The 66,286-nt window shown below is 50.3% G+C and overlaps 1 protein-coding gene across 1 annotated transcript; it reads right to left on the reverse strand.

The window, feature by feature from the left end:
- Positions 1–39,576: 39,576 nt before the first annotated feature.
- On the reverse strand, positions 39,577–60,045 carry DHX34 (DExH-box helicase 34). The gene is made up of 17 exons (XM_081868732.1): positions 59,997–60,045; positions 58,008–58,650; positions 54,942–55,253; positions 53,479–53,736; positions 53,248–53,350; positions 51,337–51,554; positions 49,682–49,856; positions 48,611–48,810; positions 47,760–47,861; positions 46,478–46,696; positions 44,672–44,845; positions 44,406–44,523; positions 43,110–43,216; positions 42,642–42,911; positions 41,798–41,977; positions 41,439–41,592; positions 39,577–39,916 (listed from the first exon to the last, which is right to left on the reverse strand). The coding sequence occupies exons 2-17, from the start codon at positions 58,611–58,613 to the stop codon at positions 39,783–39,785; spliced, it is 3,330 nt and encodes a 1,109-aa protein (XP_081724858.1). The 5' UTR covers positions 58,614–58,650; positions 59,997–60,045; the 3' UTR covers positions 39,577–39,782.
- Between the last annotated feature and the right edge of the window lie 6,241 nt (positions 60,046–66,286).

Below are 66,286 nucleotides of genomic sequence, written 5' to 3' on the forward strand. Positions count from 1 at the left end.
GGGAGACAGCGCGGCTTGTGCTGATGCGAGGAGACAAGGCTCTTCCGTGTCAGCTGCAGGCGCTTGCAGGAGAAGCACCACCGGCCCGACTCTGGCTGCTCAGACTCAGTTTCCCCCCCCCCCACACACACACTGAGGCACAGCCCCCCTGCTTCTCCTTGCAATGTGTGGTGAGGGTCGGCCTGGGACTTGGGCGGGCCCAGGGTTCAAATCCCCCCGCTCCACAGACAAGTGTGTGACCTTGGGCCAGTGCCGGATTTACATATAAGCTCAACAAGCTCTAGCTTAGGGCCCTATTCTCCTGGGGGCCTCCAAAAAATTTAAAGGGAAAAAACCTGAATGTACATTTATAAAATGTAAGATAAACCAATAAAATAAAGCCTACCTACAGCAACAGTGTCTTGCGTTGTCTAGGCTCCTGCTGCTGCTGCGGCTGCTGTCACCCATTCTCTGATTCCCTGGCCAGTGAGACCTTCCAGGGGCAGAGCAATGGAACGTGGATTTGGTCTCCTTTGGAGGAGACAGCACTGGAGATCTAACTCTGGAGATCATTTTTGTAGTATTTGCTTTATTCCCAAATATACGCCACAGAGAGCATTAAGTGGAGTCCAAGAGGAGACATTCCTGCAAGGTAGCAGATCCAGTAGCCCACATGAGATCCCCAGACAAAGGGGGAGGAAGGGAGGCAGTGTTGTGTGGTAGTTAGGGATGAGGGTGGCGCTGTGGTCTAAACCACTGAGCCTCTTGGGCTCGCCAGTTGGAAGGTCAGCAGTTCGAATCGCTGTGACAGGGTGAGCTCCTGTTGCTCTGTCCCAGCTCCTGCCAACCTAGCAGTTCGAAAGCACACCAGTGCAAGTAGATAAATAGGTACCGCTCTGGCAGGAAGGTCAACGGCATTTCCATGCGCTCTGCCTTCCGTCACAGTGTCCCATTGTGCCAGTAGCGGTTTAGTCCTGCTGGCCACATGACCTGGAAAGCTGTCTGTGGACAAACGCCAGCTCCCTTGGCTGGAAAACGAGATGAGCGCCCCAACCCCATAGTTGCCTTTGACTGGACTTAACCGTCCAGGGGTCTTTTACCTTAGAGCAGGCACCCCCAAACTTGGCCCTCCAGCTGCTTTGGGACTACAACTCCCATCATCCCTAGCTAGCAGGACCAGTGGTCAGGGATGATGGGAATTGTAGTCCCAAAACATCTGGAGGTCCGAGTTTGGGGGTGCCTGTGTTAGAATGTCAGACTAGGACCTGGATGGGGGACCCAGACCCAGGCATGCAAGAAGAGCTTCCCTCTCCCATCACACTGGTGAGGGTTACTCTGGGGTTCAAAATCCTGCAGCCCCCTCTTCAACGATCAGCTGCTGCAAGGGATGGTCTGGCCAGGGCCAGAAAGGCCTGAGGCTGGAAGGAAGCCATAATAATGTCTACTAGACCTCAACAGCCCTCTCCTCCTCCTCCTCCTCCTCCTCCTCCTCCTCCTCCTCCTCCTCCTCTGTGAATTTGCCCAATCCTCTTTCAAAGCCATCCCTGCCTCTTGCAAGATCAAATTCCAGAGTTTGACTCTGCGCTGTGTGAAGAGAGCTCTGACCTCCCGTTCCAGATGTGCCGGATGGAGGAGCAGGTGGAGGCCAACAGCTGCCTGCCTGTCCAGCTGCCTGCCTGCATCACTTCAGAATTTCCGCCGGCAGAGCCGCAACGGGGGAACCACCACTTTGCTTGTGCACCTCGGCTCCCAGCAAGCTGATTTATTTATCAGGATGTCTCTTTTGATGCCAGGCTCTGGCGTGGCCGCCTCTCGGCACACTTTGATTTGCGGCCTCTCGAAGTGAGCCGAAGCAGCGAGGAGCGGCTCCCTCCCGGCCTCGTTTGCAGGCCCAAGGATGCGCCAGCGGGGCAGCGCATAAATCCCCGGCAAGGCAGGGCTTATTTCATAAACATTTCCCATGAAAGACAAGCTTTGGATGAGCTCCTGTAAATCCATCGTCAGGGTTTTGGGGGGGGCATTTGACACGTCCCCCTAAAAAGAGGCCACTTCACCTTTGCAGCGGGTTCGGGGGGGGCACAACTGTGGGGGAAGTTGGTTCATTGGTGGGGGGGGGAGACTTAATTAGGGTCTGTCCACACTTGACGGGGAAATCCAGCCTTTCGTTGTTCGTGTGGGATGTAAACACAGGAGCAGTCAATGACAACATTCCTAGAGTGTACATGTTAGAACATGGGGAGGGATGTCTGTCCAGCAAGCAGGTAAACTTCCTGGGGACGGACTTCCTCCGCATGTGACCAGAGGTGGGTGTGGCCTCACCTGTGCAGGTAATGATAAAAGCACAGGGCAGGCAGCCACTCTCTCTCTTGCCTCTTGCCTCTTGCCTCTCTGCCATCTTCATCTTCTGAAGGAGCAACATGCCCTCTTGGCTCCCAGCCAAGAGAGGACAGTACTATCTTGCTACAAGATAGATTCTAAGTGCATGTAACCTTTTTAAGCCTGCCTACCTTCTGGGATCATATTGTGAACAGAACGTGAGTAAACTCTTTTATACTTTTATAAAGACTGTGTCGTGTCTTGTATTTTAAGAGGGAACAAAGGGGAAATTACCAGAGTAATTATTATAGAGGTTCTAGCGAACCTGTGCAAGCGTTACCGTTGCGAACTTAAAGGGGAATGTCTATAAACTCTGCTGATATTTTGGGAACTTGTTAGTACAAGTTGGATAAGGATATAATTAGTCAATATATCCTCTCCTGCACCCCAGAACATTCCCACAAAGGGTTAGTGGGCCCAGTATTGCATATTTCTGCGTATTTTTGAAGGATTGCATTGGATTGTGATTTTGAATTGAGTAGTATTTTTCTGAGTTAACTTCCTGGTAAGCACATGGTCCTTTGTTCCATTGTGCAGTGGGGATTGAGCAACCCCCCCCCTTCCCTCAGAGTTCACAGTGACCCAAGGCAGTGAAGATTTGTTTTGAATTTTGAGATTTTTGAGATTTTGATTTTAAAATTTTGAGAAATTTTGAAATTTTGAAGAATTTTCAAATTTTTGGATTTTAAGATGGCTAGAGCAGCTTTTGATAGTGATGCAAAGCTAGGAATGCCTGTGCTGAATGAACACAATTTCATGCACTGGAAGCAGCGCTTGATAGCATGTTTAGATTATAAGCACATTTTGGAAGCTTTAAACCCTCAACCTACGGGATCGTCTGAGGAAGCTTTAGCCAAGATAAGTGCTTGGAAACGCATGAACAGCGAAGCTAGACACATAATTTTGAGTGGACTTCGTGATGAGCAGCTATCATTAATAAATAGTACAGATGATGCATCTCAAATCTTAAGAGATATTGAGCGCGTGTATGGAGAATCTAGCATAAACTGCTTCAGAAACCTGGTGTGTAAATTAACCAGAGTGAGGATGAATTCAAAAGAGGAATTCACAGAGCACATCAACAAGTTTACTGAGATTATTCAGAGAATTGATTTGACTCCCAAAGCTTTTGATGAAGATACAAAGATAGCATTTTTGTTATCATCACTTGGACCACGCTTTAGCGCATTTGTAAGTTTGATGGATCATAGACAAGGTCTGACTTTTAAAGACTTGATTGGTTATTTAAAAGAAGAATGCAGAGATAGAGCTGAATCTCCAGTGAGAAATGCTAGAAGCAAGGACAGCAGTTATGCATCTAGGCAATGTACAAAGTCCAAAGAGATGCCTAAGAAAGTGATTTGTTTCAATTGTAACAAAGAAGGACACATTGCAAAGAATTGCAAGGCTCCTAAAGCCAAGAAACCCCACCCCTTTCAGCCAAAAGGGGAAAAGAAGGGGAAATGTGAATGCACATGGCTACTGCAAGAAAGGAATTTAACTGTCCAGAATCGTGAGAATAGACGTAATAAATGGATAATTGATTCAGGTGCCAGCTCACATTTTTCATATAAAAAGGACTATTTTAATGAGATAAATGATGAAGAAGGATCTGAAATTGAAATTGCAGATGGGAACATTGTTAAAGCAAAAGGTGCAGGTTCCATGAGGCTGAAATGCAATATAAATAATGAATGCATTGAGAACACAATCTCTAGAGTTTTGTATGTTCCAGAGCTGAGCTGCAATTTAATCAGCGTGTCCACTTTGGACAAGAAAGGTTTCCAGATCACATTTGGAAATGGAGAATGTAAAGTGACTAGAAATGGCAAAGTGTTTGCTCAAGCAAAGCTAATCAATGGTGTATATGAGCTTGATGTTTCAGAGAATCAGTCTGCAAAAGTGGCACATTCCAGCCAGAAGGATGAAGCAGATCTGGACCTGTGGCACAGAAGGCTTGGACATAGAGACACCAACGTCATTCTGGATCTACAGAAAAGAGATCTTGTAAGAGGTTTGCAGGTAAAGCAGAGCAACAAAGCTCCAGCAAAGTGCATAAGCTGTATTACTGAGAAGGCTGTAAAACCTTCATTTCCACGTTGTGCAGAACAAAGAAGCAACAAAGTGCTTGACATAGTGCACACTGACATATGTGGACCCATGAATGTTCCCTCACTGGGAAAGAATAGATATATTTTAATATTTCTGGATGACTTTTCAAGATTTTGTGTTGTGTATTTCCTCAAAGAGAAGAGTGAGACAGTGGACAAGCTCCAGGAATACATTGCCATGGTCAAGAACAAATTCCAGAGAGCTCCAGCTGTGTTAATGAGCGACAATGGAGGTGAGTACTGCTCAAATGAAATGCAGGCTCTCCTGGCCAAGGAAGGAATTGCACACGTAACCACAATTCCTTACACACCACAGCAGAATGCCATAGCTGAGAGAAAGTTTAGGTCCATTATGGACATGACAAGGTGCATGCTAAAGGATGCATGTTTGCCACAGAAGCTGTGGGCCGAAGGAGTGTACACATCGGTCTATTTGCAGAATAGACTGCCAACTAAAGGTGCAGAGCGCACACCATTTGAACTTTGGCATGGGAAAGCTCCCAATCTGTCACACATACGTGTGTTTGGAAGTCCGTGTTACTTCCACGTGCCCAAGGAACACAGACACAAGCTTGACTCCAGGGCAAAAGCAGGTATCCTGGTGGGATACGCCTCTGGAGGCAAAGGATACAGAATTATGGACTTACAAACTGGTAAGACAAATGCATACCATGCGGTTTATTTTGATGAATATGGAAAAGTAGACACTAAGAACACTGTTGTGGATTGTTCTGATGAGTCAGCAAGGACTCAAGAATTTGTATATTTCCCTTTTGAGACTCCACAAAGTACTAATCTGCCTTCGAGTGTTACAGCACCCCCTACAGGCGACGCACCAGAAGATGCAGAGGACCAGAACCCTGGCGGCACCAGAGACGAAGATGAGGACTCAGATGGGGACATGCCTGCGTTGGAGGAGGATGAGGAAGCTGATGCGGTCGCAGAACCAGAGGTCAGGCGCTCGTCCAGAACCAACAAAGGTGTCCCACCATTACGGTTGTCCTACTTTGCAGGGTCGGCGTTTCCACAGGAACCTTCCACTTGGGAAGAGATACAGGAGATGCCAGCTGCAGAAGCCAGTCTCTGGAGGAAGGCCGCGCAGGAGGAGATGGATGCACTGCATCAGAACAAGACCTGGACACTCACTGAGCTGCCTCCCGGTAAGAAGGCCATTGGCAGTAAATGGGTTTTCAAGGTTAAGAAGGGGTCAGAAGGAGAAGTGCAGCGCTACAAAGCTAGACTTGTAGCACAGGGATTTTCACAGCGTTTTGGTGAAGACTATGATGAAGTTTTTGCACCAACCGTGAGGTACAGCAGCGTAAGAATGCTTTTAAGCATTGCAGCCTCCAAGAAAATGAGAGTGAAACACATAGACATTGCTACCGCTTTTCTACACGGGCAGATTTCTGAAGAAATCTATATGAAACAGCCCAAAGGTTTTGTGAAACCACATGAGACACATTTAGTGTGCAAACTCAAGAAAGGACTTTATGGACTTAAACAGGCTGCTAGAGCCTGGAACCAGAAGTTGCATAAAATACTGACGCAACTTGGGTACAAGCAAGGCGACGCTGACAAGTGCTTGTACAGTAAGTCAAATAATGGACAATTCTCATATATCTTAGCATTTGTTGATGACCTGATTATTGCCACAGCAAGTGAGAAAGACTATACACAGATGGCAAAACACCTTAGCAAAGAGGTAGAGGTCAAGGAGCTAGGAGATGTCCAGTACTACCTCGGGATCCAGGTGGAAAGAGAAGAGGACGGCTCATTTCTTCTCAGCCAAAGACAGAAGATCCATGAGCTAATTGAGCACATGCAGATGCAAGACGCACATCCAGTCGCTACACCGATGGCTACTGACTTCCTGAAGAATCAGGAGGATTCGAAGCAGTTGCCAGACAACAATGACTACAGGTCGGCGATTGGTAAACTTTTGTATTTAGTTACCACATGTAGACCTGACTTAGCTAATGCTGTGGGGATTCTTAGCAGAAAAGTGAATTCTCCCACTGAGCATGATTGGGCAGGTGTAAAGAGGGTGGTGCGATATTTGAAGGGTACCATGAATTGTAAATTAAGGTTACCAGCCGTCAGAGACCCTAAGTTGGTTGGGTATACTGATGCGGATTGGGCTGGGGATAATGCTGATTATAAATCAACAAGTGGTCATGTTTTCATGTTTGGTGATGGACCTGTTTCATGGGGCAGTTATAAACAGAGCTGTGTAGCATTATCTTCCACAGAATCAGAATACGTTGCAGCAACAGAAGCCTGCAGAGAGATCGCCTGGCTTGATCAACTCATAAAGGACTTTGGGTTGGTGAGAAAAGGGCCTGTCAGCTTGCTAGAGGACAATCAAAGTTGCCTGAAGCTGACGCAGAGTGAGAAGTTCCTGGCCAGAACAAAACACATTGGGGTTAAATACCACTACATACGCCAGATGATCCAGGATGGACTTGTGGAACTATCCTACTGCAGCACCCAAGAGATGACTGCTGACATCCTGACGAAACCCCTACCAAGAGAGAGTTTCCAGAATCTACGTGTCAAGCTGGGACTCTGGGTGGTTGAATAAAGTTGTTTATGTTTTGTGTATGTTGTATTGCCTGAGAAGGGGTATGTGGGATGTAAACACAGGAGCAGTCAATGACAACATTCCTAGAGTGTACATGTTAGAACATGGGGAGGGATGTCTGTCCAGCAAGCAGGTAAACTTCCTGGGGACGGACTTCCTCCGCATGTGACCAGAGGTGGGTGTGGCCTCACCTGTGCAGGTAATGATAAAAGCACAGGGCAGGCAGCCACTCTCTCTCTTGCCTCTTGCCTCTTGCCTCTCTGCCATCTTCATCTTCTGAAGGAGCAACATGCCCTCTTGGCTCCCAGCCAAGAGAGGACAGTAATATCTTGCTACAAGATAGATTCTAACTGCATGTAACCTTTTTAAGCCTGCCTACCTTCTGGGATCATATTGTGAACAGAACGTGAGTAAACTCTTTTATACTTTTATAAAGACTGTGTCGTGTCTTGTATTTTAAGAGGGAACAAAGGGGAAATTACCAGAGTAATTATTATAGAGGTTCTAGCGAACCTGTGCAAGCGTTACCGTTGCGAACTTAAAGGGGAATGTCTATAAACTCTGCTGATATTTTGGGAACTTGTTAGTACAAGTTGGATAAGGATATAATTAGTCAATATATCCTCTCCTGCACCCCAGAACATTCCCACAGTTCGGTGTGTCGTCTTTGGGACTGGACTCGAGCGCTTTCCATTCGGAATTCTCTCCGGAAAATCTGAATTTCTCCACACACTCTTTTCCTGCTTGTATCTGCCGCCAGCTCCTCCCACCTCACTTGTCAGGGCCGAGAACATGCCCTTAAATTTTGTGTGTGTGCCCAAAGTATTTTGTGAGGATGCTGAACTGGATGGGCCCCCACTGGCCTGATCCGGCAGCCTCTCCTGAGGTTCTCATGGTGCTTTCTAACAATATATAGATATGGTTTTATACGACTGATTATGTAATTATCTCCCTGGGTCCTTTTGTCCCCCTCTCGCTCTGCTTCTCCCCCCCCCCCCCCGCACGCACACACGCAAACAGTTCTGGATAACAGCTTTATGCACCTGCTGTGGCCCCCTCATGCTTTGTGCCATCCTAAGCCGCCGCTGCTCTCTGCTGCTGTTTTCCTACTCAAGGAAGACGCCCCAAGCAAGGATTTTGCTCCTGAGGAGATGGGGGATGTGTCTCAGTGACAGAGCATGGCCTGACCTATCTCCCCCTGCAGCTGGAACATCTGCCTACTGGCAGGGCCGGCACTTCAGGGCCTCCCTGGCTTTGCAGAGGGGACACTGCCCGCCATGTCTCAAATGCAGCAGCGGGCAGCAAGTGGCAAAGGGCAGCAGCCAAGCAGCCTCTGGCTCTGCTGCAGCCACCAGTTTGAGAAGGCCGTCTCCCCCCTCCCACAGCCTGGCCATGAGAGCAGAAGGCCTTCAGGGCATCGCTTAGCCCTAGCAAGCTCCCCTTGCCCAGGACCTGCCTGATCCACCAGAGGGGCAGGATACAGCCAAGGGGCGCCCTCCTCTCTGTGGGGCCGGCATTCCTCGTAAGAAGAGGCGTGGAGAGCCGCTGCCAGCCTTTTCATGGAGGGAGGGGGCTAGCGAAGTCTGCTTCCCCCATGGGCTATGCACTGCCCTCCAGTTGGAGGCAGCCATGCTTCTGCATAGCAGCTGCTGGATGAAGGGAGAGGGCTCTGGGTGCGAATCCTGCTTGCTCCTTTGCCACAGGAACCTGGCCCGCCGCGGTGAGAATCTTCCTAAGCAAAGAGGCAAGGGCTCCCCATTCATTAAAGCCACTACATACACCCTCATTGACTCGCCCCTCCAAGCGGCCCCCAAAGCTGGAGGAAACCAGAGCCCCCAACCCTTATTCCTCCTTGCGCCCCCCCCAACTCCAGCGGAGTCTGCAGCAGGAAGACGCAACGCCGGTCTCCATCTCCGCGCATCCAAACGTTGGATGGAGAGAAAATGTGACAGGCAGAGCTGCGGGGGGTGGATTAGCTGACCGCCCCCCGATGTTCTTGAAGGTGCAATTGCAGCCTCCCAGGGCGCCTGTGGCAGCTCATCCCAGCATCAATCACCCCCCCCCCCAGCCGCGCAGCGCCTCGAAGGCTTCCCCTGCCGCTCCTTCTGCCTGGGTTCCCAACAAGCCTCTGCCCCGAAGATCCTCCTCTAGGCGGAAGCGGACGAGGCTGCTGCTGCTGCTACTTCAGCGCCGCTGCCTAATTTTGGGGAGCGGGGCGCAGGATCCGTAGGAGCAGCATACGAGCTGCGTTATACCGAGTCAGAGCGCAGGTCCATCTACGTCCTCGGGACTGTCTGCACTGGCCGGCAGCAGCGCCTCTCCGGGTTTCGCGCAGAGATGCTCTCCCAGCCTTGCCTGCCTAGTGGCCGCTCAGCCGCCGCTGCGTTTCCCCCTAAAACGAAAGCGCGATCCTGGTCCTTCTTGGGACGGACTGAATAGCAAACGGACGGCCGCCAGAATGCGAGACAGCTGCCCTGCCACCGAGCCCACCTCGCAGGGTTGGCGTGCGGAGGAACGGGAGGGCTCTAGTTTAGATTTTACTTTCTTGGGCTCCATGATCACTGCAGATGGTGACAGCAGCCACGAAATTAAAAGACGCCTGCTCCTTGGGAGAAAGGCGATGGCAAACCTAGACAGCATCTTAAAAAGCAGAGACATCACCTTGCCAACAAAGGTCCGTATAGTTCAAGCTCTGGTTTTCCCAGTAGTGATGTATGGAAGTGAGAGCTGGACCATAAAGAAGACTGATCGCCAAAGAATGGATGCTTTTGAATTCTGGTGCTGGAGGAGACTCTTGAGAGTCCCATTGAAGCAAAGGTACTCGCGATGTGTTAAAAATAGATCAGCCAGACAGCAATGGAGAATAAGAAGGTGAGGTTTATTGCCAGGCAATAAGGTACCCAGTTGGAATATTTTCCAAAGAACTGGGGACCCCGATTGACAGAAATCCAGAGGTCTTTATACCTGAGCAGAACACAGCAAATCATTGATCATGAGACAATCAGGAAGGATTCATAATATTGTCAGCGAGAATCAGCCAATCAGCAAGCGGTTGTCACGCTACTTGACCCCCGGTCAAACCTTGGTCGGCACCGGATTCTACTTCTGCTTTCCGATGCTTGTAGTGACGCTCTGTCTAACCTTTCCCCCAGTAATGACAGGACAGGGAGCTTGGACATTTTGTGGTTTTGCTCTTCCTGTTCTGTGGATTAATTTAGCCTGTATCTGAGGGGATTTTGTACCAGAATCTCTGATTCATGTCTTTCCCCCTTGTCCGGGGTGCACAGATATTTAGGGGAAAGGTCGGCTCCTAATTTCTTGCCGTTTCAAGCAGTTTGCAGCACAGCTTCCCTTTTGATTCAAAATGAATTATAAAGTACTGTAATCCTTGATTTGTATAAGCATGTGTGGATATATATTGAATATATTGAATATATTGGTTTCTGATAACTGATTATGTGGATAGCATAGGGGTAGCCCTTCTCCCTTGCCTCATTCCCCCCTTTTCAAGCTCAGAGAGAAGATTCATCTGACTCCTGAGCTTGAACACCACTCAAGACATCAGAATAAACCGTTGCTTCCTGCAATGGGGCCTGTTCCTGCACTGGAACCGGTTCCCTATGCATTCGCTCGTAACCATCGTCTTCCTCTGGCTCATCTGGCGCTGGTGGCAAAGCTCGATATATTGCCAGAATCTGAGGGTCAGTGAGATGTTTAACATTGCGGGCTATCATTCCTCTAAGCAAAGACAGACAACAAGGGATTACAGAAAGAAACAACAGAAAAACAATTCCTCCTATAGCTAAGGCAGTCAGAAGGCCATGCACCCACCCCTCTCCTGGGATCCATGACCACATCTTCCCCCAGGGATTCTGAGTGGGTGTGTTGTCAACTACCAGGGACTGAAGTTTTTCCAATTCATCCTCGATTGTCTTGTTAAGGTCGTGGAACTTAACCTGGCATTGACCTTTTGGGACAATTTTACAAAAACCGCCTGAACGTGCAAGGAGGTAGTCTAAAACCAATCTATGGGTCATCGTCAGTTGGTTCAAATCCTCAACCTCTGACTGCAAAGAGCGCAAGACATGGGTGGTGGCATTGATAATTTTTCCAGCCTGCATGTAAGAGCAAACAGTGCTTTCTTATTTTGCTCGGAAACTACTCCTGGGTAAATTCCATTGAGAGGAATCCTATAAATCCACCCCCAACGCTCCCTACAGAATTTGTCAGATAAATTTCATCTTCACAGTGTTCGCCTAGGGCCGCCCTTTTCCGTCTGCTTGCAAGACGGGGTACCATGTGGTTGACCTCCACTGCAACCGGAAAGGTGAATGCCCCTACACCGACACACTGGAATTTCCTGGGTGGAAATTTGTCGCCAATCCATCATATAGAAACCAGAGGTTAGGATCTTTAATCATCCAACCAGAACAAATGGACCCTTGTCCGGTGAAATTAACTGAATACTGAGGAAAGTATGGGTATAAATCTGATGAGGTCGTATTGCCCTGGTAGGAGGCATTGTGGGATCCCCAAAGCCAAAATTTATCCGAGCATTGGGTATAATTTCCCAGCCATCCTTTGTCAATGTGGTACTTAACTTGGGGCCAATACTTCCATTTGGAATTCCATACTCCAGTGGCATGACAACAAAAACATAGACCTTTTGTGGTTCTGGTATATCTGATATATCGGTAGGGGATGTCATTCATTTCAGTAGGTGGGGCTGCAAAGAGACCACTCTGATTATAAAGTAGGCCTGCCAAAACAACATCAGGATCCTTGATTAATCCTGGTATAAGGGACATGTCTGCTACCTTCCTTGGGTGTTCATAATATAGGGTAGCATTCTCCCCATATATCTGGAACATGTGTTCAGCATGGTTTATAAAGACATTACCTACTACCATTGGGCCTCTCTGGAGCCACAAGCACATCAATATCAACAGAAGCTTCATTTTCATTTTCCCCATGTATGCCTTCAAGGTTGAACCTTATCAGTTCTGGCTCTAGGTCGATGTTAATACTGTGATCCTTCTTGTATAAACAAAATACAAAGATCAGGACCAGAAGGAGCGAAATTGCAACAATTAAATAAGGTAGCAGGTACCAGAACATACCCTTCAGTGAGATATAGCCTCCCGCTCGGCCGCACCCAGTGGACTTATTGGTGGTCCCCAGGTTCTGATCGAACTGGTGAGGTCAACTCACACTGTATACACTCTGCAACTGCTACCTTGAAGGGACCTGTGGGTGGTGGAGGAAATACAACTACAGTGACCAGTGTAGCACCAGGAAAAGCTCTTTTGGGGAGGTGGGTAGGAGAAGCTTTGTATGGCTCTCCTTGGTTCCCCTGGCATGTACTCTTCCCTTGTATGTGAACTATTGTCTTGGACCTGCTTGTGCCCAATCTGGTATGTAGAGTTCCCAAAGAAAGAAAGGAATGTAACTACCGTATGCAGTTACCCAATCCACCCACTTGTCACGAATGTCCCCCTTTTTGTCCACCCTTGTTATTGTAATTTGCACTAAGGGTTTATGAGCAAAATCTGGCTGGAATTTAGGATTGACCGAAATTTTAACTGGTAGGGGTCCTCCCATACACTGGTGCAGCTCCAAAATCTTCCGGTGTGCGTAGACTCACTGGCTTCCAGGTGCAGTGAGAGCAGACCTGTAGTCCCGTTGCCCGTGCTCCTGCCCGCTTCCGGAGGGGCTAGGTGCAAGGTTTCCTGGTGAGCTTCAGCTTCAGAGGGTCAGACGGGTTCAGCTCACAGTTCCAATGACCCTCAGACCGCTTCAGACGAGAATGATGAATCCACGGGGTTACTTCCGCTACTTTTACTGCAGTAGGTGTGGCCAGCAGAACCGTGTAGGGACCTCTCCAGCGAGCCGTCAGTGGTTCGTCTTTCCAATCTCGTACCCACACTCGGTCTCCTGGCCGAAAAGGATGAACTGGGTCGGATAAGCAGATGGGAATGCGCTGGAGACACCACCTGTTTAAATCAAGAAAAACACGGGAGAGAGCCTGGATTTGTTCTGCTGTTATCTGCCCCCCCCACCTGAGTCAAGTCTGCTGTTTTCCCCCTGGCTATTGGAGGTGGTCTCCCATACAAAAGTTCAAACGGAGAAGTTTCAGTCTCTTTGTTGGTGAACATCTGATCCTAAACAAAGCTACAGTGAACATGTCTATCCATTTACAATGAGTTTCCTGGCACAATTTCGCTAATTGTGCTTTCAGAGTCCGATTCATCCTTTCTGTTTTCCCTGAACTTTGAGGTCTATATGCCGCATGCAGTTTCCATTGTATTTGCTGTGCCAAAAAGTGTTGGGGAATTCTTGAATCCTTGAGGCAACCTTGTCCACGTTAACTGAGTCTTTGTCCCCTTGTAAGGATCCTCCCATTGAAATGCAAATATTGGCTGACTCTGGGAGGCAACACGGCAACAGAAAATGCATCTTTTAAGTCCAATACTGTAAACACAGTTGCCTCTGATGGAATCAATCCTAGGAGGTTGTAAGGATTGGGCAGACATGGATGCAGAGTCTGTATTAAATTATTAATCCTTTTCAGATCTTGGACTGGGCGAAACTGATCTGAATTCGGCTTGCGCACTGGAAAAAGTGGAGAATTCCAGCTGGACTGGCACTTTACCAAAAGCCCATATTGCAAAAACTTATCTATATGCAACTGCATTCCCTCTGCTGCTTGTCTTGGGATTGGATATTGTCGAGTTGCTATCGGCTTTGCCCCTGGTTTTAAATTTATTATGAATGGGGCTATATTCTTTGCCATGCCTGGTGGGTTGTCCTCTGCCCATACTCCAGGTGGGGCTCTCAGATTTTTGGGAATCTGGGAAATTTCTTTTTGAGAGTCTTTACTTGACAAGGCCACCATCATTTTCCATGCCTGTTCCCTAGGCACCTCTACTGTGACTATCCCAGATGCAGCCTGGGGTAATTTCATTTCTGCCCCTTTTGGTGTGAATGTAATCTGTGCTTGAACCTTTGATAGAAAGTCACGTCCCAGCAAGGGAATTCAGGCACATACAGAAATTGATGTGTAAGTGTTTTCCCTCCAATCTGGCATTCTTGAGGTTGCAGAAACGGTTTTAGGACCCTGTTGCCTGTGGCTCCCACAATTGTCACTGCTTGGTTGCTTTTTGCCTTTAATGGCTTCGTGAGCACCAAAAATTGCGCTCCAGTGTCTATCATGAAATTTACTAAACGGCTCCCCAGTTTAACCGAGACCATGGGCTCCTGGGAGCCTAAAGAAAGAGTTGAGCCCGGTCTCTCCTATGCATTCTCATTCTCATATTCCTCCAATTGCGCTAATCCAACAAAATCTCTGCTACTTCCTCTGTTTCTCACAAATCTTCCTGCTTGCATCCTTCCTCTCTGCGATCCCCATTCACGTCCACGTTCCCTCTGATCCCTGAATCCACCTTCTCCCTCTGTTTCCCTTGCATCAGGGCACTCTTGCTTCCAATGACCTTCCTTCCTGCAAATTGCACATTGATTCCTTCCCACTGGCAGTCCTCTTCCCCTTCCACTTCTACCTCCACGTGCCCTACTTGAACCTCTCCCTTGGCACCTGCATCAAATGCCGATCCTTGGCTGATGGCTGCAGCCAAAAACACTGCCTTTTGCTTCATTTCCCGAACTCTGTCCTTCTTAACCTCATTCTCTCTGTTCAAGAAAACCTTTTGAGCGATTGCTAGGAGCTGATCCATTGCAATGTTTCAAAAGCGTCTAACTTTTGTAATTTCCTCTTAATGTCCGTAGCACTCTGAGCCACAAATGCCGCATTTACCATTTGCTTACTTTCTGGGGCTTCTGGATCAAAGGCCTGAATCTGTAATTGCATCCATTAATTTCCATAATTTTGAACTGTCATGGCTTCCTGGGGTTCTTAATGAATTAATTTGTTCCCCCCATGCTCCAGACATTTGAAATGTACTGGTTCCTCCTTCCGCTCCCTCTGTCTGTGTCTGCCGGACTGACATGTCCTGGTTGAATTTTTTCCTCGGGAGGGGAGGGTAACATGCTTTGATCTAAGGCAGCCGCTTGATTTGGCTGGGAAGGCAAATCCGGAAGGCTAGGCACATCCAGCGTTGCTTGAAAAGGTGGGACTGCCTGAGAAGCTTGTTGTGAGTTATTTACCGCCAGCTGAGATGGGCTGGGCACAGGTATCTGTTGGGCTTGTCCTGCCATTGCATTTTGACTTGGCAACACTTGCCCTGAAGGCGGCTGCATTGCTTGATTTGTGCTGCTATAATTGTATGGCGGTGGAGGGATTCCCTCCTCCTCTGGCGGAGCAACATAAATTTTCCTGTCAGCTGCAGAAGAATTTGTGGTTTTCCTGGCTTCCTGTCTTACAGCAAAAATCTCACAGCTGCTATTATTCCCCTTTATCCTGAGCCAGTCCGGATTTTTTTTAACAAATAGTAGTCCATTTTGAAATATAATAAAACTGCTCCTTAAGCAAATCCGGTTTCTGCATTATTGAGTCCATAACTGCTTGACATAGCTCAATCCTGAAGGTACCTCCCCGTGGCCAATTTTTGACCTGTTGGGGCCAAATCTGCTGGCAATATTTCTTTAAAACCTCCTTACTTGGTTTGACCTCTCCCTGTTCTTCTGGAAAAACTCTTTTAAAATTCTCTAACATGCATTCTAGGGGTGTACAGGCTTGAACTGGTTTTGAACATTTTCTCCCCATAGTTGTTCTTTGCAAAAACTTTCCCTCTTCGCCAGGCAAGCTTTTAGCTAGGCAATTTCAAAAATAGGACAAGGAAACCCACAGCACACTTCCCCTTTTTTTCCCTTGCCTTTCTGCGCTCATTCAGAACCCTTTTCTCCTTTTTTTTTTCTTTCAAACACTCTTCCTTTTATATATATCACAGTCCTTACTCATTCAACCACAAGTCCCGGGACACTCTTCCATTCGATCATACACATACACACCGCCCTTTTCGCCCCCCTTTGCCTGCGGCGAAACAACTTTGGCAGAGAAACCCACACACACACACACACAGCTGTTTTGTTTCTTGTTTTTCCTAACCTTTTCCTGCAGAAACTCCCTTATTTCCTCCTTTTGGAGCTCACCCAGCTTCTCCTCCCTTTCCCTTCTGGGAATCCTTTTCCCTTTAACGGGAGGTTACTAGTGGGTCGCCCGAGTGTTGATCAAGCACTCATTTTTATCTCAACTCACCGTGAGTTCCTTCCGTGGCGCGCTTTTCCTGTTGGCTCACGTTCAGATTCTCCTTCCTCGGTCCTTGCCTCCGTCTTGCCGGGGATCCGGGCCGAGGCGATTGCCCCCCTCCTTCGGAAATGATGTCCGAGTGGCGCCTGGAGTTGGAACAAGGTCCCCGACACGCCCCCCCGCAAGAACCGAGCGAGGCTCTTTTGGGTTAAAAAAAACCCTACTGGCCTGTCTGATCCAGTCACGGCACCAAATGAAGCAAAGGTACTCGCGATGTGTTAAAAATAGATCAGCCAGACAGCAATGGAGAATAAGAAGGTGAGGTTTATTGCCAGGCAATAAGGTACCCAGTTGGAATATTTTCCAAAGAACTGGGGACCCCGATTGACAGAAATCCAGAGGTCTTTATACCTGAGCAGAACACAGCAAATCATTGATCATGAGACAATCAGGAAGGATTCATAATATTGTCAGCGAGAATCAGCCAATCAGCAAGCGGTTGTCACGCTACTTGACCCCCGGTCAAACCTTGGTCGGCACCGGATTCTACTTCTGCTTTCCGATGCTTGTAGTGACGCTCTGTCTAACCTTTCCCCCAGTAATGACAGGACAGGGAGCTTGGACATTTTGTGGTTTTGCTCTTCCTGTTCTGTGGATTAATTTAGCCTGTATCTGAGGGGATTTTGTACCAGAATCTCTGATTCATGTCTTTCCCCCTTGTCCGGGGTGCACAGATATTTAGGGGAAAGGTCGGCTCCTAATTTCTTGCCGTTTCAAGCAGTTTGCAGCACAGCTTCCCTTTTGATTCAAAATGAATTATAAAGTACTGTAATCCTTGATTTGTATAAGCATGTGTGGATATATATTGAATATATTGAATATATTGGTTTCTGATAACTGATTATGTGGATAGCATAGGGGTAGCCCTTCTCCCTTGCCTCACCATGGACTGCAAGAAGATCCAACCTCTCTATTCTGAAGGAAATCAGCCCTGAGTGCTCACTGGAAGGACAGATCCTAAAGACTTTGGCCACCTCATGAGAAGAGAAGACTCCCTGGAAAAGACCCTGATGTTGGGAAAGATGGAGGGCGCAAGGAGAAGGGGACGACGGAGGACGAGATGGTGGGACAGTGTTCTCGAAGCTACCAGCATGAGTTTGACCAAACTGCGGGAGGCAGTGGAAGACAGGAGGGCCTGGCGTGCTCTGGTCCAGGGGGTCACGAAGAGGCGGACACGACTAAATGACTAAACAACAACAAAGTTTAGCTGCGTGGGAGGGGCTCGCTCGCTCTCCCCCTCCCCTTTCTTTCTTCATTCGGTTTCCAAGCGCATCTCAGGAGCGTGGGCGGCGGCGGCAACAACAGCGCCACCCCTGCGAGGCTGGCACAGCTGCCCCCTCTCTGAGGGGCGGGGGTCAAGAGGCTCGTTTATCCCTCCGCTTCCCCCCACCCCCACCGTCCCCGGCAGCGCATCCCCGGCTCTTCCGCCGGGCGTGCGCGCGCGTCTCGGGGGAAGCGGAGCGCCGGCGTTGAGGCCAGAGCAATGCGCTCCCGTTGCGCGCGACCACCAGAAGCGGCGCCGCAGCTGCCCGCCTCCCTTCCCGAAACGGGGTGGGGGGTCCTGGGCCTCGGGAGGAGCTCCTTGGCTTGCCCTGGCCTCCCTTTTGGGGAAGCCACGCACGCACCCGCCCTCCCTGCCTCCGCCGGCGGACAGCTCTTCTTGGCAGCTGCGACCTTTCCCCGCAAGGCCCCGTCTCTCATAGAATCATAGAATCATAGAGTTGGATGAGACCACAAGGGCCATCGAGTCCAACCCCCTGCCAAGCAGGAAACACCATCAGAGCACTCCTGACATATGGTTGTCAAGCCTCTGCTTAAAGACCTCCAAAGAAGGAGACTCCACCACACTCCTTGGCAGCAAATTCCACTGTCGAACAGCTCTTACTGTCAGGAAGTTCTTCCTAATGTTTAGGTGGAATCTTCTTTCTTGTAGTTTGGAACCATTGCTCCGTGTCCGCTTCTCTGGAGCAGCAGAAAACAACCTTTCTCCCTCCTCTATGTGACATCCTTTTATATATTTGATTTTTTTTTTAAAAAAATAATTTTTATTCATTTTTCAAACACATAATAAAAACAAACAAAACACAAGACAAAAACATACAAAACATTTAAACATGTATAATTTCATAATCTTATTTTCATACACCTTCTTTCCTCTGACTTCCCCATACCTCCCTTTCGCTGCATCCTTATTTTGAAATTCTTTAGCAACCCTTTAGTCAGTTTGTCTATTAGTTCCCTTTCATTACGTTTCCATAAGCTTGTTAGTTACAGCTGTAATTCTCTACTTCTTACCCCTTGACATCTTAACATTCCTCAATTTTACAACAATTTTTAAGATATATTTTGAATTTCTTCCAGTCCTCTTCCACTGTCTCTTTCCCCTGGTCGCGGATTCTGCCGGTCATCTCTGCCAGTCCCATAAAGTCCATGACCTTTGTCTGCCATTCTTCCAGAGTAGGTAGTTCTTGCGTCTTCCAATACTTTGCCAGAAGAATTCTTGCTGCTGTGGTAGCGTACATAAAAAAGATCCTATCCTTCTTTGGCACCAATTGGCCAACCATGCCCAGGAGAAAAGCCTCAGGTTTCTTAGAAAAGGTCCACTTAAGGACTTTCTTAATTTCATTATAGATCATTTCCCAAAAGGCTTTAACCCTCGGGCAGGTCCACCAAAGGTGATAAAAAGTACCTTCAGTCTCATTGCATTTCCAACATTTGTTATTGGGCAAATGATAAATTTTTGCAAGCTTGACTGGGGTCATGTACCACCTATAGATCATTTTCATTATGTTTTCTTTTAAGGCATTACACGCCGTAAATTTAACACCGGTGGTCCATAACTGTTCCCAGTCAGCGAACATAATGTCATGACCGATGTCTTGTGCCCATTTAATCATAGCTGATTTCACCATTTCATCCTGTGTATTCCATTTCAACAGCAAGTTATACATTCTTGACAAATTTTTTGTATTGGGTTCTAACAATTCTGTTTCTAATTTTGACCTCTCCTTCTGAAATCCTATTTTCCTGTCCTGCTTAAATGTCTCATTTATCTGATGGTAATGCAACCAATCTCGAACTTTGGACTTTAATTTCTCATAACTCTGAAGTTTAACCTTTTCACCATCTTGTTCTAGAATTTCACAATATTTTGGCCATTTAGAGTCCATATTAAGTCTTTTCACCGCCTTAGCTTCCATTGGTGACAACCACCTGGGAGTTTTACTTTCCAACAAATCTTTGTATCGAGTCCAAACATTGTATAATGCTTTCCTGACAATATGGTTTTTAAAACTTTTATACACCTTTGCCTTGTCATACCATAAATATGCATGCCAACCAAAGTTATTGTCATACCCTTCCAAATCCAAAATGTCTGTGTCTTCAAGAAGTAACCAGTGTTTCAACCAGCAAAAAGCTGCTGATTCATAATAGAGTCTTAAGTCCGGCAGGGCAAAACCCCCTCTATCTTTTGCGTCGGTTAAAATCTTAAATTTTATTCTGGGCTTTTTGCCCTGCCAGACAAATTTAGATATGTCTTTCTGCCACTTCTTGAAACAGTCCATCTTGTCCAAAATCTGTAACGTCTGAAATAAAAATAACATTCTAGGCAATACATTCATCTTAATAACAGCAATTCGGCCTAACAAGGAAAGTCTCAATCTAGACCATATTTCCAGATCTTTCTTTACTTCTGTCCAACACTTTTCATAATTGTCCTTAAATAAATTGACATTCTTAGATGTTAAGTTCACCCCCAGATATTTCACTTTTTTCGTTATTTCCAGACCTGTTTCACTCTGAAACCTCTCTCTTTCTTCCATTGTTAAGTTTTTTTCCAGCACTTTCGTTTTCTGTTTGTTCAATTTGAATCCTGCTACTTGACCAAATATCTCAATTACTTCTAATACTCTTTTAGTACTAGTGTCTGGCTGTTGCAAAGTTAATACTAGGTCATCTGCAAATGCCCTTAGCTTGTAATGTTTAACTCCGACCTGAATTCCTTTAACCAACTGGTCCCTTCTAATCATATTTAACAAAACCTCCAGGACTGATATAAAAAGCAAGGGGGATATTGGGCATCCCTGTCGTGTACCTTTTTCTATAGATATTTCTTCTGTTACCACATTGTTTACAATTAACTTTGCTTTTTGTTTAGAATATATTGCACCTATACCATTTTCAAAGCCTTGGCCTACCCCCATCCCTTGGAGATTCTTCTTCATAAAGCTCCAACAAATATTGTCAAAGGCTTTCTCCGCATCCACAAAAATCAAAACAACCTTCCTGTTGATGTCAACTTCTAACAGCTCCAAAATGTCTATGATGTTCCTCACATTGTCTGACATATGTCTCCCTGGGAGAAAGCCAGCTTGGTCCTTATGAATCTCCCCTAACATAACTCTCTTCAATCTTTTTGCCAAAATGTCTGCAAAAATCTTATAATCCACATTAAGTAAAGATATAGGGCGGTAGTTTTTGACCTGGTTCTTTTCAGTTTCTGTTTTCGGTATAAGTGAGATGAAAGCCTCTTTCCACGATTCAGGTGCCTTTTTCCCCTCCAAAATTTCATTACAAACTTCCTTCAGTGGTTGTATTAACCATTCCTTCAGCACTTTGTAATATCTAGCAGTCAAACCATCTGGTCCTGGTGATTTTCCCAATTGCATATTCTGGATGGCACCCTCTATTTCTTGTTCTGTTATTTTCTCATTCAGGGTCATTTTACTTTGCTCTGAAATTTTTGGTAGTCCATATTTTTTAATAAATTCTTCTATTTCTTGTTCGTTAACTGGCCCTATCCTTTTATATATTTGAACATGGCTATCATATCACCCCTTAACCTCCTCTTCTCCAGGCTAAACATGCCCAGCTCCCTTAGCCGTTCCTCATAAGGCATCGTTTCCAGGCCTTTGACCATTTTGGTTGCCCTCCTCTGGACACGTTCCAGTTTGTCAGTGTCTTTCTTGAACTGTGGTGCCCAGAACTGGACACAGTACTCCAGGTGAGGTCTGACCAGAGCAGAATACAGTGGCACTATTACTTCCCTTGATCTAGATGCAATACTCCTATTGATGCAGCCCAGAATTGCATTGGCTTTTTTAGCTGCCGCGTCACACTGTTGGCTCATGTCAAGTTTGTGGTCAACCAAGACTCCTAGATCCTTTTCACATGTACTGCTCTCAAGCCAGGTGTCACCCATCTTGTATTTGTGCCTCTCATTTTTTTTGCCCAAGTGCAATACTTTACATTTCTCCCTGTTAAAATTCATCTTGTTTGTTTTGGCCCAGTTCTCTAATCTGTCCAGGTCGTTTTGAAGTGTGATCCTGTCCTCTGGGGTGTTAGCCACCCCTCCCAGTTTGGTGTCATCTGCAAATTTGATCAGGATGCCCTTGAGTCCATCATCCAAGTCGTTGATAAAGATGTTGAATAAGACCGGGCCCAAGACAGAACCCTGTGGCACCCCACTAGTCACTCTTCTCCAGGATGAAGAGGAACCATTGATGAGCACCCTTTGGGTTCGGTCAGTCAGCCAGTTACAAATCCACTGAGTGGTAGCATAGTCAAGACCGCATTTTCCCAGCTTCTTTACAAGAATATCATGGGGCACCTTGTCAAATGCCTTGCTGAAATCAAGGTAGGCTACATCCACTGCGTTCCCTTCATCTACCAGGCTTGTAATTCTGTCAAAAAACGAGATCAGGTTAGTCTGACATGACTTATTTTTCAGAAATCCATGCTGACTATTGGTGATCACAGCATTCCTTTCTAGGTGCTCACAGACTGTTTGCTTAATTACAGATAGGTAGCCGTGTTGGTCTGCCATGGTCAAAACAAAATAAAAAAATTCCTTCCAGTAGCACCTTAAAGACCAACTGAGTTAGTTCTAGGTATGAGCTTTCGTGTGTGTATCTGAAGAAGTGTGCATGCACACGAAAGCTCATACCTAGAACTAACTCAGTTGGTCTTTAAGGTGCTACTGGAAGGAATTTTTTTATTTTGTTTGCTTAATGATCTGCTCCAGAATCTTCCCTGGTATTGATGTCAGACTGACTGGGCGGTAATTATTTGGGTCCTCTCTTTTCCCCTTTTTGAAAATAGGGACAACATTTGCCCTCCTCCAGTCTGCCGGGACTTCGCCTGTTCTCCAGGAATTCTCAAAGTCTCTGGGTCGCTGCTGCAGCTGCTGCAAATGTTTCCCTCTGCCTCATCCATCTTGCGGGTCCCGGAGGCCGCGGACCTTTCCAATTCCTGCTTACTCAGGCAGGCGCCGCCGCTGTGCAAGCAGGCAATTAGGATGGCGGTGATTAGCCATTAAATTCAGGGGTGCCAACTTGAATAAAATATTGGGGTGCCCAGGGAGGCTCCTCCCCGCATAATCAATCACATGACACGCTGCATGCGAACCATTTCAATGGCAATGGCCATCAACTTGGGGGGGGGCCTCCAATATTTTATCGGGGGGCTGAAGACCTCTTGGCCCCTAGGAGTTGGGTCCTATGATTAAATTTAAATGCGGCCCTTCATCCAAAGATCACAGGGGGGTTGACAACGTAAAAGCACAAAACGCATAACATGACAGTGAAGAAAAACCAATAACGCCCCCCAAAAACACAAACACAAAGATGGATCTACACATTGGGGAGAGGGGGGACGCTATAAATAAGTCATAAATTAAATTGTTATAACAAAAGGAAAAAACGCCATTTAATATCACATAGAAAAGTTTTGTGCTCGACAGCACCACCTGGTGTTGCTTGTTTATAACGTGTTCCAAACGCTGTTCTTTTTTTACTAATGTAGCTGTCCTTTAAAGTCACATTTGAAAGGCCACCCAACTTATTTATATATTGCAGTTCTAGACACCCCCCCCCCTTTTCTCCCAGGAGCTAAAGGTGAGTTCATGGCTCCTCGCTTAACGCCCTCGCTGCCCTGCCAGGTCGCCGAAGAATTGATGCTTTTGAATTCTGGTGCTGGAGGAGACTCTTGAGAGTCCCATGGACTGCAAGAAGATCAGACCTCTCCATTCTGAAGGAAATCAGCCCTGAGTGCTCACTGGAAGGACAGATCGTGAAGCTGAGGCTCCAAGGCTTTGGCTACCTCAGGAGAAGAGAAGACTCCCTGGAAAAGACCCTGATGTGGGGAAAGATGGAGGGCACAAGGAGAAGGGGACGACAGAGGACGAGATGGTGGGACAGTGTTCTCGAAGAGACCAGCATGAGTTTGACCAAAATGCGGGAGGCAGTGGAAGACAGGAGTGCCTGGCGTGCTCTGGTCCAGGGGGTCACGAAGAGGCGGACACGACTAAACGACTAAACAACAACCCTGCCAGGTAGGCGAGGCCAGAGGCAGAGCGACTGATACCCCAGGTGAGCCGCCTGATCTTCCAGCAGCCCGGCCCTCTTCCTGACTCCTCCCACCTCACCTGAGCATTTCTCTCCTCCCATCACCCTGCGGACGCAAAAGGAGCCTGTCTCTGGGGCCAAGCGAGGTCCTCTCTCCCCCGGTTCTGCCGCCTCGCCCTGCCCGCCTCAGGTCCTTCGCCGCAGACTCCTGGTTTCCACAAGATCAGCAGCTTTGGGGCTCCTCCAACCCGCACCCAAAAATGGTGTGACAAGATTTATTGATTAATTAAAAGGCGAAATCCCCCCGTTTTTATTGCATCCGCTGCTCTGCTTTCATTAGCGCGGCTGCGGCTAAATTAATCCCGCTCCTTTATGGGCAGCCGAGCCTTATTTAATTTTCTGAGATGCAGATGCGCGGCGAGGGGGGGGTGTCTCTGCCGGTTGGTCCAGAGGAGGAGGACGGGGAGGAGGAGGCGGTCACGATCCGGGAGCTCCTCGCCGCCGCCTCCGTCCTCCTCGCATCCCGACCGGGCGCCGCCTCCGATCGCTTTCCCGGCTGCAGCCGGAATTACAGGGAGCGCCGCGCCCTCGCTTCTCTTTAATTAGGAGCCGTCGAGGAGGGCTCGCCTTTAATCAGCAGCTCAGTGTGACTTCGCCAAACCATCCTTTGGCTGCCTCCGCAAAGGAGAACCCACAGCCCGGATCCTGACACAAACACGCACCGGCAGCGGGGAGGGGGCGCCAGGAAACGGCACGTAGTATTGTATACAGGGAAATGGATGGAGCGGAGGAGTCCCGGACTCCTGGGTTCCTCTCCCAGTTCTGAGACGGAGGGGCTGGCCCTGGGCCCAGTTTGTTGCTTTGGTTGCTGGGAGCAGCTCCGGAGGGCCCGGTCCCCTGCCTGCCTCTGGGGCCTCCGCCCCCCCCCCCCATCTGCTGGAGACCACAGGAGGGGGGGGAAGCTTTTGAGCTGGGATCCACAGAGGCGTCTGCTTGGCCCCCGAGAGAAGATTAGATGGGCCGCTGGCCTCATCCAGCAGCCGGGCTCATCTTAGGTGCAGATGGAACCTCCAGCTGCAGAGGCAGTCTATCCCTATTCCTGGGTTCTCACCACTGTAGGAAGAGGATGCTCTTGCTGGATCAGAGGAGTCCCCTGGGGCCTGATCCAGCTGCAGGAGAAGCAAACAATTCACCAGCCTAACTTCCGGGGGCAAATTATCCTTTCTGATACTGAGCACCCCCTAATCTGTGCTGAGGGACCCACTTCTTCCCCCCCCCCCCCAGGCCCACTGGCAGTTTCCTGCTGGGGTCCAATTTGCAGCCGTTGATCCCAAACCCCACCCCACCCCACTGCTCCCCCCTTGAAAAGGCCAGAGAGCTCCCAAGGTGCCCCCTGGCCTGCTGGGCCCCTGGTGGGCCCTGGACGAGGAGGGGCTCTGTCTGGGGGACGATGCCTCCCCCCCACCATCGCAGCAGGAAGCGGCGGCGCCTCCACTGGGAGAGCTGCGCCCCCCCCCCAGCTGCCTCCTCTAATGTCCCCCTAGGCAGCACTCGGGATAATTATCTTCCCCTACAAATAAGTTGTAAATGAGATGAACAGAGTAGCTTTTAATTATGTCAATTAAAATGCAGCCCATTATGGTGCCTGAAACGCAAGCCAGGATGGCTTCGCACGGCTGCTGTCAGGAAGGGGGCGCCTCAGGAGGGGGTCCCCTCTCTGCCCACCAGAGGGGCCCCCGGAGCCCAGCAGGCTGACTCTAAGGGCCCTTGGGGGCTAGGGGAAGGGGAGCCCCCTTGCTTGCAGTGGGACTTATTCCCAAGGAAGTGCAGGAATGGCCCCAACCCTCTCTTCCTCCTCCTCCTCCTCCTGTGGGGCCTCAGTATCCCTGCCGCGGAGATGATGCTCTGAGCTGCAGCCTGAGGGTCCCCTGGCTCTCCCTTAGCCCTGGTTCCCACATGGAAGATGGTGCATGCTTGTTTTCTCTTGCTCCAGAGGGTGGGACTTGAACCCATGGCCTCAAGTTACAAGAAAGCAGATTGGGACTACAGGAAGGACTTTCTGAGGATAAAAGGCTGTTCAAAAGTGGAACAGTGTCCCACAAAAGGTGGCAGACTCTCCTTCCTTGGAGGTTTTTAAGCACAGATGGCCCTCTGTCATGGACCCTTTAGCTGAGATTCCTGCATTGCAAGAGCAGGTTAGACTAGATGACCCTGGGGGACCCTTCCAATTCTAGTTCTCTGATTCTATTTTTGACAGACTGCGACACTTTGGGCTGCAGCCTTCTCACCCCGACCCCACCCCCATCACCTGCCAGGAGATTTTTGGCCTCCCAAGAATTTATTAATATAAAATCAATTGCTCTGAATTATTCACCAGGCATCCATTAAAGATGCATGAGTGTTACCTGAGTGTAAACCACCATCCCATCGCTGCAGTGCATGAGGAACGTGACAAAGCCACTCTCAGGTCATGGGGAGGGGGCTGGGCTGGCCAGGGGGCTGAGAGGGGGGCAGCCCCAGGATGAGGATGGGCCTTGCAGGTGTTTGTTGTTTTTTTTGAGGGAGATGACAGGGTGGGGTGGGTCTCAGTCACCTTGCCCCTCTGGCGAGGCTTGGGAGGAGGGTCTCTGGAGCTCCTTCCCCACAAAATGGGGGGAGCCAAAGAAAAACACACACCCCACAGCTGCCAAGGTGCAGAGGCCAAGTTGAAAAGCCTCAGTGACTTGATCCACGGGAAGATGGACGTCCAGGGACAAAAGGACCTTTAGCCAAGACACATGTGCCATGTATTTCATTGGAAAAGGTCGATCACTTCTCCTACCAGGGCAGTTATCTTTCCACAAGGGCCGACACTGATGCCAAAATCCGGCATCACCTGAGCTCTGGGAGTTTGGCTTTCTCCCAACTGAAGTGCAGAGTGTTTGAGGACCGGGACATTCGCAGGGAAACCAGAATGCTTATTTACAAAGCTATTGTACTACCAACCTCACTGTATGCTTGTGAAACATGGACCACTTTTAAACGCCATCTCCAACTCCTCGAAAGATTCCATCAAGAGGGTCTCCAAAATATTTTACACATCACTTGGAAAGACAGGTGAACTAATACCAGTGTACTGGAAGAAGCAAAGATCACCAGTGTCAAAGCAAAGATTCTTCAACATCAACTTCGCTGGACTGGTCGTGTTGTGCGGATGCCTGATGATCGTCTTCCAAAGCAACTCCTCTATTCCAAACTTAAAAATGGAAAGCGTAATGCTGGTGGTCAAAAGAGGTTTAAAGACGCTCTCAAGGCAAATCTTTAAAAATGTAGTGTAAACACCAACAATTGGGAAACACTGGCCTGCGAGTGCTCCAGTTGGAGAACAGCCTTGACCCAAGGTGTCCTGGGCTTTGAAGACACTCAAACTCAGGACACAAGGGAGAAATGTGCTAAGAGGAAGGCACGCTTGGCAAATCCACACCGTGATCAACTCCTGCCCAGAAACCAATGTCCCCACTGTGGAAGGACGTGGGGGTCCAGAACTGGCCTCCACAGTCAATTATGGACTCACTGTTAAGGCCGTGTTCATGGAAGACAATCTTGCTCAGCTACGAGGGATCGCCCAAGAAGAAGGATTTCGTGGAGGGAAGCAGATGAGGCTGAAGGGGGCTCTGGGTGAAGTTGTGATTGAGCCACACTTTCCCGGGAGAGAGGTCTCTGAGAAGCACCCAAAGATTTTGCAGCACTCGTGGGCTCCCAGCGAAGCAGAACCTTGGAAGGGCCAGGGTGGAAAGAAGAAGGGACTTCTCCCTGCCGTGCAGAGTTAACCTGTGGAACTGCCTCCCACGGGAGGCAGCAATGGCCACCAGCGGAAATGGCTTTAGGGGAGGATTTCAGAAATCCAGGCTGCAGCATTGGTTTGGCCACAAGGCTTCCAGCTGAGCCCTTTCTTTGGCTCTGACTTGCAGCTCCACACAGCAGCGAGATTTAAGTATTTGCATCATTATCCGGGTCCCAGGAGAGCCTCTGCTGCACAGCCCCCCTGCTCCTGCAGCCTCCTCTGCCCCCCCCCCCCGGGTTGGCATTGCTGGGGCTGGTTGCCCAAGACTCTCCTGAAGGAGAAGAGGGTGAGGAAACCCCCCCCCCCCCCGTGTTTCCACAGCTCTCTGCTTGCTCCGCTGGGCCAGGGTGAAGGAGATAATAATATCTCCTCCTCCTTTTTCCTCCTCCTCCTCCCTGGGTGTCCTTCCTTTGCCACCCGATCTTGGCACCCGGCCCAGCCCTCCCCAGAGGTCTCAAGCATGCAGAGCGCCAGCCTGGCCCATAAACAGCACCAACCGGGGAAGGTGCATTATGCCACATTTATGGGCCGGCCATAAAGCGTGAGACTCCCTTCTTACGAGGTGGGACTTCTGCCTCCTCCTCTCTTAATGGCAGGTGAGCTGAGGGGCTTTGACTGCTGTGATTAAGTCTCATGGAGGGGGGAGTGGAAAGGGGGGGGGGCTCCTTCTGTGGCTCTGATGGCTTCTCTCAAGAGCACCAGTCGGGCAGAGGGGAAGCAAAAGGGCAAGAAGCAAGGCAGACTTGAGTGGCCACGCTTGGCTCCTTGGGGTGCAGATTCATTGGGGCTACAAAGGGGTCTGGGTTCAGTGATCTGCAAGTCCTCCTGTATTTTTATCTTGCGATAATAATAATAATAATAATAATAATAATAATAATAATAATTACCACCCCACTCATCTATGTTTAAAATTTAATACACACCGCATTTTTTGCTCTATAAGACGCACCAGACCACAGGACACACCTAGTTTTTGGAGGAGGAAAACAGGAAAAAAAATGTTCTGAATCTCAGAAGCCAGAACAGCAAGAGGGATCGCTGCACAGTTAAAGCAGCAGTCCCTCTTGCTGTTCTGGGATAGCTGCGCAGCCTGCAATAGCTCCATAAGACGCACACACATTTCCCCTTACTTTTTAGGAGGGAAAAAGTGAGTCTTATAGAGCAAAAAATGTAAGTAAACTTTGAAGCGTAACCTCAGACAGCATGGCCTACACTGCAGGGCTGTTGGGGGGGGGAGAAAAAGGTGAGAAGAGCCTGCTGTTTGGGGCCAAAGGCGGCCTATCCAGTCCGGGGCCCTGTTCTCCCAGTGGCCACCCAGAGGCTCCTCTGGGGATCCCACAGGACTCTTTGCAGCGGTGATTCCCCAAAACTGGCAGCCAGAGGCAGAAGAGTGATTAGTGGGGTGCCACAGGGTTCTGTCTTGGGCCCGGTCTTATTCAACATCTTTATCAACGACTTGGATGACGGACTCAAGGGCATCCTGATCAAATTTGCAGATGACACCAAACTGGGAGGGGTGGCTAACACCCCAGAGGACAGGATCACACTTCAAAACGACCTTGACAGATTAGAGAACTGGGCCCAAACAAACAAGATGAATTTTAACAGGGAGAAATGTAAAGTATTGCACTTGGGCAAAAAAAATGAGAGGCACAAATACAAGATGGGTGACACCTGGCTTGAGAGCAGTACATGTGAAAAGGATCTAGGAGTCTTGGTTGACCACAAACTTGACATGAGCCAACAGTGTGACGCGGCAGCTAAAAAAGCCAATGCAATTCTGGGCTGCATCAATAGGAGTATAGCATCTAGATCAAGGGAAGTAATAGTGCCACTGTATTCTGCTCTGGTCAGACCTCACCTGGAGTACTGTGTCCAGTTCTGGGCACCACAGTTCAAGAAGGACACTGACAAACTGGAACGTGTCCAGAGGAGGGCAACCAAAATGGTCAAAGGCCTGGAAACGATGCCTTATGAGGAACGGCTAAGGGAGCTGGGCATGTTTAGCCTGGAGAAGAGGAGGTTAAGGGGTGATATGATAGCCATGTTCAAATATATAAAAGGAGGTCACATAGAGGAGGGAGAAAGGTTGTTTTCTGCTGCTCCAGAGAAGCGGACACGGAGCAATGGATCCAAACTACAAGAAAAAAGATTCCACCTAAACATTAGGAAGAAGTTCCTGACAGTAAGAGCTGTTCGACAGTGGAATTTGCTGCCAAGGAGTGTGGTGGAGTCTCCTTCTTTGGAGGTCTTTAAGCAGAGGCTTGACAACCATATGTCAGGAGTGCTCTGATGGTGTTTCCTGCTTGGCAGGGGGTTGGACTCGATGGCCCTTGTGGTCTCTTCCAACTCTATGATTCTATGATTCTAGGCTGCGGAGACCACAGGGACTGGCAGCCATTGGCAGAAGGATGGAGGAGAAGGCTTGTTCCACCCACTGCAAACCTTTGGGGAACAGGAACGCAAGAGCCTAAGGAGAGCCCTGCTCCTGGATCAGGCCAGGAAAGCATCTAGTCCAGCGTCCCGTCCTCACGTGGGACAACCAGATGCCTCTTTTCCGGAACCTGGGAGCAGGATTCGCACCCAAGAGCAGCCCTGTCGCTTTCTGTGGTTTCTAGCAACTGGCATTCAGAAGCATGGCTACTAGCCATCGATAGTCCTCTTCTCCTTGGTGGCCTCCTGTGGCAGGGAGTTCCACGGTTTAAGCCAATGGCAGCCCTCACTCCAGCCCCAGAGAGAATCCAGGCACCCTGGCACCCATGCCCACCCCATGGCACTGTGGGAATGTTCTGGGGTGCAGGAGAGGATATATTGACTAATTATATCCTTATCCAACTTGTACTAACAAGTTCCCAAAATATCAGCAGAGTTTATAGACATTCCCCTTTAAGTTCGCAACGGTAACGCTTGCACAGGTTCGCTAGAACCTCTATAATAATTACTCTGGTAATTTCCCCTTTGTTCCCTCTTAAAATACAAGACACGACACAGTCTTTATAAAAGTATAAAAGAGTTTACTCACGTTCTGTTCACAATATGATCCCAGAAGGTAGGCAGGCTTAAAAAGGTTACATGCACTTAGAATCTATCTTGTAGCAAGATAGTACTGTCCTCTCTTGGCTGGGAGCCAAGAGGGCATGTTGCTCCTTCAGAAGATGAAGATGGCAGAGAGGCAAGAGGCAAGAGGCAAGAGAGAGAGTGGCTGCCTGCCCTGTGCTTTTATCATTACCTGCACAGGTGAGGCCACACCCACCTCTGGTCACATGCGGAGGAAGTCCGTCCCCAGGAAGTTTACCTGCTTGCTGGACAGACATCCCTCCCCATGTTCTAACATGTACACTCTAGGAATGTTGTCATTGACTGCTCCTGTGTTTACATCCCACATACCCCTTCTCAGGCAATACAACATTATACAAAACATAAACAACTTTATTCAACCACCCAGAGTCCCAGCTTGACACGTAGATTCTGGAAACTCTCTCTTGGTAGGGGTTTCGTCAGGATGTCAGCAGTCATCTCTTGGGTGCTGCAGTAGGATAGTTCCACAAGTCCATCCTGGATCATCTGGCGTATGTAGTGGTATTTAACCCCAATGTGTTTTGTTCTGGCCAGGAACTTCTCACTCTGCGTCAGCTTCAGGCAACTTTGATTGTCCTCTAGCAAGCTGACAGGCCCTTTTCTCACCAACCCAAAGTCCTTTATGAGTTGATCAAGCCAGGCGATCTCTCTGCAGGCTTCTGTTGCTGCAACGTATTCTGATTCTGTGGAAGATAATGCTACACAGCTCTGTTTATAACTGCCCCATGAAACAGGTCCATCACCAAACATGAAAACATGACCACTTGTTGATTTATAATCAGCATTATCCCCAGCCCAATCCGCATCAGTATACCCAACCAACTTAGGGTCTCTGACGGCTGGTAACCTTAATTTACAATTCATGGTACCCTTCAAATATCGCACCACCCTCTTTACACCTGCCCAATCATGCTCAGTGGGAGAATTCACTTTTCTGCTAAGAATCCCCACAGCATTTGCTAAGTCAGGTCTACATGTGGTAACTAAATACAAAAGTTTACCAATCGCCGACCTGTAGTCATTGTTGTCTGGCAACTGCTTCGAATCCTGCTGATTCTTCAGGAAGTCAGTAGCCATCGGTGTAGCAACTGGATGTGCGTCTTGCATCTGCATGTGCTCAATCAGCTCGTGGATCTTCTGTCTTTGGCGGGAGGCAGCTCAGTGAGTGTCCAGGTCTTGTTCTGATGCAGTGCATCCATCTCCTCCTGCGCGGCCTTCCTCCAGAGACTGGCTTCTACAGCTGGCATCTCCTGTATCTCTTCCCAAGTGGAAGGTTCCTGTGGAAACGCCGACCCTGCAAAGTAGGACAACCGTAATGGTGGGACACCTTTGTTGGTTCTGGACGAGCGTCTGACCTCTGGTTCTGGGACCGCATCAGCTTCCTCATCCTCCTCCAACGCAGGCATGTCCCCATCTGAGTCCTCATCTTCGTCTCTGGTGCCGCCAGGGTTCTGGTCCTCTGCGTCGCCTGTAGGGGGTGCTGTAACACTCGAAGGCAGATTAGTACTTTGTGGAGTCTCAAAAGGGAAATATACAAATTCTTGAGTCCTTTCTGACTCATCGGAAGAATCCACAACAGTGTTCTTAGTGTCTACTTTTCCATATTCATCAAAATAAACCGCATGGTATGCATTTGTCTTACCAGTTTGTAAGTCCATAATTCTATATCCTTTGCCTCCAGAGGCGTATCCCACCAGGATACCTGCTTTTGCCCTGGAGTCAAGCTTGTGTCTGTGTTCCTTGGGCACGTGGAAGTAACACGGACTTCCAAACACACGTATGTGCGACAGATTGGGAGCTTTCCCATGCCAAAGTTCAAATGGTGTGCGCTCTGCACCTTTAGTTGGCAGTCTATTCTGCAAATAGACCGACGTGTACACTCCTTCGGCCCACAGCTTCTGTGGCAAACATGCATCCTTTAGCATGCACCTTGTCATGTCCATAATGGACCTAAACTTTCTCTCAGCTATGGCATTCTGCTGTGGTGTGTAAGGAATTGTGGTTACATGTGCAATTCCTTCCTTGGCCAGGAGAGCCTGCATTTCATTTGAGCAGTACTCACCTCCATTGTCGCTCATTAGCACAGCTGGAGCTCTTTGGAATTTATTCTTGACCATGGCAATGTATTCCTGGAGCTTGTCCACTGTCTCACTCTTCTCTTTGAGGAAATACACAACACAAAATCTTGAAAAGTCATCCAGAAATATTAAAATATATCTATTCTTTCCCAGTGAGGGAACATTCATGGGTCCACATATGTCAGTGTGCACTATGTCAAGCACTTTGTTGCTTCTTTGTTCTGCACAACGTGGAAATGAAGGTTTTACAGCCTTCTCAGTAATACAGCTTATGCACTTTGCTGGAGCTTTGTTGCTCTGCTTTACCTGCAAACCTCTTACAAGATCTCTTTTCTGTAGATCCAGAATGACGTTGGTGTCTCTATGTCCAAGCCTTCTGTGCCACAGGTCCAGATCTGCTTCATCCTTCTGGCTGGAATGTGCCACTTTTGCAGACTGATTCTCTGAAACATCAAGCTCATATACACCATTGATTAGCTCTGCTTGAGCAAACACTTTGCCATTTCTAGTCACCTTGCATTCTCCATTTCCAAATGTGATCTGGAAACCTTTCTTGTCCAGTGTGGACACGCTGATTAAATTGCAGCTCAGCTCTGGTACATACAAAACTCTAGAGATTGTGTTCTCAATGCATTCATTGTTTATATTGCATTTCAGACTCATGGAACCTGCACCTTTTGCTTTAACAATGTTCCCATCTGCAATTTCAATTTCAGATCCTTCTTCATCATTTATCTCATTAAAATAGTCCTCTTTATATGAAAAATGCGAGCTGGCACCTGAATCAATTATCCATTTATTACGTCTATTTTCACGATTCTGGACAGTTAAATTCCTTTCTTGCAGTAGCCATGTGCATTCACATTTCCCCTTCTTTTCTCCTTTTGGCTGAAAGGGGTGGGGTTTCTTGGCTTTAGGAGCCCTGCAATTCTTTGCAATGTGTCCTTCTTTGTTACAATTGAAACAAATCACTTTCTTAGGCATCTCTTTGGACTTTGTACATTGCCTAGATGCATAACTGCTGTCCTTGCTTCTAGCATTTCTCACTGGAGATTCAGCTCTATCTCTGCATTCTTCTTTTAAATAACCAATCAAGTCTTTAAAAGTCAGACCTTGTCTATGATCCATCAAACTTACAAATGCGCTAAAGCGTGGTCCAAGTGATGATAACAAAAATGCTATCTTTGTATCTTCATCAAAAGCTTTGGGAGTCAAATCAATTCTTTGAATAATCTCAGTAAACTTGTTGATGTGCTCTGTGAATTCCTGTTTTGAATTCATCCTCACTCTGGTTAATTTACACACCAAGTTTCTGAAGCAGTTTATGCTAGATTCTCCATACACGCGCTCAATATCTCTTAAGATTTGAGATGCATCATCTGTACTATTTATTAATGATAGCTGCTCATCACGAAGTCCACTCAAAATTATGTGTCTAGCTTCGCTGTTCATGCGTTTCCAAGCACTTATCTTGGCTAAAGCTTCCTCAGACGATCCCGTAGGTTGAGGGTTTAAAGCTTCCAAAATGTGCTTATAATCTAAACATGCTATCAAGCGCTGCTTCCAGTGTATGAAATTGTGTTCATTCAGCACAGGCATTCCTAGCTTTGCATCACTATCAAAAGCTGCTCTAGCCATCTTAAAATCCAAAAATTTCAAAATTCTTCAAAATTTCAAAATTTCTCAAAATTTTAAAATCAAAATCTCAAAAATCTCAAAATTCAAAACAATTCTTCACTGCCTTGGGTCACTGTGAACTCTGAGGGAAGGGGGGGGTGCTTAATCCCCACTGCACAATGGAACAAAGGACCATGTGCTTACCAGGAAGTTAACTCAGAAAAATACTACTCAACTCAAAATCACAATCCAACGCAATCCTTCAAAAATACGCAGAAATATGCAATACTGGGCCCCAATAACCCTTTGTGGGAATGTTCTGGGGTGCAGGAGAGGATATATTGACTAATTATATCCTTATCCAACTTGTACTAACAAGTTCCCAAAATATCAGCAGAGTTTATAGACATTCCCCTTTAAGTTCGCAACGGTAACGCTTGCACAGGTTCGCTAGAACCTCTATAATAATTACTCTGGTAATTTCCCCTTTGTTCCCTCTTAAAATACAAGACACGACACAGTCTTTATAAAAGTATAAAAGAGTTTACTCACGTTCTGTTCACAATATGATCCCAGAAGGTAGGCAGGCTTAAAAAGGTTACATGCACTTAGAATCTATCTTGTAGCAAGATAGTACTGTCCTCTCTTGGCTGGGAGCCAAGAGGGCATGTTGCTCCTTCAGAAGATGAAGATGGCAGAGAGGCAAGAGGCAAGAGGCAAGAGAGAGAGTGGCTGCCTGCCCTGTGCTTTTATCATTACCTGCACAGGTGAGGCCACACCCACCTCTGGTCACATGCGGAGGAAGTCCGTCCCCAGGAAGTTTACCTGCTTGCTGGACAGACATCCCTCCCCATGTTCTAACATGTACACTCTAGGAATGTTGTCATTGACTGCTCCTGTGTTTACATCCCACAGGCACCTCCCCCCCCACGTGCCCCCTTGCTCCTCTCTTGGCTGCAGAACCAGGGACCAGTCCCTGCCTCCTTCCTGCCCCATTGATTCCTCTGCCGCAGCAGAGCTCTCCCTGCCGAAGATTTAACCCGGCTCATGTTTAAACCCGTCACCCGCGGCACGGCTGGGCCCTGAGTTATGCGCCTGCCCTTAATCTCGGGCGCAATCCATTATGTTTTATGGGTCCTCCTAGCACAGAGGGAGGGAGGGAGGGAGCCTCCCCAGGATCAAGCAGCTTCCTTGGGGGGGGGGGGAATGAGGGAGCTGGCTTGATCAGGTCCAAAGCGACCCTCTAGCCCATTATGGGGAAACCACAAGCAGGATCCGACCGCAAGAGCAACTCTCTCTCCTCCAGCCACTGGGATTCAGAAGCTCTCTGCTCCTCCATAATTTGCCCACTTGTCTGTCAAATCCATCAGAGAGGACGGCCAGCCCTGCCTCCATTCATCAGACACGGTAAAGGACACTGATGGGCAGCCAGGCTCTTCGTGTGGATCCCTATGGAAAGACACCAGTGGATAATGTACTAAGGAAGGACAATGGTCTGGAGTCATAATGCTCTCGCTCCCTCCTCTCTCCTAGGCCATTAATTTGATTTTCAATTGATTTTAGAATGAATTGATTTTAGAATGCTGTGTTACTTTTATTCTTGTTAGCCACTCTGAGCCTGGCTTCGGCTGGGGAGGGCGGGATATATATAAATAAGCAAACAAACAAACAAACAAACATTTCCTTTCTTGCTTTGATTCATAGGTTGGAGTCATGGATGCTTGAGCCGAGATTCCTGCATTGCAGGGGGTTGGACCAAATGACCCTCAGGGTCCCCGAATCCTTCTTTTTTGGCGATCCCTCGTAGCTGAATAAGAATGTCTTCCACGAACACGGTTTTAACAGTGAGTCTGTAGGCAACTCTGTAGGCCAATTCTGGATCCACACATCCTTCCACAGTGGGATTTCCATGCAGGAGTTGATCACGGTGTGGATTTGCCAAGCGTGCCTTCCTCTTAGCACGTTTCTCCCTTGCGTCCTGAGTTCAAGTGTCTTCAAAGCCCAGGACACCTTTGGTCAAGGCTGTTCTCCAACAGGAGCACTCGCAGGCCACTGTTTCCCAATTGTTGGTGTTTATACTACATTTTTAAAGATTTGCCTTGAGACTGTCTTTAAACCTCTTTTGTTCACCACCAGCATTACACTTTCCATTTTTAAGTTCAGAATACAGTGGACGCTCGGGTTGCAAACGTGATCCGTGCGGGAGGCACATTCGCAACCATCAGCATTCGCAACCCCCGGTGCCACGTCTGCACACACAATGCATGATTCCGCATGCACGAGCGCTGAAGTAATGCATTCCAGGTTCGGCACGGGGAAAAAGGTGCGACCTGAAGCATCTGTAACCCAAGGTATGACTGTAGTTGCTTTGGAAGACGATCATCAGGCATCCGCACAACATGACCAGTCCAACGAAGCTGACGTAGAATCATTGCTTCAGCACTGGTGATCTTTGCTTCTTCCAGTACACTGGCATTAGTTCACCCGTCTTCCCAAGTGATGTGTAAAAATTTTTTGGAGACACCTCCCTGAATCCACAGCGCTCCTCCAGAGCCAATTTTGTATCTCACCTTTCCGGTGATGCTCAAAGTTTGGAGAGAGATGGGGGGGGGGTTTGCTTTAGCAGTGCAGCAGCACCACCTCCAGGACCAAAGTGGATTTGCAGTGCATGTCAGCAACGGAGATATTCAGCAAAAGTTTCCAGGCACCGAAAATATTTCCCGGTGGGGCTCTGGAAGAAACGCTGAAATGGACAGAGTTTCTTTCCGCTGAACAGGTCGGTGGGGGCGGGGGGAGCGCATTGCAATCTGGCAAACGGAGAGACGCTCAAGGGGGGGGGCTCCTTCCCTGCACGCAAGATCACATTCTGACATGCTCTGCTCCCACCAACATCCCACCCTCCCTTGAGGAATGGCTTCAGTTGTGGCTGCAGGAGAGGCAAGGGCCCCAGAGAAACTCAAAGAAAGGCCATTTCAAAAGGTATGGAACTCCCTCCCACTGGAGGCAGTGTTGCAGGAATTTATGTATAGGTTGGGGGGGGTTTGCCCCTCCAGCAGATATCATGCACATGCAGCCCACTACCAAAACCAGCACCATCGCTTTTGTGACTTTTGTGATTTGTCCCCACAAAACCATCACAGTTTCTTCCTATCTATTCAAAGGGCCTTTGCTGCACGATACCAAATGTAACAATTCACTGATAAATGCATCTATGTACTGGCTCACTGGGAAAACTTCAGAAATTCCTATAGACATGTGAGTTCAGCTACTCAGCAGCCCCTCTGCCTGAGTGATATTCCCTGGCATCCTGATACCTGAGTGCCAGACAGGTAGCCATTCCAGAAATACCAAACCCAGATGAAGACAAAAGGGTGGGATGAACTTGGCTGGGAAACAGGGAAATGTAAATGTCTCTCTTGTTCCACTTGATAGGTGTTTGGTGGAGGGCAAGCAGAACCATGGGGCAGGGTCCAGGATGCTCAGATTCTGGCCACCAGAACTCCCCTTTCATGATATAACCATGATGTATGAGTGATGTAGTTTGGGGGTGCAACATGGGGATTAGCAGCTAATAAAAGTTTGGGTTCTCTCTTGTTGGGGGCTTCCATCTTGTTCTTGGTGGCAGGTGGGAGTCCTGTCGCGACAGTCTTCAATCAAGACCAAGCCAACGGGCTGCTGTTTGGCTCTGGGATTCCTGGCTGGGGTCCTTGTTTTTTGTCCAAGGGAGCCCTCAGATTTCTCTGTTAACAGCAGGGACGGCCCCAAACCTGGGTGGCTTTAGAAGAGGCCTGGAGAAATCCACACAGGAGGGAATCCATGCTATGGGTGGCTACCGGCCACGATGGCTGGGCTCTGCACTCCACAGGGGAGAGGCAGCAATGCTTCTGAATGCCAGGAGGGGAGAGTGTATCTCTTGCGCTCGCATCCTGCTTGCTGGTTTCTCACAGGCAACCGTTCAGCCGCTGTGGGAACAGGATCCCAGGCTGGATGGTGTTATGGAATTTATGTAGACATCGCACACACCAAACTCAACACAATCACTCCTGCAAATGTTCCCACAAAACACTTCATCACACAATTTTCTCCTATCTCTATTCAAAGGGCCTCTGCTGCACATTAACAAATGCAAGAATTCACTGATAAATGTATCTATGTACTTTCTCACTGGGAAAACCTTAGAAAGCCATATAAAATCGCTCCAGTATTGGATTTGCGCCGTTCCAACTTTGTTCTGTTCAGGGAAGGAATGGCTCCCAAGGGGGGAGCCTGGGATGTGGGCAGCCATAATCCCCCAAGCCTGAGACCTGGAACTCAGCAGTGCCAGACAGGCAGCCCCCCACAGACAACAGCAGACCCTCCAGGAACGGATTAGGTCCTCGGTCAGGACAAAGGAGTGTGGTTACCTTGACCAGGAAAAACAGGAACTTGTAGATATTTCTTCTGCATCACTTTAAGGGTGTCTGGTGGTGGGCAAGGGAGAGTTGGGGGCAAACCTGCCAGAAAACCCCTCCCTCTTTGTGACCTATGTGTGATGTGTCTGTGATGTAGGCATGATGCTTCATCAAAGGTGTTCATAATGGGCTGCAGGCCAGATCCAGGAGGCTACTCTTAAGAAAGACCCAACTGTCGGGGGGGGGGGTTGAAATCCCCAAAAAGGATGTTGCTTTTTTCTGTATGCCACAACAGCTGCAATAAAATTACTAGCGAAGAATTGGAAGAAACAATATTTACCAACTATCGAAGAAGGGCAGATGAAAATGATGGACTATATGGAACTTGCCAAACTGACTGGGAGACTCCGGGACCAGAGAGAAGAGACGGTGGAAGAAGATTGGAAGAAGTTTAAAGAATATTTGAAAAAATATGTTAATATTTAAATCTTCAAATAGCTTTGGAAGTGGATACAGGCTTGGAAGTAGAAGACGGTGTATTCTAAAACAGTATTATTTGTAAAGGATAAAATGTGAAGATTATTATGGTAAAAGTAAGGGTGATAAAAAGATGGTTAAAAATATGATATATGTAAACTGCTAAAGGTGAGGAAAATGAAAATCAGATAGCGGGGACTTGGGGAAGCTCACCTAACAATGTTTAGAAAAAATAAGGACAAGACAAGAATTTGTCTGTTTTTCTGTTTGTGTTGTTTATTTGTGTTATAAAATGAATAAAAAAATTGGGGGGGAAAATAGTAAGAAAGACCCAAGTGTCTCTCCACTGGTGAAGAGTGTTGCTCCTGAACCCAGACGGACTCTTGGATTTGGGGGAATCGAGGGGCCCTTTGCTCCAGGGTGGCCCCACTAGAAGCCACAAGGCAGAGCCCAGCTCTTTAATCAAAGCCATACCTTTTTATTTACACTCTTCCAGGATATCCCCCCCCCCAAAAAAAGTCCAGGCTCATTGCAGCTCAAGTAGGAAGGAGAGGGGCAGGGGGTCAGTCCGTGAGGCTGAGGGAAAGCACCAGGGGGAGGAGGAAGGCGACCCCCACGCCAGGCTCCCCCGACCTCGAGAGGCCCCCGTCAGTGGGGCTGTTTTCAGGGGGGCGCCTGGTGCTGCTTCCGGTGGCGCAGGATCTCGGTGGGCGTGAGGAGGAGGCTCTGCTGGCAGGTGGGGCAGTGGTACGGGCGCTGCAGGACAGAGGTGCCCGATGGGGTCTCCGTTTCCTCTTCTGGGGAGGAGGAAGAAACTTGTAAAAACTCACACAAAACACAGCGCCCCAAAAATGTCCAGCGTGGGGCTCCCCTTGCTCCTGGTCTGGAGGCCGCAGCTGGTACAGAATGCTGCAGCGCAATTGCTGACGGGAGGGAGGCCTTGCCAGCACTTCAGGGATCTGTGCTGGTTGCCCCTTTGCCACCCGGCCCAGGTTCAAGGTGTCGCCGTTGGTATATAAAGCCCTTCACAACCTGGGACCAGTTTACCTGCGAGGTCGCCTCCCCCCAGATATTTATCCCCCCTCCACCGCTTCGATCCGTGGAATTGGCCCAGCGACTGGTGCCTCACGATCCCTGCTCTGCATTTGTAAGAGCGCCATCACTGAGCGTGGCAGCGTCTGCACCGCGGAACTCCCTGCCACTTGAAATCAGGAAAGGCATTTCGCAGCACTGCCCCAAACCTCCTTTCTTAGACGAGGCTCCGCAGGCGTGTCAAGTGTGGCTGCACATCCTGATCTGTTTTTGGTTTATTCTTGACTTTGAATGTTTCCAAGAGTCGTCTCTGGCGGTCCTTTCACCCTCTCCGCAAACCGCGCTGTGAAAAATCTCGCGGGACGAAGAACCGGGCTCTTCCCTCGCAGAGAACCTGATCTTTTATTTCCCTTTCCTTCCCTCACCCGCTCTGAGACCCCCCAGCTAATTCTCCCCTGGCCTCCTCGCTGGCCCAAGCAGGACCAATGCAGCCAGCTAGCCCTGGGGATTATCTAATGATTATTTCCCCTAAACTGATTTTTGAATTTTGAATTTTATTGTTATTCATGTTTTTATACTGTATTTTATGCTGCTTTTATAATCACCATATTTTTTCTCCCTATGAGACGCACCAGACCACAAGACGCACCTAGTTTTTGGAGGAGGAAAACAAGAAAAAAACTATTCTGAATCTCAGAAGCCAGAACAGCAAGAGGAATTGCTACGCAGTGAAAGCAGCAATCCCTCCTGCTGTTCTGGCTTCTGGGATAGCTGCGCAGTCTGCATTCGCTCCATAAGACGCACACACATTTCCCCTTACTTTTTAGGAGGGAAAAAGTGAGTCTTATAGAGGAAAAAATACAGTAAGTGTTTTAAATTTAACAAATTCCTTCCAGTAGCACCTTAAAGACCAACTAAGTCAGTTCTTGGTATGAGCTTTCGTGTGTATCTGAAGAAGTGTGCATGCACACGAAAGCTCATACCAAGAACTGACTTAGTTGGTCTTTAAGGTGCTACTGGAAGGAATTTGTTTTGTTTTGACTATGGCAGACCAACACGGCTACCTATCTGTAACTGTTTTAAATTTGTTGTTAGCCGCCCTGAGCCTGGTTTATGAACTGGGAAGGGCGGGGTATAAATAAAAATTATTATTATTATTATTATTATTATTATTATTATTATTATTATTGAACAAAGTCCCTCCCGGCCCCCCTGCTAGCCCCCAAACTGCAAAGCCTTTGGGGGAATGCCCCAGCGACCGCCCCCTGCTCCCCCCGCAGGGCTCACCTTCCTGGCTGGGCTGCTCCCCCTCTTGGCCTGGGGCCTGGCAGGTCTCCTCGTGAGCCAGGCGCTCCATGGGGGTGAAGGGCATGTAGAGGCCGCAGCGAGGGCAGGTCCAGAAGCTGCGCAGGCAGTCACTGTACAAGTCGCCCTCTGTGCCCTGCGGGAGACGGAGAGACCCAGAGGGGTTGGCACCCACCCCCCACCCCCGGGCAAGGGAGAGGCAGGCTCCGTGCCCCACAACCAGGCTCCAGCCTGCCCCCTCGCCTGTCCCCCCCTCCGCCCCCAGAGGAGGACAAAGAGCGCTCCTGCGCCACAGAGAGTGGGGCTACGTGGCCTCTGGGTGCCCACTCCCCTGAACTCACCGCCAGGCAGTTGAACGTCAAGAAGCTGCCCACTCTGCAGCCGCCCTTCTCCTCGTCGGGGGTCACCTCCACCCCCTGGAAGAGGCCGGGGGGCACCTCCCCTCCCGCAGAAGCCGCCTGAGGACCCACGTAGAGGTTCTGCTGCTCCAGGGGCATCAGGCGCCGCAGGCTGTGGGGCACCTGGGGGGGGGGCAGCAGAGAAATCATCATCTTCATTATCATTATTAGTTCGTTAGTGAGTTATTTCCCACCCATCCGGCTGGTTTCCCCAGCCACTCTGGGCGACTCCCAACAAAATATTAAAAATACAATGAAGCATCAAACAATGGCAGGCTTGAATTTCCAGTGCTGTCTCCTCCCAAGGAGACCAAATCCACGTTCCAACGCCCCGTCCCTGGAACCTCTCACTGGCCAGGGAATCAGAGAACGGGTGACATCGTCATCAGCAGCAGAAGCAGCATTTCATTATTTATACCCCGCCCATCTGGCTACAGAATATTAAAAACACAACAAAGCATCAGACATTAAAAGCTTCCCTAAAGAGGGCTGCCTTCAGATGTCTTCTAAAAGTCAGATTTATTTCCTTGACACCTGGTGGGAGGGTGTTCCACAGGGCGGGTGCCACCACCGAGAAGGCCTTCCCCTTCTGGATGTGGGGGCTCAGTAAGAACAGCCCAGCTGCTGCACCTGGTGTCTCTAGGGAGATGCCCGGAAGCAGGATCCGACCTCCCCTCCTGCGTTCTCCAGCCACTTGGGGCCTCCTGCATGGAAGCCAGGAGCCACAGACACCCCCCCACACACCTGGCCCAGCCGCCCCCCCACCCTCTTCTGCCGGCCAACGCACCTCGGCCTTCAGGAAGTCCAGCAGCTCCTGGGTGAGTTGGCGCACCTGCCGGGCGCTGGGCCGCCCCTCCTCAGCCTCCTCCCCCCGAGCCCCTCGGCTCTCCAGCTGCCGGTCCAGGACCTTCTCCCAGGAAGCCCGGAGGCGGAGGGCCGCACGCAGCAGGCGGAGGGCCGCTTCCGGGGAGGGAACCCGCAGCTCCAGCCAGGAGTCGGCCACAAGGCGGGTGCAGTCGCCGTTTGTGTCCAGGGAGCGGGCCAAGAGCAGCAGCGCCTGCGAGGCAGGGGGAGAGAGACAGGATTGCAGGGGACACCCAGGGGTCATCCAGCCCCACCCCCTGTGAGGCAGGAGTCACAGCTGTGGCATCCTCAGCAGATAGCCACCAGAGCTCTGTCAAAGAGCTGCCCAGGTGTTTGAGGGGAGGGGAGAGGGCCAGGACGCCTGGGTCCCCTCACTCGGGTGGACGTTCACCTGAAGAGCTGGCAGGCGGAGGCAGTTGACCAGGTAGGGCTTGTTTGTCTCCAGCAGCGAGACGAAGGCCAGGATCTGGTGGTGGCTGCTCAGGCCCTCCTTGGCATCTGGAAAGAGGGAAGGAGAGGTTCACAGGCTGCCCCACACTCAGCCCTAGCAAGCTCCATTCACGTTCTCATGGAGCTTCCATGTCCAGAGGCAGTCTACCTCACTTCCTAGATTCTTGTGGGTATTTGACCACAAGGTGAGAACAGGGTGCTGGACTAGATGGGCTGTAAGACCCCATAACAGGGCTGGTCATGCAGCCATCTTCCTTTCTTCTTCGCTTTATTCCATCTTGATGTCTTTTGCTGTCTGCTGGCTCTCAGCCAGCAGCACATGGCTCCGTCCCCATATGGGATGAACTCTCTTCTGTAACTACAAGCTAAAGTCTTCCTCCAGGGAAGCAACTGTGAACTGAATGTGAGTAAACTTCTGATCATTACTATTAAAGAAGATTGTTGTGTGTTTATTCTTGTTAGGAGGGATAAAAAGGAAAATTACCAGGAACAAAACCCAATCTGGACAAAGCCAGACTGGAATGCTTAACTCCAGGCATAGGCAAACTCGTCCCTCCAGATGTTTTGGGACTACACCTCCCATCATCCCTGACCACTGGTCCTGTCAGCTAGGGATGATGGGAGTTGTAGTCCCAAAACAGCTGGAGGTCTGAGTTTGCCTATGCCTGGCGTAACTCAAGAGATTCAAACGAATCTACCACCTAGTTTCCTGCTATATACTGGGGGATGTACTCTGCTACTGACTCACCAGCGTGAGTGAAGAAGGATAATATTTAATCAATATATTTAATCAATATATCCTCTCCTACTATCCACAACATTCCCCCAGACTGGAGGCTGAGCTAGATGGGTCCGACAGAGCAGGCGCTCAGAACAGCACTGCCGTGGGGCTGGAAGGGACCCCAAGGGGGCATCCAGCTCAACCCCCTGCTTTGCATCCATGGCAGGTGGGCGCCCTGCCTCTGCTTAAAAACTGCAGAGCTGGAAGGAACACAGACCTCCTTAAAAACCTCCAGGAATCGGCCACCCACTTCAATTCCCACTTCAATAAAACTCGCACTCGCAGCCCTGGCTCCAACTTTTCCCCGCGGCTGAGTTTGCTCATTCCCACCCAGTACAGGATCATGCCCCGCCCCACTCTGCCCCCCAAGTGTCTCCCCTGGCCCAGGATGCAGAAGCCCAAGATGCTGAGAGCCCCCGATGCCTGGAGGGGGGGTGGCAGGGGGACCCCTCTTACCTCTCTGCCCCCCACGTTCCAGACCCCTTTCCTGTGCTGGTTGCAGCAGCTCTGGGGAGGCAGAAAAGACGCTGGTGGGGTGGAGAACGACCCCCACCTTCTCCCTGGTGTGGAAGATCTGGGGAGCAAAAAGGAGGGGGGCTCAGCGTGGGCGCAGGGGGCAAGGCGCCCACACGCAGACAGAGGGTGGGGGGCTGCTTCCTGAGGCCCCTCCTGGCCCAGCACCCTCCCAGCTCCCCCCACCCACTGGGGGCCCTGGCACTCGCCTGGTCAGAGTCCTTGCGGGTCTGGTTGAAGGGGTCCGGCACGGCCAGCTGCGGGTAGAGGCCGCGCCCCAAGACCAGCTGCAGGAGGGCCAGCCGGCCGGGCGACAGGGCCTGCCCCACAGAAGAGGCCGCACGGAGCTCGGCCACGTCGTGGCGCAGCTGGAACTTGACGTCCTGTTGGGGGGGGAAGCAGGAGGATCAGGGGGGCCGAGGTGCGGGAAGAGATCCCCACGGACCTAGGGACCGAGGTAGGCTGCCTCTGGACTGGGATGTAGTGATCAGATGGGATTACTATGAGGAATTATACCATATTTTTCGCTCCATAAGATGCACCTTTTTCTTCCTAAAAAAGTAAGGGGAAATGTCTGTGCGTCTTATGGAGCGAATGCATGGTTCCTGGAGCCAAATTGCCCAGGGGCGAAAAGCAGATCATGCTTTTTATTTTTAAAGAGGGAAGTGGGTGTTGAAACAAAGCGGCTGATCATTTGCCGATCGGGAGAGAGATAAGGGACGCTAGAGATAAAGGAGGCTGCCTGGGAGGGGGGAGGTAAAGACAGCAAACTTGCAAAGGGGGGAAACAGGAAGACTAAAGCAATAAGGAGAGAAATTGGAAGAAAAGGAGCAAAAAACTGCTCCAGTTAAGGAAAAGACACTAAGGCAAACAAGAGGGAAGGGAGTGTTGAAAGGAAGCAGCTGATCGATAATGGATCGGGAAGGAGATCAGGGACGCTATAGATAAAGGAGGCTGCCTGGGATGGGGAGGTAAAAGCCCATGGATCCTCAGGATTTTTGCATTGGGTCACCCCAAATTCACCATCAGACCACATAGCATGTCCATGGCTACAGCCTGCGCCAAAAAAACCACACACCCACTGTTTTGTGGGGCCGCAATGGTGCAAAAACGTGGTTACAAAGCACAGATCCACATGGATTCTCAGGATTTTTGCATTGGGCTACCCCAAACCCACCGTCAAATAACATGTCTGTGGCCACAGCATGAACCACAAAAATCATACATCCACTGTTTCTTTCAGAATATTTTTTTTCTTGTTTTCCTCCTCTAAAAACTAGGTGCGACTTATGGAGCGAAAAATACGGTGAGCTATGCCTCAAGCCGTTGTTTTGGCGATGAAAGCATGGCATTGACCGAGTTCGATTCATTGGCAATAATTTCTGATCAAACCCCACAAGCCTCTCCATCTCTGCCATTTTTCTCTGCTGCCCATTTCTCTATTTCTGACAAGCACATATAAGCATTCTAGGACACAGACCGGTTGCCGGTTGCTGCCCCAGGCATCCCAGGCCATAACGTGAATAGGTTACTTTGATGTAGTTTGCTAATCTTTAGATAGATCTTAGGGCCAGGAAGAGAGTTCACAAAGAGAAGGTAAATTCTACCCATCCTTCCTCTCTTGTTTATTGCTGTTTATGACCTCTGGGTTTGCTGAATGCATTCCTCCTTTAGTCCTGTTTTATTCTCTCTCAGCTATGTCTGCACGCTCAGAGTCATCTTTGTAGTTAACAGGATTTCTCCTGATCTGACTTTGTCCCATGTGAGGTTTTTGCAATGCTCAGAGGATATCGGATTGGTTCTTACGAACACTGTGTCAAAAGTTCTTTTGTGAATAAAACGACCTGGGCCGAGGGGTGGAGAGGAATTATTATTATTGACACTCCTCCCAGAATCTTGCTGGTCAAGCCTGGTGTGTATTCTATTAATCAGAGTCCAATCCTTCCTTGCTTTGGGACCCCTACACTGGGAGGCTTCATGGGAACAGAGGAAGGGCCCCGTCCGGACCCCCTCACCTGGATGTCGACGCCACGCTGGGGGTCCCCTTCCCCTTCCGAGGAAGAGCTGCCCCCCTCCTCCTCCAGACGCAGCACCTTCCTCCGCCGCCCCTCCCCCCGATCATGCTCCCTCTTGATTCGCTGCAGCTCCCGGCGCTTGCGGTGGCGGCTCTGGCGGGCGTGGGTGTCGCTGGGCCGGGAGGGGGGCTCCAGCAGCTGGTGGTCCCGCAGCAGCTCCTGGCAGAGAATAACAAAAATTATTATTATTATTATTATTATTATTATTATTATTACTATTACTATTATTACTATTATTACTATTATTATTATTATTATTATTTAGTAAAGGTAAAGGAACCCCTCCCTGACTCTTAGGTCCAGTCACGGACGATTCTGGGGTTGCGGTGCTCATCTCGCTTTATTGGCCGAGGGAGCCGGCGTACAGCTTCCAGGTCATGTGGCCAGCAGGACTAAGCCGCTTCTGGCGAGCTTCTGGCGAACCAGAGCAGCGCACGGAAACACTGTTCACCTTCCCGCCGGAGCGGTACCTATTGATCTACTTGCACTTTGAGGTGCTTTTGAACTGCTAGGTTGGCAGGAGCAGGGACCGAGCAACAGGAGCTCACCCCGTCATGGGGATTCGAACCGCCGACCTTCTGATCAGCAAGTCCTAGGCTCTGTGGTTTAACCCACAGCGCCACCCGCGTTGTTTATTATTTAGGGGCTTCTAAAAGTCAGATTTATTTCCTTGACATCTGATGGGAGGGCGTTCCACAGGGCGGGTGCCACCACCGAGAAGGCCCTCTGCCTGGTTCCCTGTAACTTCGCTTCTCGCAGGGAGGGAACCACCAGAAGGCCCTCAGCGCTGGACCTCAGCGTCCAGGCAGAACAATGGGGGTGGAGACGCTCCTTCAGGTATACTGCACTAAGGCCATTTAGTGCCATGGACCCCTGCCGCCCGCTCGGTCGCAGAGCGGGGACCGCCTTCCATGACACTGGTCAGCGCACGCCTCCTCTGCACCAGAAATAGCATTTGCGCATGCATGTGCACACTCCAGCCCACCACAGCATCTGTGGGACCGTGAATCGGCCCAAGCCACAAAAACTTTGCTGACTCCTGGTGCAGAGCATGCACCACTCTGGCGAGACAGTCTGTGGGCAGGGAGGCTCTTATCCTGCGCACCAGATGAAGCTGGCAGACAGCTGCCCTGGACACAGAGGGATTGTGCGCTCAAAAGGGGCACCCCAGGGGCCATCTAAACCAACCCCTTGTCCTCTCCTCCCCCAGATTCACACCCACCTGGAACTGGTGTCGCAAGTTGGCAGCTTCGTAGAGCCGGTGCTCCTCCAGGCCCCGTCGGCGGCACCAACGGCGGGATCCGCTCCGATTCTCCGATTTCTCCTGCCGGACAACAAGGAGATTCGACTCCGTCAGGACGGACCGAGACAGACGAACGCAGGGACAGAGGTCAGAAGGGAGAAACTCAGGGAGAGTCCCGGTCCTTTTCGTTGGGGAGAATTCAGACTGAAATTCCCAGGTGTCAAAAAAGTTTCGTTAGCCGAAAAAATTGAAAATGAGCGAGGCCCCGACTAAAGAGGATTGGTAACTTAAGTGGACAGAATATGCAGAACTTTCAGATTTGACATATAGAATAAGAGAGCAAGAAGAACATAAGTTTAAAGAAGACTGGAAAATGTTTGTTGAATATATGGGGGGGAATTATGTATGTTTGCAAACGTGGCCAGTATTACGATAAATTCAACAGCGTAAATAAGTTTTGATGGATGTAATAACGGAATACTGAATGGTTTTAGTTTATGCAAAATACGCAGGGATTTAGGATATGCCGAATGAACCGTGAAAAGTGAAGAAGGGAAGTCATTGATATTTTAAGGTTGTTTAAATGAATATTCTGAAATGCAAAACAGAAAATTTAGTAAAAATTATACAAAACAAAAAAAACCCAAGCCAGGAAGAGACCCTTTCTTCCTCAGGCCCAAGGGGCCCATCCAGTCCAGAATCTTCTTCTCCCCTTGGCCAAATGCCCCCCCCAAACCCAGGGCTCCAGGTAGACTGCCTCTGGAGCTGGAGGCTTCACCAGAAGTAAAGGTCTTCCCAGATCAGGCCGAGACAGAGAGTTCCTCACCCACCTGCACCCAGGCGTCAAAGACGTTGAGCAGCGTCAGGGGGTCTCCCAGGGGGCTCTCCAGGGGCCGGCGGGCCGTGGCGCAGTCCGGGTCGCTGCGCCCACTGCTGCTGCGCAGGAAGGGGGAGGGGACGCTGAGCGCAGCCGCGACTGAGAGGGTGGGGGCCGCCAGGCCAAAGAGCGTCCCCAGAACCAGCATCTTCCCTGCGGACAAATGGGGAGGGGGGCAGCCTCAGCCAGAGAACAAGAGCCCCTTCGCCCCCCCCCCCCAGGCAATGCCTCCTCCAACATTCCTCATTTAATCCCCACAACAGCAGCCCTGGAAGGAAGGCCAGGCTGGGAGGCAGTGAATGATCCCCCCCCCCCAGGACACCCAGTAAGAAGCTCACGGCCAGTAATTAGTGAAATGTGTAAAATGAGTGAAATGTGTAAAATTGAAAAGTATAATATGATATGATATAATACAATAAAATATTTAAGGAATATCTTTAAAATTATATGGATAAGGCAAATCTCCTGACAGATACAGAATGAATCTAGAAAATAGAGAAAATGCATAGGGAAATCTGATTAGCAAAAAAAACAACAAAACAGATTTGGAAAAGAAGAAGAATTAAAATGAAATGCGTATAAGTGGTAAAATAGCACATTGCGAAGAGTGGGAAGTCAAATGTGTAAGATGCGTCTACGTTAGGTGTGTATTAAGGTAATGTATATAATGTATGTTTTCTATATATTGTATTGTTTAAGCGTATTTTAAATGTTGTATAATAAATAAAATAAAATAAATAAAATAAAATAAGAAGTTCATGGCTGAATGGGAGGAATCGAACTCTGATCTCCCCTGATTTTGGCCTAGCCCTCTAACCACACCACCGGCTCTCACCCAGAATAAGATTCCTGGCATGGGGAGGGGGAGAGATGCCCCCGCTCTCAGCCCCCCCCCCCGTGGCACTCTGCAGATGCTCACAAGACAAGACATAGACCCAAAGCCAAATCAAAAGAGCTGGGCATCCGGCAGAGGCTCCTGTGGGTGACCGGCACAGACCACGCGGCCCCCCCTTCCCGGACTCACCAATCACCACGTCGACCGGCAGCTGGGCCAGGAGGCTCCCTATGGGGGTGAGGTTCTCCTCTGGGTCCAGGGCCCCCTGCTGCTTCAGGTAGCGGATGGCCGTCTCCAGGCTGGCTGGCGGGGGGGGCTCCAGGAAGGGGAAGGCGCGGGGGTCGCCCAGCCCCATGCTCTTCATCTGGGGGGGCAACAGAGCCCAGGAGGGAGGCTTCCTCCATTGTCCCCCAATGCCAAATCCCTCCCCCCCCCAGTGGCAGGACGCAGCCCCTCCTTTCGGACAAGGAATCACAGAATTGTTGAGCTGGGGGGCCCCCCAAGGGTCATCCAGCCCAACCCGCTGCAATCTGCCACCTGACGGGAGACTCGAACCCATGACCCTAAGATGAAGTCTCATGCTCTACCAGCTATGGGGAACGTCGTCTGTCTTCCCACTCACTATGTGTCAGAACCACGGCTGGATTTAGGTATCAGCTAAACAAGCTCTAGCTTAGGGCCCCAGTCTCTTGGGGGCCCCAGTAAAATTTAAGGGGAAAAAACTGGATGTACATTTCCAAAATATAAGATATATTTATTATATAAATATAATATGCGATTTCGGTTTTAAACGCAGTGTAAGGTAGTCTCTATCGGAGTATATTGTATTTAATTATGGGGTATTAGAGTTTTTAGGGGGCTAACCAGGCTGGGATAGCAGGTGTGTTGGTTTTTGAATGTCTGATGTAGATTTTTTCCAATTTCGTTGTTCTGTGTGGGACAATGACAATAAAGATTATCGTATAAAAAACAAATCAAATAAACCCTACCTACAGCAACCGTGTTTTGTGTTGTGTCAGCTCCTATGATGCAAGTCATGGGTCCCGCCTGCTTGTCTGCCCCCTCAAATATCCCTGGTTTGCTCCTTTCTATATATGGGGTGCCTATATTCTGCATGGACTGGTTGCAGGGCAACATGGGCAAAGGGCTTCAGATACCTATTCAGTCCATAAATACCATATAGCATTATGTTCAACACAAAACAGCAACAATTTGTTATTGACAAGGGACAGCTGGACATTTAAAGGGCCCCATTAGCTTCAGCAGCTGGGGGCCGCATCAAACCTCAATCCGGCCCTGGTCAGAACAGCCATTTCACCCCCAAAAACCCACAAATGCCACCCCTGAAATCACAGAATTGTAGAGATGGCAGGGACCCCTGAAGGTCTTCTAGTCCAACCCGAAAATACTGCAGGAATCTCAGCTAAAGAATTGATGGCCCCCCGACGTTAGCTCAAAAACCCTCCAGAGAAGGAGTCCCTCTTTTGAGGTGGCAGAATTGTAGAGGCAGGAGGGACCCCTGAGAGTCCTCTAGTGCGCCCCCTCGCAATGCAGGAATCCCAGCTGAGGAGTCCCTGACAGGCAGCTGCCCATTTAGAACTGAGTCCCAGCACTGGAAACTTTGGCAGGATTTGAGTAACACTCGTAATGCACTAAAAATCAAGGTAAAAATGGATTCTTTAGATGGAGAATGGTAAGCATGGAAGGGTGGAGGGGAGTAGAATCCTAACTGATGTTGTTAATTTAAATCTGTAACGTGAAACTTAATTTAAAAAAAGATTTTAACCAAAAGTGGGTCCCAGCCCCCCGGAGCGAAGGGATTGGTGCCCCCCGCCTCTGCCCACCTGCAGAACGAGGGCATCGAGCGCCACCCGCTGGATCTCTGGCACGGGGTAGGGGGCGAAGGCATCGTAGTCGGACTCAGCGTAGAGGCGGAAGCAGACGCCCGGCCCCGTCCGGCCCGCCCGGCCCTTGCGCTGCTCGGCGCTGGCGCGGCTGATCCAGAACTCCTGCAGCCGCTGCAGCTTGGCTTTGGGGTCGTAGCTCAGCTCCTTCACCTTCCCTGCCAGAGAGAGACCAGGAAGAGGGGGGGCCCTTGCCCCATAAGTCGCATTAACCGGGGGGGGGGGCAGTTGACCTGCCATCCTCTTTAGTAAGCTAATAGGAAGCTGATGCGAATTTTAACCCGTTCCAGTACTTTCTGCATGCTCTAAAATAATGTGAATTTCCCCTGATTTTTATCTTTTTTGCAAACAGCTTTGCTACAATCAGATTTTGATTCTGGGAGGCTACTGAGGGCTCCTAGCCAGGCCAGATCTCCTCTGTCTCCAGAAGTCAGAGGCAGCGATGCTTCTGAATGCCAGTGGCTGGGAATTGCAGGAGAGCTGTGTTTGAATCCTGCTTGCCGGCTTCCCATAGCAGGCACCTGGTTGGCCACTGGGGGGAAAGGAGGCTGAGCTGGAGGGGTCCCCTCTGGCCTCATCCTGCAGGCTACGCTTGGGTTCCCACGTTCAGAAATACCAGGGAGATACTGTTACTAGGGAAACCAAAATGCCGCAGAATCCTGGTGGGCAAACGTTCGAGTTCCTCCGAAGAGGAAGATCTTGCTGCCTGGCACCCGGTAACATTCTGGCTGGCCTAATAAAGCTATTCCTGGAGTCCCTGGGCCCCAGGCAATCCTCCTGCACCTGAGTCACTGGGTGTTCTTGCAGAAGTTCAGGTGCTTCACCTGGTTGGGCCCACAATCTCTCCACCTTAAGGGCCAGAAAGTGGCCTGGAAGAGAGAGTGGGGTTGAGGTTCAAGGGTGCCAGGATGCCAACTTCCAAATTCACGCTGACAAGCTCAGTGAGGGTCTCCACAAAGGACTGGCTGCCCCCATGATATCGAGCATCAGAGCAGCTTGGCCACAATCAGGAAATTCTGCCCATGGTGTGGCTATTTTCCACCTTCCCATTTTGACTCTCTGGCACCCTCTCTGCATAACCTAGCAAGCCCAAAATATAAACATGCTTTTACTCTCGGAAGATTGAATGTCTGGCCCTCGGCTGGACGATTCCAACAGATTCCACAGATTCCACACGAAAAACGCTTACCTCATATACTTGGGTATAAGCCGGCCCGAATATAAGCTGGGGCACCTAATTTTAGCACAAAAAACTGGGAAAACTTATTGACTCGAGTATAAGCCAGTTCACCACACCACGAACCAGCAGCAGCGGAGGAAGAACAAGCAGCCCAAAAGGGCTCCTTTCTGGCCACTCGTCCCTCCGCCACTGCCGCCTGCCTCACTCGAGTGTAAGCCGAGGGGGGCTTTTTCAGCATAAAAAATGTGCTGGGAAAATCGGCTTATACTCGAGTATATATGGTATGTCCCTGTGGAGATGGCAGTCCCGAATCTGTGGCGCATGCCCTTCTGGCCTGCCCTCTTGATAAAGACTTGAGGAATGAGGTCATCACCCCTCTTTCATTGTCCACTCTGGGTCGCCCAGCCACTGCCCCAGGGTCCTTTCTCTGGGCAGATCAAGATGAGCAGGTGACAGCAAAGGTGGCAAGGTTTTTAGCTGGGGCAATCAGAGTAAGATCCACTCCTTGACTACGGACTCAAAACCCCAAAATGTACTTTATATAATTGACTTTTTGTTTCCATTCTTTGTATACTGTATTGCTGCTTTATTGCTGATGCAAATAAAGATTCATTCATTCATTCAAACCGGCTGCCCCCCAGAGCCCGGGGGCAGAAGCGGCCACCCCTTACCCGAGTCCGCCACGAAGCGGACGCCGTCAATGGTCACCGAGGTCTCGGCGATGTTGGTGGAAACGATGCACTTCCGGACTCCTGGAGGAGGCAAGTCGAATACCTGCAAGGCAAGAGGGCATTCTGCACCTCCAGGGCCCACGGGGAACGGCCCACGTGCGCCAGGGGAGCCTCTTTCTGGGAGGCTGGGAGGGGCAGCCCCCCCAAAAAAGAAGCCCCGGCCCCACCCACCTTGTCCTGCTCAGCCACGGACAGGGTGCTGTGGAGAGGGAGGACCACCCAGCGCTGGGTGTGGGTGGCGTAGGTCTGCGCCGCCTCCACGACAGCCCCGATCTCGGCCACCCCACTGAGGAAGACCAGGAGGTCGCCCCTCTCCTCAGGGGGGTACTTGTGGTCGATGGCTTGCAGCACCCGCAGGAAGGGCCGGGGGTCCAGCCTCTCCTTGCGCCCGCTAGCGCCCTCCTCGGGGCGGAGGGGCTTGTACAGGACCTGTGCGGGGAGGAGAGAGGAGGCAAGCCGTGAGATGCTGCCGGCCCGGGATGGGCCTGCCTGGCCCTTCCCCAGCCAGGCAGCCGTTCCTTCCCTTTGCAGCCCATCTCCAAGGACCTCAAGGGGGGCACGCTCCCCTCCTCGTGGAATCCCCACAACAACAACAACAACCCTGCCAGGTAGGTCACGCCCAGAGAGGCAGCATGCCCAAAGGGGTGGATCCGAGCCCAGGCCTCCGGCGCTCTTAACCACGACACAGCCACTGCCGCACACCACAAGTTTCTAGCCCTCAACGTTACAAAAGTCAAGCTGGAGAAACACAGGGGAGGTTTCCGGAGATAGGGCACAAATTAGGAAGTTGTGGAAGGGGCAGTCAAAGGGCGAGGGTTCGAGGAGAGAGCAAAACCTCCCCCCCCCCCACACACATGAATAACTGAGAATTGTGCAATTGGAAGGGAACCAAAGGGCATCTAGCCCAACCCCCTGGCAATGCACCGGAGTGAAAATAGGCCCATACAGTCTCCTTGCACGGCCTTTTCCTGCCTTCCTTTGCTGTCCCATCACCCCCCCCCCCGAGTTCCAGAGTCTCCTGCAAGGGATGCCCCCAAAAGAGGTTTACATCCAATGGGGGGCAGGGCAGAAGTCAGCCTGTTCAGAGACCCTGGTCCCCAGGCATAACAACAACAACAACAACAACAACAACAACAACAACAACAACACCACAGTGGACGCTCGGGTTGCAAACGTGATCCATGCAGGAGGCACGTTCACAACCTGCAGAGTTCGCAACCCACAGCACCACATCTGCGCACATGCGGGTCATGATTTGGTCTTCTGCGCATGCGCAATTTAGTACTTCTGCGCATACGCAAGCGCCAAAACCCGAAGTAACCCGTTCCGGTACTTCCGGGTTCGGCACGCTGTGTAACCCAGCCACTCTGGGCAGCTCCCAATAGAATATTAAAAACATGAGAAATGCATCAAACTTTGAAAACTTCCTGACACAGGGCTGCCTTCAGATGTCTTCTAAAAGTCAGATAGTTGCTTATTTCCTTGACATCTAATGGGAGGGCGCCACCACCGAGAAGGCCCTCGGAGCTGGACCCCGGTGCCCTTCAGGGATACTGAGGCAAATGAGCCACAGATCCGCCCCCCCCCCCCGAAGCAGCCGCAACCTCCCCACTCCCATCCGGGCTCCCCCTCACCGTGATGGGGAAGAGCCGGCCGGGGACCTGCACCACGGGGGCCCCCCCAAAGTAGTCCGCGAAGAGGCGGATGTTGATGGTGGCCGACATGAGCACCAGCTTGAGGTCAGGGCGGGCGGGCAGGATCCTGCGCAGGACGCCCAGGAGGAAGTCGCTGTGCAGGTGGCGCTCGTGGACCTCGTCCGCAATCAGCACCCGGTAGCCGGGCAGGGAGGGGTCGCGCTGGGCTTGGCGCAGGAGGAGCCCCTCTGTCAGGAAGACGATCCGCGTGGCTGGCGAGCGAGTGCTCTCAAAGCGGATCTGGTAGCCAACCTGCGGGGGGGGGGAGAGGGGGTTAGCACCCAGGAAGGCCAGAGGGAGGGAGGGGCTTGTCTAGGGGCACACAAGACCCCCAGGGACTCACCAGCTCCGCAGGCAAAGCGGGTTTCAACAACCTCGTCAGTCCACGAGCAGGGCTGGATCAGGCCAATGCCCACCTCACCCAGCCCCCTGTCCTCACCCCCAATGGGAAACCCACAAGCAGAACGTGGGAGCAAAAACAACACCCTCCCATCCTGCAGTTACCACATCTCAAAGCACTGGTGCCTCTGACAGTAGGCACTCTGCACATGCTCCTGGGTCCTTCTGCTCCCCAGCTCCTAGTGTTAGAAACTTAGATATGTAATCTAGGTGCGAAATGGCTCCTTAAACCAGTCGCCAAAACGGAATGTCTAGTTGCCCTTTGGGGCAAGTCTTAATTTTCAAGTCTCAAATCAAAAGTCTCAAGTCTTAATTTTCAAATGATGGACTGACTGCAATGGATTCTCAGTTGAGCATCTGGCAACTGTGAGCCGGGTTAAGAGCTCTGAGAACTTAAGGAAGGGAAGTCCCTTCATGTACAAGGTGTGTCCGGAAAGTGCGGTGAATGGTCACAGAAACCGGACAGCAAGAAATATTTGAATGTGCAATTGGCATTGGAAACCCACAAAATGCTCACAATTGTGTACGGAGATGAAGCTGTAACTCTAAAGTGGCTTAAGGGTTTCCATGAAGGGCGGCAAACCATCGAAGACGACCCTCCGCCTGGGAGACCAGCGGCAAACGTCAACAAAGTCTGTGAGTTACTGATGTGGGATCGGCATTTGTGCGTCCGAACAATGGCAGAAAAATTGCACATTCCGCGTGAAATCGTTCCTGAGGTTACTGAGTTGTCCCACCCTCCATATTCTCCCACCGGATTTCTTTCTTTTCCCCAAACTGAAATCTGCACTGAAAGGGCACAGATTTCCCAACACTTCACACGTCCAAGCTGCTGCGATGAGGGAACTGAAAGCACTACGGAAAGAGGGCTTCTCCGGAAGTTTCCAACAGTTCTACAAAAGTTGTCAACGGTGCATTGTATCAGAGAGGGCCTACTTTGAAGGCCTGTAAGCCATGTATGTTCAAATAATAATATTATTATAATAATTTATTATTTATACCCCGCCCATCTCGCTGGGTTTCCCCAGCCACTCTGGGCAGCTTCCAACTGAATATTAAAAACAATACAGCATCAGAATCAGACCTTAAAAATATTCATATATTTCATATATTTCTTGCTGTCTGATTTCTGTGACCATTCACCGAACTTTCCGGTTACAACCTTGTACATTGGCCTCTCCTGACTTCTTTTTCTTAATGGTGACAGACCATTCATAACGGAGGAATATTCTTCCCAGCTGTGAGCAGAGGAAGTGAAGACAAGCTACAGCAATTCACCGTAACGCTGTCCACTGCTCCTGCTCAGGTTGCACAGAAAAAGTTTTTGGGTTCAGTGCACTCTGCACATGTTCATGGGTCCTCATGCTCGCTCCAGCCCTCTTCCCTTTTTTTATAAATCATTTTAATTAACTTTTCCATTTTAACAATCCAATCAAATCACATTAAATATTACAAACTATACATATACATATCAAATAATCCAAATATTCTGCCGAATTATAAATTTTTCATTGGGACTTCCTATGCTTCAAGTTCGGGGGGGACCTGATCATCTCATATCTCTACTGCTTTTGAGAGTCATTTCTAATAGTTCCTTTAAATCTTCCTGTTAACCTCCTGCCCTTTTCCAAGAGCCCACCTGAAACCCCCTGGACCCCCTGCAGTAGAGGAAAGGGCGCTCTGCCTATGCTCAGGATAAGAGAAGATAAACTTTATTCTCCTTAGCCAACAGCCACAGCAACATAAAACAAGCAATATATACAAATAAAATATATACAAATAAAAAGACAGCAATGGGTAAAAAGGGCAGTCAAATGGCCAAGATTATCGTTCAGATAGTGGCCCTTAATCTCACTGCACCCTCGATAAACCCAGCACCCTTTGCTGTTGTCTGATCATTTTGATCTGATAAAAGAAAGAACCGTGTGGCCTCAGATGGGCGCCCTGGGATGGTGAGTAAGAGTGGGGTGATGATCTCGTTCCTCAGATCTTTATAAAGGGGACAGGACAGGAGAACATGAGCCACTCTGCGCTCTCCACAGGGGCAGAGTCGTTTCTCAGTTGGAATATTTTGGGATCTGCCCTCAAGTACGGCAGAGGGCATCACATCCAATCTGGCCAGTGTGAAGAAGGCACGTCTGTATTTTGGGATAGTAAATTTATACCAATATGGTGCCAGGGAAACAAACTGAGAAGGGGGGGGGAGGCATACCAAGGGCAGAATTTCTTTAGTATGGCCAGATTGTTCTGATGCTCTGTCCTTCAGATGCTGTCCAATTAGCCTTTTTGCTTCAGTAAAGCCCATTATGAGCAGCTGATGTGGGTGGAGTCACATTTCTAGATCATAACCTGGTGAATTTTATTTTTAGAGCAAGAAATCTATTCCAAAACAAAAGGATAGAGCTACTAAGAATTCTTGAAAACGGAGCACCGATAGCTCCCCTCGAGGCCCCCAGGGGTGATAGGAGGCTAGGAAAGGAGGATCAAAAAGGGGGGGGAAGTAAACAACAAAACAGATCCCAAATGAGCCAGCTGGACCATCACAAACAAGATCCATTCATTTTAAATAGGAAAGATACCTCCTAGGTTCAGGAGCGCCTGGCTCACCTGATCTCCGTACTGCTGGAGGCTCTCGTAGGCCACCCTCTGGGCCAGCGCCACGCAGGCCAGGCGCCGGGGCTGGGTGCAGGCCACGTGGCTGTAGCCGGCGGCCAGCAGGTACTGGGGCACCTGGGTGGATTTGCCGCAGCCCGTGTCCCCGGCCACCACCACCACCTGCCCGCTCGCCACAGCCGCCAGCAGCCGCTCCCGGTAGCGCGCAATGGGCAGGGCGGCGCGCTCCCGCTGCAGCCGCGCCAGCCGAGAGAAGCTCTGCTTCTGGCCAAAGTCCCAGAAGTGCGCCAGGGCCGCGCGGAACTCCCGCAGGCACTCGGGGGCCACGCCAGACACCTCCCGACGCGGAGCCCGCAGGTTGGCGCGTAGCCGGGGGTCGTAGGGCCGCGGGGGGGCCGTCGCTGTCGCCCCGGGGCCGGGCTCAGCCAGGGGGGCTCCTTCCCGAGGCTCCTTTGCACCGGGGAAGCGCCGCCGCAGCCGCTCAAAGAAGGTCCAGAACTGGGCGCGCTCATCGGCACTCGTGCGGGGCAGGTATAGCTCCTCCAAGCGGGAGCGGAGGGCCGGGCAGCCCCAGGGCCCCTCGGGGGGCACCGACGACATCTTGGATCTCTTCTTGCAGGCGCCCGGGAGGATGAACCTAGAATAATAATAATGATAAAAAATTATTATTATTATTATTATTATTATTATTATTATTAATTTTTTTATGCCCACCCATCTGGCTGGGTTTCCCCAGCCACTCTGGGCGGCTCCCAACAGAATTAAAAGCACAATAAAAGATCAAACATTAAAAACCTCCCGAAACAGGGCTGCCTTCAGATGTCTTCTAAACATCAGATAGTTGTTTATTTCCTTGACATCTGATAGGAGGGTGTTCCACAGGGCAGGCGCCACTACCGAGAAGACCCTCTGCCTGGTTCCCTGTAACCTCACTTCTTGCAATAAGGGAACCGCCAGAAGGCCCTCGGATCTGGACCTCAGCGTCCGGGCAGAACGATGGGGGTAGAGACGCTCCTTCAGGTCTACTGGGCCTTTGAGGCCATTTAGGGCTTTCAAGGTCAGCCCCAACACTTTGAATTGTGCTCGGAAACATACTGGGAGCCAATGAAGGTCTTTCAGGACCGGTGTTATGTGGTCTCAGCGGCCGCCCCCAGTCACCAGTCTAGCTGCTGCATTCTGGATTAGTTGCAGTTTCCGGGTCACCTTCCAAGGGAGCACATGGCAGTAGTCCAAGCGGGAGATAACCAGAGCATGCACCACTCTGGTGAGACAGTCTGCGGGCAGGGAGGGTCTCATCCTGCGTACCAGATGGAGCTGGGAGACAGCCGCCCTGGACACAGAATTGACCTGCGCCTCCATGGGCAGCTGTGAGTCCAAAATGACTCCCAGGCTGCGCACCTGGTCCTTCAGGGGCCCAGTTACCCCATTCAGGACCAGGGAATCCCCCACACCTGCCTGCCCCCTGTCCCCCAAAAACAGTCCTTCTGTCTTGTCAGGATTCAACCTCAATCTGTTAGCCGCCATCCATCCGCCATCCGCCTCCAGACACTCACCCAGGACCTTCACCGCCTTCGCTGGTTCTGATTTCAAAGAGAGGTAGAGCTACTCAGGTAGGCAGCCGTGTTGGTCTGACGCAGTCGAAATATATTTTAAAAATTAAAAAAATGTCCAGTAGCACCTTAGAGGCCAACAAACTTAGTTTCATATTTTTTTATATATTATTATTTATGGGTTTCCCCAGCCACTCTGGGCGGCTTCCAGCAACGTATTAAAATACAATAATTCACCAGAGATTAAAAGCTTCCCTAAAGAGGGCTGCCTGGAAGCGGCGGGCTCGTGAGAACCGACGGACACGCAGCCGGGAAAACCCGCGACGCCTCCCGCTCCCTCCCCTCTGGCCACCCCACGGCTGGAGACCCTTCCCCGGACGCTTCTCTCCCCCCCCGTCCTGCCCGCATCCCCGCATTCCCACGTTCTCTTGACACGCGTCTCCCTTGCCTCGGCGAGTCGAGGAGGGCAGGCTGGCGGCGGAGCATGCGCAGTCGCTCGTGGCGGGCGAGCATGCGCGACACGGGTCGCCGACGCTCCTGGCGCGCGTCCTGCCCGCTTCCCGTAGCCTATAGATCTAGAAGCCTTAGAGGGATGCGCGCACGGGCAACTGCCGGGCTCCTTTGGAGACTCCTTGGCTGCTTTGCTCGCGGGCTCTGCTGGGTGCCGACGGGCGCTGTGCACGTGAAGCCCCACGGCTGGACTGGGGCTGGGGGCGCGTGCAGGGGGGGGCTTCTGCCCAACGGAGCCCCCTTTGACCGCGCCTGAGGCTCAAACCTGGGGGGGGGGGCGGAGAAGAGACGGGGCGGGCAAGGAGCCTGTTTTCGGGTGCCCAAAAGACCAACTGGGGAGAATCGCCTGCATTTCCCTTTGGGGGAATCCGCGGACCGCCCTGCTGCAGGAGTGTCCCCAGGTGGCAGTGACAAACCTGGACAGCGTCTTCAAAAGCAGAGACATCACCTTGCCGACAAAGGTCCGTATAGTTCAAGCTCTGGTTTTCCCAGTGGTGATGTATGGAAGTGAGAGCTGGACCATCAAGAAGGCTGATCGCCGAAGAATGGATGCTTTTGAATTCTGGTGCTGGAGGAGACTCTGGAGAGTCCCATGGACTGCAAGAAGATCCAACCTCTCCATTCTGAAGGAAACCAGCCCTGAGTGCTCACTGGAAGGACAGATCCTGAAGCTGAGGCTCCAAGACTTTGGCCACCTCATGAGAAGAGAAGCCTCCCTGGAAAAGACCCTGATGTTGGGAAAGATGGAGGGCGCAAGGAGAAGGGGACGACGGAGGACAAGATGGTGGGACAGTCTTCTCCAAGCTACCAGCATGAGTCTGACCAAACTGCGGGAGGCAGTGGAGGACAGGAGGGCCTGGTGTGCTCTGGTCCAGGGGGTCACAAAGAGTCGGACACGACTAAACAACTAGACAACAACAAAACTATCCACAACATTCCCACGGAAAGGGTGACCCCTGGCTCTTTTTGACCAAGGGGACGCCAGAGCCTGTTGCCCAGGTCCCTCACCTTTCTCAGGTGTGCACCTGCAGCCCCTTTTTTGCATGTGAAGAGGACGGCTGGACTCTCTCCACCTGGGGGGGGGGCTGACAGGCTTCCTAAGAACTGCTGCTGCTGCTGCCCAGCAAGGACTGGGGTTTTGGGGGGGAAGTTTTGTCGGGGGGGGGGGTTGCTTTTCTTGATATTAATTTTTGTATCTTTATTTTTATGTGGAAATTGTTCTTTTATGTCTTTTATTTATTTTATGACTACAGTCATGCCTCATGTCATGTTTGCTTCATGTTACGTTCTTTCAGGGTACGTCCCGTGGAGACCAGGAAGTACCGGAAAGGGTTACTTCCAGGTTTCACCGCTCACAAATGCGCAGACGCACAAAATGACGTCACGCACGTGAGCAGAAGCAGCAAATCGCAACCCGCACATGTGCAGACGCGCCGCTGCGGGTTGTGCTCTTTTCATATTGTGAACGGGCCTCCGGAACGGATCCCGTTCGCAACCAGAGGTACCACTGTACTTTGCTATGTTTGTAACGATGTCAATCTTGTCGTGTTGTGAGCCGCCTTGAGCATTGTTTAAACTGTGGGAAGGCGGCATACAAGTAAAATGATGGTCGTGGCATCTGGACTAGGGGGACTGGTGGGGGGAGACCAGGACTTTTCTCCCCTGGGGAAGGCAGTTTGGGTGACTTCATGTGCGTGGATAGAGTGAAGCCTCCATTTCCTGCCAGAACAGCAAAAGAAGAAAATAGATTCTCCTGCCTCATCAAAACAGGCCTCTGAAAAAGAGGAAATGTTCTGTGGTGACGTGACTCCCGGCTAAACTTCTCAACACCAGATACGACACCACACACCCAGAGTGGCACCCAGAGCGACCACACCAGTTGCACTCCCCTATCCAGGGCAGCCGTCTCCAAGCTCCATCTGGTACTCAGGATGAGACCCTCCCTGCCTGCAGACTTTCTTATCAGAGTGGCGCATGCTCTGGTTATCTCCTGCTTGGACTACTGCAATGCGCTCTACGTGGGGCTACCTTTGAAGGTGACCCGGAAACTACAACTAATCCAGAATGTGGCAGCTAGACTGGTGACTGGGAGCGGCCGCCGAGACCACATAACACCGGTCCTGAAAGACCTACATTGGCTCCCAGGACGTTTCTGAGCACAATTCAAAGTGTTGGTGCTGACCCTTAAAGTCCTAAACAGCCTCAAAGGCCCAGTAGACCCAAAGGAGCGTCTCCACCCCCATCGTTCAGACACTGAGGTCCAGCTCCGAGGGCCTTCTGGCAGTTCCCTGATTGCGAGAAGTGAAGTTACAGGGAACCAGGCAGAGGGCCTTCTCAGTGGTGGCGCCTGCCCTGTGGAATGTCCTCCTAGCAAACGTCAAGGAAATAAAGAACTATCTGACTTTTAGAAGACACCTGAAGGCAGCCCTGTTTAGAGAAGTTTTTAATGTAGTTTTGATCTTTGTTGGAATTTTGAGCCCCAGTTGCTGTTGAAACTACAGGAGGGGTCAGATCCTGCTTGCAGCTTTCCCTCGAGGGGCCTCTGGTCAGCCACTATGAGACCAGGAGGTGGACTAGAGGGTCCCAGTCCTGACCCTGCCGGCTCTTTTCCTGTTCTTCTGCAGAGTGAGAGGCGTCAGGAACCTGCCTTTGTCACGGGAACCTTGGTCCATCTCAGGGGGTGTGGGCCCCACGAGGCCCCTAGAGACATCTTGCCTGCCCCACTCTGACCCTCTTGCTACCCAACATGACCCCAGGCATCCTGGCTTGGACTGGAGAAGAAGAGTGAGGCAAGAATGCCCGGCCAACTGCAGGGAAATATCCTCAAAAGAGAGACAGATTGTCTTCCATGAACACGGCCTTAACAGTGAGTCCGTAAGTGACTGTGGAGGCCAGTTCTGGACCCACACGTCCTTCCACAGTGGGGACATTGGTTTCCGGGCAGGAGTTGATCACAGTGTGGATTTGCCAAGCGTGCCTTCCTCTTAGCACGTTTCTCCCTCGTGTCCTGAGTTTGAGTGTCTTCAAAGCCCAGGACACCTTTGGTCAAGGCTGTTCTCCAACTGGAGCACTCGCAGGCCAGTGTTTCCCAGTTGTCAGTGTTTATGCTACATTTTTAAAGATTTGCCTTGAGACTGTCTTTAAACCTCTTTTGTTGATTACCAGCATTACGCTTTCTATTTATAAATTCGGAATAGAGTACAGAGGTACCTCGAGTTACAGATGCTTCGGGTTACAGATGCTTCGGGTTACAAACTCCGCTAACCAGGAAGTGGTTGCTCCAGGTTAAGAACTTTGCCCCAGAATAAGACCAGAAATCTCATGCCAGCAGCGCAGCGGCAGCAGGAGGCCCCATTAATGAAAACATGCCTCAGGTTAAGAACCGTTTCAGGTTAAGAACAGACCTGAACCCGAGGTACCACTGTAGTTGCTTTGATTTTGTTTGTATGTTTCATTTAGGCCTATCCGTGTATTGTTTTACAAGTGAATTACAAAAAAAAAACCAACAAGTCAACTCACATAAAATTGTCATTTTCTTTGCTGAAACCTTTTATTAAGAAATAATAAATATTGGATTTTCTGTGAAAGAATTCATTACAAGGTGAAGTGCATGAGGAATTGAATGGGGGGGTTGAAGAGAGGTGGAAAGAAGAGCCAATTTGTGCGTGGCTGGGTGGTTCTGCCAAGGGCGCAATATCACCTCGCTACAGCTCTGCTTTGTGTCTTTAAAGAAACTCTGTGCATCCTGAGTGTCAGCCAAGTGCTGGATCTCTTGACCTTCTTTGATCCACCAGCTGTTCTTTAGTTCTCTTGTTCTTCTTTGAGCCTCAGCCTTAGCGTTGGCATTGGTTTTTTCCTTAGTGGCCCCACTCTGACCCTCTTGCTACCTGACATGACCCCAGGCATCCTGGCTTGGACTGGAGGAGAAGAAGAGTGAGGCAGGAATGCCCGGCCAACTCCGGGGTAAGAGGCTCAAAGAGAGGCAGCAGTGGTGCAGTGGTTAGAGGGTCGGACTGGGATCTGGGAGAGACGAGGGTTCAAACCCACCAACTCGGCCCTGAAGCTCCCACTGGCTGACCTGGGGGCCAGTCCATGTCTTCTCCTTGCAAGGTTGTTGTGGGGATTAAACAAGGAGAGGCGGAACCATGTGGGCCACCTTGAGCTCCTGAACAGAAAGAAACAAGAAGAGCTCTCACCTGAGCCTCGTGAACAAAGCTCATCATCTGTCACGAGGTGAATTTCTCCCAGTTGTATATCCGCAGGGATAGTCAGTGGGCAAGGGATGAACACACAGGCACGGGGGGGGGGGGGGAGAGAGATGGGACAGGGGGAGGAACACGCAGTAGAGAAAACTGTGGGATGTAACATAAACAGTCATGAAATATACTCAGAGTCGCAAAGTGATTTCATGCTCTTTATTCAGCTCATAGTGGTGAGGAGGAATGAATGAATGTCCCCTCAAAGTATCTGCTTTATATACATTATTTACACAATGGGCTGCACATGATTGGCTAATTCCAGGATTCTACTGTAGGCCAATCAGGTTGTGGATTCACTTCTATCTGGAGCATGATTGGGTGGTTCCTGCTAACCAATCATACTGCTGCATTGTTCTAGGACCAATCAGACTGCTGCATTCTGAATCCTATTGTTCTAGGACCAATCAGACTGCTGCCTTTTGGAGCCTATTGTTCTAGGACCAATCAGACTGCTGCAGTTTGGATCCTATTCAACTCAGTACATAACACCCCTCCCCTCTAAGTTCCAGTCCTGCCCGGAAGGTCGCATTCATAGTCCTCAAGGTACGCCGGTGGCCTACGTGTGCGTTGCGGCCTGGGGTGTTCCCTGGTCCGGGGTTCAGGTTCTGGCTCGTGTTCCAAGGATGGGGCTGTTTGGTCTGGCGCAACCGGCTCGCTCAGTCGTGGTTCTGGTTCCGGTGTCCTTTCGGCCTCGCGGGTCCTCTCTGTATTTACTGATTCTGCCTCTCCTGCTTGCCCCTGCTGCTCTATGGGCCTCACTGCCCCACTGTTCCCTTGGGACTCCTCTGACCTGTCCTCCTCCTCCTGGTTTTCTCCCGGGAATCGTCGCCGTATCTGGTCGCAGTGGCGGCGCCAGCATTGCCCCCCATCTGTTAGCACCTCGTACGACACGGGGCCCGTGACCCTGGTGACTGTGGCAGGTACCCATGCAGGGCCTGCCCCAAAATTCTTTGCGTACACTGGGTCCTGGGCCTCGAAGGTCCGGGGGTTCCTGCCTTCCCCCACCACTACCTCATCCTGAGCTCTATCGGGGTGAAGGCGGTCCAATCTGATTGCAAGGCGCCGACCCATTAGTAGTTCAGCGGGGCTCCGGCCAGTCGTTGAGCTGGGGGTGCTGTGCTGTGCTAGAAGGAATGTGGCAAGGCGGTACTCCCAATCCCCTTGCGTCATGCGGCGAAGGGTGTCCTTGGTGGTCCGCACCATGCGTTCTGCTTGGCCATTGGTGGCAGGGTGGAATGGCGCCGAACGGATGTGGCGGATGGCGTTCTGCACTGTGAAGGTTTGAAATTCTCCTGATGTAAATGCAGTCCCGTTGTCTGAGACGAGAGTGTCAGGGAGCCCGTGGGTTGCAAACAGCCTGCGTAGTACCCGGATGGCTGCGGACGTAGAAGTGGACGGTACCAGTGCGACTTCCAGCCATTTGGTGTAGGAGTCCACCACTATGAAGAATGTTTTCCCCTGAAAGGGGCCAGCGAAGTCCACATGCAGGCGTGACCATGGTGCTCGGGCGGACTCCCAGGACTGGACTGGGGCCCTTGGGGGATCTGGGCGGGATTCCTGGCAGGCCTGGCAGTGTTTGACCCAGGCCTCTATCTCTCCGTCGATCCCCGGCCACCACACATAACTCCTGGCAAGGGCCTTCATTCTTACTACCCCTGGGTGTGTCTCGTGTAGGGCTGTGAGGACCCTTTTGCGGAGGGGCTGGGGAACAACGACCCTGCTTCCCCATAACAGGCACCCCTTGTGGGCTGACAGTTCATGTTTGCGGGTTGTGTAGCCGGCGAATTCTGGCCCGGGGCTGCGGCTGGGCCATCCCCTCCACACCCAGTCCAGGACCCGGGAGATGACCCTATCTTTCTTGGAATGGTGTGCAACTTCTTGTGCCTGAATGGGGCGGTCAGGAAGCAGCTCCAGGCTCATAACCTCTTGTGCAGGTGCTGGGTCGGGGCCTGTT

This window comes from Podarcis erhardii (genome assembly GCF_964252035.2).
Source record: "Podarcis erhardii genome assembly, chromosome: 7".
Taxonomy (NCBI): Eukaryota; Metazoa; Chordata; class Lepidosauria; order Squamata; family Lacertidae; genus Podarcis; species Podarcis erhardii.

What these genes read in the sequence shown, in the direction of transcription:
- DHX34 (XM_081868732.1), bottom strand. Translation starts at nt 58,613, where the DNA reads ATGTCGTCGGTGCCCCCCGAGGGGCCCTGGGGCTGCCCGGCCCTCCGC. An exon ending in TCCAGCAGTACGGAGATCAG is followed by an intron (nt 55,254 to 58,007) that starts GTGAGCCAGGCG and finishes CCCCCCCCGCAG; the next exon opens with GTTGGCTACCAGATCCGCTT. An exon ending in CCCGCAAGGACTCTGACCAG is followed by an intron (nt 44,524 to 44,671) that starts GCGAGTGCCAGG and finishes TTTGCTCCCCAG; the next exon opens with ATCTTCCACACCAGGGAGAA.